Source organism: Arvicanthis niloticus, chromosome 4, assembly GCF_011762505.2.
Source record: "Arvicanthis niloticus isolate mArvNil1 chromosome 4, mArvNil1.pat.X, whole genome shotgun sequence".
Taxonomy (NCBI): domain Eukaryota; kingdom Metazoa; phylum Chordata; class Mammalia; order Rodentia; family Muridae; genus Arvicanthis; species Arvicanthis niloticus.
Window position 1 is genome coordinate 116,772,532 of NC_047661.1, and position 72,089 is coordinate 116,844,620.

Below are 72,089 nucleotides of genomic sequence, written 5' to 3' on the forward strand. Positions count from 1 at the left end.
GCTGTGTACTGTCAGGAAACACTAGGATTCCTGCCATTCTCTGGCCTGCCAGCCCAGCCTTACCAGGAGGCTCTAGCTCCAATGACAGAGTATGTCCTAAAAGTTAAGGGGGTCTCTGACATATAGAAAGCTATTTCTTCATGCTTATATGCCAAATGATCAGCCTGAGAACATGCATACAAGTAACATAAACAGGCTGACTGGGGTATACATACAATAACATATACAGGCTGACCAAGGTTTACAGTGCGAAGGGAGATAAGGGAAGATTTGAAGGGAGGAATGAGTAGGGGACATGATACGCTAATAATGTCAAAAAATAACAGAAGTAATTAAAAGATAATGTAGAGAAAGTCACCCAACTCCACATGCATATACACATATGTGCATGCACATATATTACACAAACACACACACATATGCACACACACACATGATAGGTAGTGTAAATTGCCCAGGATTTCAGTTCATTATTAATAAGATAGTCCAATGTTTTTTTTTTAATCAGAATAACAATACCAGCAAATTTGAATCATAGTCTTTCAAAATTCTGCAAGAATCTTAGTTAATAAAGAGTTAGTACATTTAGGAAGAAAGTTAGAACTCCAGTACTTTTTGAAGTACCATATTTATGCATCACTGGACACTCAGACACAGCACCAAAATCTGATCTAAGAAATTGGAGAATCGGTTAGGATCTGGCAGAGTTCATGGCCTAAGAGCTGGGTTGATACTCTACAGTGAAATGTGTCTTGAAATACTAATAGAAAAAAAGACCACTAATTATTATATAACACCTGAGCTATTGCTTTGTCTACAATATTATCAAGCAGTTTTTTCTTGACCCAATTACTTGAGGTACATTTCTCTTCTCACAGCACTATTTATTAGGGACACAGACGTTATGCTGCTTTTGTGTTTCAGAAAGAATAAGCAAAATGACACTAGGAGTCTAGCTAAAGGAGCGTCAGTATGGTCATATGCAGAGAGATACATTGATTTATAAACATTCAGGAAGAAATACTGAGATAACTTTGGTTCTAAAACCAACATAGTGTAGTTTAGTTTTCTGTTTAAAAAAATGCTTAAATCATAGGAAGTGAAAATGATTTGAGAATTACTTTGATGTAAGTTTCCAACTTGATTTAAAATATGTATGAATGAATGACAGGAAATTTCAACAGCAAAATTCTGAAAGCAATTTTAATGTCAACTTTTAGAACTACAAGTATGAAATTCCCCATTGTTAACATGTACTCTGAATTTTCTGGATTTTGACAATATTGATTTACTTATCTCTGTTACATACACAAATAACTCATTTTTAGAAGTAAAATTTGATAATAACTATTTTTATATCTAAAATATGGATCAAATGAAAATAATCTTTATTATTAAAAATAATTTTATATATTTGAATCATGACTTTTTTTCATCTAATTCATCCCCATCTCCCACCCACAGAAATCTCTACCCTATCTTTCTTCCCCACATTTTTCTCTACTATATTTATACAAACAGAAATCCCATGAGAAGACAAAATTTAACAATAAATCCAAGGAACCTATAAGGTTAAAAAAAAAGCAAAAATCCAACCTACCAACCAGCCAACCAAACAAACAAACAAAAATCCCAAATCTCAAAATATACCACTTAGTTAATTTGCTGTTGGCCATCTATTGCAGGACATAGGTCTACACATAAGTGTACTTCTTGTGCTTTTTATTTGGCTATTCTTTTGTGTTTGTTTTTCTATTTTGTCATATTATGGTTTATTTTATTTTCTAATTTTGTTTTAATCATGTACTTTTTAAAACATTAGAAAACTAAATGTCTGGAGGATTAAATAACAAGCACATACTAAATTCTCATTTAATTCACAAATAAATTACTGTTGTGAGCAGCAGGTAGCTAGACACAACTACATTGCTAAAAATTATTCAGAGAAATGTGTAGTCAACAGAATATACTTAATACATATAATGCAATCTGGGTTATGTTTTAACTAATAATGATTGTATGTGTGTGTCTATGTTGGTGTGTGTGTGTGTGTGTGTGTGTGTGTGTGTGTGTGTGTGTGTATGTGTTATGTTCAAATGTGTTAAGCATACTACTAATAAAGAAACAATGTTGAAAATCTCTGTCTTCTAGGGACTTCCTGGGATCTTATTAGTGTGTAAAAATAATACCCTGTGGAGGAATTTAGGGAAAAAATTAGAATTAAATCATTTTCTTGCATTAAATACCAAGAGAGTCAGTTCATTAGTACTTCAAAGAGAATCCTAAATTTATTACTTGATTCCTTTTGGATAGCACATAATGGGATAAGATTCCCAAAAAGTCTGTTTTTATGTCACCCAACGCATTCACAATCCAGTGGACTTTACTTAACAATCTAAACAGAGATGTTATTGAATATCTTACAGAACCAGGCATAGTGAAACATAACTGGAGAATCCTAGCACTTAGAGGTGAGGCTGGAGTTGAAGCTTTTCTGGTCTGCAGAGAGAATCAGGCCAGCAGAGAGACAGTGAAACTATCAAATAACAAATCAAGTCTTCTACAGTAAGTCTTTATGACAAAGTAGTGAGTGAATAAAAAGTGATTTATGGATCTCACAAGGTACTGGGATAATTAGAAAATAACATTGAGCGGTACCTTTATTTGAAGGCTTGGGTCAGTGATTCCATCTTTCTTTGCCTTACTTGAAGTAAATAATGACATTTACTTCAAATAATGATAGAAGTGGACATTTGACCCTCAATGTCTGTGGGTTCTGCACCCAAGCATCTCAGAATCTACCAAACTGCAGATGAAAGATAATTGAGCTTAGGGTGGCTTTAACACGTACAGTGTCATTTTCCCATAGGCACTACACCATAACATCCCTTACCTCTTGGCTTATGGTATAGTACATATTTTGATTATAAAGACGGTGTTCTATACACTTGAGTAAGACTAAGCTATATGTAGGTGCTTTTAATAAGCAACTTGAAAGTATGCATATTTTAGTATCTGCAGGGCATCTGGAAGTAATCCCTAAGACATATGTGGGAGAAAATAAAAAATAACACATTTTTGAAAGTGTAAATGTAATGGCTAACAGCTATAATGCCAGCACTCAGGAAGCTGCTGCAAATCCATTTGGTTTATTATATGTTTAATACTATATTTATAAAATAATACCATTAAAGTTGACAGAATAGTGACTAATTTAAGATATTGCAATATAAATTGCAATTAAGAAAATGTCTAATATTTATGTGCAAACCTGTTTAGTTTGTGAAACAAGAAAAAATTGTAAAGTGAGCTCCTCTATGAGTTAAATACTTAACAAAATATTCCATGAGCATCCATTTATACAAGCTACAAATTCAATAAAATGTAGAAAGAAGCTTCATACAACTTATATGGAGACTGATTCAAAATAAGACCTTTAAACTTGTCATCATGAGATGTTAAATACATTTGAGAATCTAACAAATTATATGACCCATGCCAAATTGATTAAATCATTGTAAATCATTTTTCTGTTTTTAAGATAGTAGAAATGAATAATTTTGAAGATGGTAGTTTAAATAGGTAATTCTTTGACCAACTGCAACAACTTAAAATTAGTTAGCAAACACAATATTCTGACTCAGAAAAATTGGAGGAAGACTATAGAAAATTTCATTTTGATAAGGTGAATCCTATGCTTACTGGTGTTTAGGACTGATACTTAGAGAATCATTATAGAACCAAATTTAAAGTTCTTAATCATGATTCTGACACTGAGCTCCAGCTGTGCAGTCTCAGTGAAGATCACTTGACAACTATGGAGGTCAATGCCCGAAGTTAGAAGACTTCATGTGATTCAGTTATTAGAATCAAAATTAAACACTTATAACATATATGCACTAACGTAATTAAAAGAGGAAACTACACTAATCAAAAATCAAAAACAAAACTGACCCAAGAACAAGTGTTAAAATTTTGCTATTAAAGTATGTATTTGGGATCTAATTTCAACAGTATTAATTTGAAATATAGTTGAACACATGTGACACTGAATTGTAAAACCAAAGGCATAGTTCTTTCTACTAGTCAGTTATGCATGTAGCCTGGGAGTAAAGCAACTACTGATGAAATTGTTGCAGCAAATATTCAGTAAATGCTGTTCTTTGAATTCAATTTACTAATAAACGTTTGGTCATATTTTGACTCATTACCTGGTTCATCCAAAATTAATGTAATGTTTACTACTGATGTCAAAGCTGTGTTCTGAGATTTAGAACACTTGTGATTTGTTCTTGAAATAGTTATTTTTATTTATGTAATATTTGATTCATTATTTGGGAATTTCACCTAATGCACCTCGGTCATCTTTACTTCCCAGTCCTCCCAGGTCTGTCCTTGCACTCTTGTGGCTTTCCCTCTCCTTACAAAAGATTTTTTTAAATGTCCAATTTATGTTGTACAAATAGTCATTAGAGCATGGTCAAATTCCCAGTGACCAGTCCTTTGTCATTTATGTAAGGAGAAGATGTACCTAGTCCTGCTGTGACTTGACACCCAGGGTAGGTTGGTATCCTGGGAGGGGGACCTCCTTGATCTTAGAGATTGTTGTGGTGGCTCCCAATCTTGTTTGTTTTTAATAAGCCATCATCTTCCCAACTAGATTAGGCATAAGAATATTCTGCTGCCACTAGGCTCAGGCTGCCATCTCAGGCCACCACCTTAAGTGGCCAGAGAAATTGGCCCTGCCACCCAGGAGATGCTAGTGTGGGAGATTGCTCTGCCAATCTTCCATGCTGTCTCCACAAGGCTAGGCTGAGCCTAGACCATCCTGCCATCCACGTGGTACCAGGTAGAAATGAGACTCTAATGTTTAAGAATTATCCAATAGCTTTATATATTTGGTAATGCTCAAATAACAAGATGCCCACACAATTAAAAGTGTTAACCAATTAACTAACCTAGTTATAAGTTGTTACCCAGGACAGCTCTTGATATATGCATAGTCATCCATGCCTCAGCTCCTCCTCTTCCTTCCCCTCTTCCTCTTCTTACTCCATCTTCTCTTCTTTTTATTTGTTATTCTAATTCATTAACTTTAGCTCCTCCCAACTTTCAGAAAAAGTATACCACTACAAGAGATGAAGGAGGGAAGGGAAGGATAAGGGGTCATGTGAAGGGAGTACTGGGAGGAAATGGTGTCTGTGGTCTAGATATAATTTAATTAATTGCCTTATTTATTAATTAATTATTGGGGGAAAAAACAAGAAAAGTGAGTTCTTCCCCAACTCCACCCCACTAGTAGGCATCTATTGTAGAGAACAACACTTAAGCATGGGTTCAACACTTCAGCATCCTTATCATGGGTTGTTACTTTTTAGGGGGAGGAGGAAATGTGAATATGTTTGTGTCTGTGAGTAGGGATATATGCACATGAATTCAGGAGCTTATTGAACCCAGTGAAGGACACTGGACTTCCCAGATCAGGAGTATAAGAGGTTGTAAGCTGTTCCATATGTGTGAGGAGAACCTATGTGCCAGCTTCAATATGATCGCTATGCACTCGTAATATCTGAGACACCTCTTTCTAGTCCTGTGGTGTATTGTGAAAAAAAATGTTTTATCCACAAAATTTGAATGTTGAGAAATCAGTTGATAAGAGTCATTAAGTTGCTTAGTATTTCATAAGAAAATTTTCAGTTCATAAAATACTATTATTACATGTTGAGCTTCCTTAATCTCAAATTTAAAATCCAATGTACTCTAAAACTAGAAATACTTTGAGCAATAGCATATTACAATTATTGCAATGAGTGTAAACTATCATGACATATTTTGTGAAATTTCAGGTGAAACATAGGCACATCAACTACTCTCACACACACACACATATACATATATATACATTATTAATTATATATATATAGATAGATATATAGATATATAATTTTATGTTTATACTTAGATTACAACTCCCAGATAAGTAACTATTTATGCGCTAACACTAAAATCTGGAAAACATTTTTGAACTAGAAAATGTTTTTGCTATTTATCATCTCTCTTTTATTGGTAAATGTTTTTTTTTTATTTTTGAATATATTTTAACTGGGGACACTTACTAAAATGAAGCTAAGTAAATAGGTGATTGATTGTCAGATGACGATAGTGTCACAGTAATTAAAATACAATTCAGGGTGTTTTAAATTTGTCTAGTTCTATGGTATCTTTTATTTCTCTTGGAGAATATTAATTACCATTCCATTGCTGAACTTAAATTTGAATGGGACTAAAACTAATATTTTCCCAGAAATATATATGTATATCACTTAATGTGGTCTTTATAAATTGTCTATTAATAAGAAGAATGCTTAATGCTTACTTTCAATTAAATGAATTATTTTTTCCATATATGGCTTAGATTTACTTATGATTCCAGTAGGGGTAATATGTAGTGAAAGTTCTCACTTCACACTGAGTACCATCGTTCATCTTCAGGTAAGAAACTTGAAAGAATGTTCTCTATTAAATGAAATGGCATTCTCCCTGCATGTCCTCACTATGTTTTATAGTTATGACTCCCTACCTTTTATAGATATGTCCATCTTAAATCTCTGCAGATGTAGAAGTCTGTACTATTTATAATATAAAAGTTTAATGTTTCTACTTATGATACTAGTGCATAAGATATAATTAGTCTATGACAAAATCTTTTAAAGTATAAAAGATGAGACATCAATCAGTATTTTAAAGTGTATGCATATGATTGTTTTTGCATAGCAATATTTGTGGATTCGGTGAGGACAGTAGTCAAAGTCAAGGCAAAAATGGCATAGGATTCTCTAGAACTGGAGTTACAGACTGTTGTGTGCTACCATGTGAGTGCTGGGAAACAAAGCAAGGTCCTCCACAAGAGCAGTGTTTATTTTAACTGAAGAATCATCTCTCTACACAAGTGGGCCATCAATTTAAAAGGAGAGTTTTCATTTTTTTGTTTTGTTTTGCTTTCTTGAAAATGATTCAAGTTAGGTGGTGGTAGCATATACATTTAATCCAGAGGTATTGTAATACCTCTTTAGTGCTGAGGTTTGTAAATGTCTGAGTTCAAGGTCTACAGAGTGAGTTTCAGGGCAGCCAGGGCTATTAAGAGAAAGTCTGTCTCAAAAAATCAACAGAAGGAGAAGGAGGAGGAGGAGGAGAAGGAGGAGGAGGAGGAGGAGGAGGAGGAGGAGGAGGAGGAGGAGGAGGAGGAGGAGGAGGGAGGGGGAGGGGGAGGGGGAGGGGAGGGAAAGGGGGAAGAAGGGAAGGGAAAGGGGAAGAAGAAGAGGAGGAGGAGGAGAGGCAGGAGAGTAGGAGGAAGAGGAAGAGGGAAGAGAGAAATATGAAGTATATTTCATGTATTATGTGTTGTATTAAGCTCTAAGATATGTTTGCCATTTTGAAAATTAATGAAAAATGAATCCATGTTGGTCAAATAAGGAGTTTAGTTCTTTTGTTTTTTTAATGGTAACATATAATTCATGTCATATTTTACATTGTGGCATGATGAGATCTTCCTAATTTTCTGGATTTAAGATATCTAACTTAATGCTTTCTATTGGCTTTTGAGAGTTTATTATATTGATATATGAAACTCCGTGTCTCTCATCTACTCAAACAAAACAAATACACTTTTTCCAGATGTTGTATCCTCAAGTGTACTTGGAAACCTTTGAAGTGGTATGCAATTCACTTCTTGCCTTCTAACAGTTATGTTTTATTTAAAAACCAAGAAAATACACAGCATTATTACAAAAAGTTCTTATTGTGGTCAGAAGCAGAATCTTCCACAACCAAATCTCAGCATCTATCAACAAATTGCATTGTAATATGTATGAAATAAGTAAAGGTCAAAAACAATGACTCCTCATATTAGTGCAACTTAAATTTTATTAGCAAATAGAATTTCAACTGTCTTACTAGATGTCATTGTTTGTTTTGTTTGAATATACTTAAACAATGAATTCTGGGCTGTATCTGTTATAACAGATAAGATAAGATTTTATCTGAAAAAGGAGCCTGCATCTAGCCAGTGTCTTTGACACTGGGGAAGTCTGAATACTGCTTAAAATTCTATCTGTAGTTGTATTTATGTTCCTTCACCTGTGTCCTCGACATAGTCCCAGGATTCTGCTTTGCTTTCTATTAAAGTGAAAATTTATTTTTAACACAGGAAACATTTGAGTTGCCCCTGAATCTCTAGTGAATCTAACATAGAAAATCAAAGCTCATTATTGCAGTATGAAGTGAAAAGAAGCCTCGAAAGTTCACGGAAGCAAGACATGTTTTTATTGATTTCAACAGTACGGAGAGTAAGGTGGGATATATAAAAATCAGAAGGAGGAATTAGCTTAAAATTATCACTCTAAGGGCTGAGGTCTTTGGAGAAATCAGTAGATTATTACAAATAATATTTTATAAAATTTCAGCATAGATCTGGGAATGTGTAGCATGTATTACTAGTATCCTAAAGGAAAATATAATTATGGTGTTATTTATTAAAATGTAATATATATATATATATATATATATATATATATATATGAATTCATTTGAAATGTGGTATCATTTCCTAGGGAAAGTTAGTTTTAAAAATACCATATAGCTGTAACAGAAGTGCCAACTAAGAGTAGAAACTTAAACCCTGCTTTGGAAAAGAAAATATGTAGTTTTCCTATACTTTTAATGAATGACTTTCAGCAGAACACTCTGTGATAATGCAAATATGATAGCCATTAGGCACATGTTGTCACTTGTTTTGAAAGTGGCTACTCTGACTATAAATTATTAATTAAATCAATATAAATTTAAGTATATCAGTATTCAATTGAATAATGTTCAATGAATCAGACATGATAGCTATAGAAATTCAAATGTGTTAAAGCTTTATCTTACAACTTTGAGATTATAAAGATTATGGGAATATATATCTATTTAGAAATTCATATATGAAATAATTTTTAAAAGTACCTTAGATAAAATTTCCAACTTGTGGAGTCTATCTCCAGTGAAATGACAGGCCATCAAATGGAGGGATGCGGTTGTTATCCTACAGTCAACAGCTCTGACCCAGAAATTTTCCTGTCTAAAATCTACAGTTACAAAAATGAAAAAGAGTCTGAGGGAGGGGAGGTTCAGTGACAGGCCCAAATTGGGATACTGCTCAGGGGAGGTTCTGAGTCCTGACCTTGTTGCTGATGCTGTGGTGTGTTTACAGACAGGAGCCTGTACAGATGACTGCTCTCTGAAAGGCCCAACAGGCAGCTGAAAGAATCAGATGTAGATAATTACACTCAACCAATGGACAGAAGATGGGGTCCTCTGTGGTTGAATTGGGGAAAAGAGGGAAGAAGCTGAGGAGGAGGACAACCCCATAGGGGGACCAGCAGTCTCAAATAACCTAAACCCCCAAGATCCCTCAGCCAGGCAGCATACACTAGCTGACCTGAGTCCCTGACATATACAGCAAAGGACTGTCTGTTCTGGCCTCAATGAGAGAAGATGCACCTAACCCTGGAGGCTTCAGGGAGTGCAGAGGTCTGGTGGGGTGGGTGTCGGGGGTGGGGATGTCCTCTTGGAGACAGGAGAAGGGGAATGGGATAGGAAGTGGTCAAAGGGAGGACTGGGAGGGAGGTGGCAACTGGACTATGCAATTTATTAAATTAAAATGTAAAAATAATAAATAATTCTAATTAATACTTTTATATATTTGAACTGTTAAAATATTGTTATATGCCTAAACATAGTTTTGATTTATGTTATAATAACAAATTTGAAAAGTAATAGGTGTCTTTGTAAATATACCTATTTCTTATATAAGTTTAAGTTAAATAAACAGTCCTCAAAATTGAGAGTACATAGGAATAAAATAGATGAAGAATTTGTCAAAGTGTAGAGAGCCTTATTGGCTGCACCAAAGTGAGAATCAAACACTTAACCTTACTTTTAAAAATCTCTAAGCAACAATATTGATAGTGGGTCAGTGGTCAAAAGTTACTCAGAATTTAATGATTTCTTTGCACAGTTATCTTTAGTATATAGATTTGGAATAGTGCTTCTGCAATAGAATCAGTTTGAAATTCTCAGAAATATAAATAATTAGAATTTATGCTAGGCATATTAAATCAGAAATTCAAAAGATGCATATTGTCTGCTCAGAAGTCTTGTAGATGAACCCTATGCATGCTAAAACCAAGAACTGCTCTGACTTATTGGTTCAGAATGAATTAAGATGTTCCAAAATGTGACTGGTTATTTATTGATGTCATTGGACAAATATGTTTGTGTTTTCATAACTATTTCTGCTAAAAGCAACTCAAGGTCTTATATTGATCTAATAATCTACAGTTTACATTAGTCAAAAAATAATTAAGTTCTTAAATTAAAATTTCAGGTTACTTCTTAACCGATAAAACAGAAGAACTATACAATTTAAACTATAAATATGAAATAGTTGTAGTATTTGCTGCTTTCTGGTGAGCTTTTTTAAACGTATTGGCTTAGAAGACTCTTTCTTGAAAAATATGGCATAATAAATGTGTACTTTTCCAAATACATGTATCTTTTATACATATAGTTATAATGAGATTTATATGTAGTTATATTATTATTAAAGTCACAGATATATCTATATATTTTTTTAAATTTTTATTTGTGGTATCTTTAATATCTATTAGTCAAATTTTGAAAAATTCAAAAACGTGTTTATATCTATCCTCAATGCCTTTACATGTCTGTGGCCCACTAAATAATTTTTTCTGAAAAATCAGAGTCATGGTAAATCCTTAGGTGTATATGTGATGGCTATTCCCAGTTTTCAGTTTGACTGTATCTGGAATGAATTATCATCCTAAAATGGAGGGACACCTGTCATCTAGATCTCGAGGCAGGAAGTTGCAGACTTTTGATCCAGATATTGAAGCATAGTGGTCATGAAAATCTTAGGTCCAGGCAAGGTGATGCATATTTTTAATTCCAAAAGACAGAGGCAAACAGATTTCTGACTTCAAGGCCAGCCTGAGACAATGCAAGTTCCAAGCAAAGAATAGCTTAAGTTCAGGCATGGTAGTGTACACCTTTAATCTGGACCATACCTTCAGCTGGAGGACTTAAGGGCAAGGAAAGAAAGAAGGCTCAATCTTCTTCATTTACTTGAGCTTACTTTCCAGCACATCCGTTGGCACCTACCTCTTCAAGATTACAGTTTATACAGAAGTCAGCTGAAACAATCAGCCTCGTGGGACTGAGCAATTTCAAGGTTCTTGAACTTCCTATTCACAGCTGTACATTGTTGGGTTAGTTGGACTACAGCCTATAAGTCATTCCAATAATTTCCACTAATACATTGAAATATTCCATAAGTTCTGTGACTCTAGAGAAACCTGACTTAAAAAAGTGTACTTTAGAGAATATGAAGAAATTAACTTTATAATTCTACTACCTTATACAAAATTATTATTTTACATTTTAAGTCCATTTATCCTACTTCTTTAAATAATAAAAACAGCACCATGCTTTTGGATCAGTTTCTCATATGTCTTATCTTTATCTTGAAACAATTTCAATAAATTCTTTTCCTGAGATTGTTTTCATTATAATAAAATTTATTTCTCTAATTAAAAACTCTAAATATGAGAAAATAGTTAAAACTGTTCAGGGTAAAGGTAAGTCAAGGAATTTTTTTTTTCATTATTTTACTCTTAATCTCCTTTGGTAGTGTGTTGAATTCCACTTTACCCTTCCCACTGGGAAACTTGAATCATTCAGAATATTTATAAAAAGACATTGTTGAAACACTAGTTTCTTCAACAAAGGAATAAAAAAGGCACACAGATGAAATTTTCTGTTTTGAAAGCTTTGTGTTTGACATTTTATATAAAGCACTGTACTTCAGCTGGGATTAATAGCATGGCACATTAATAAAATTAATTTTGATATATTTTAAATGAACTGTGCTAATCACTTTTATGTGTCAACTTGGCTAGGCTATAGTTCATAATTATTAAATCAAAAATTAATCTCCTTGAGGAAATGGTAATATTTTATAAATGTTATTCATGTCTACTACCATCTCTATGTAGAGATTATCCTGAGAGGGAAATAAAATTCTCTACGTTGATTGTGGTATCAATTCTCTCTACAAAGGTACCAGCTTGACCTTGTAAATGTCTGAAAGTGGCTGTAGAAATGTATAATGATAGAGAACAGAGAAATTTTCAAACAATAGCAGAAAAGGCTTTCATTATCTTAGGTTGATATTGGCAGGCTATGAACATTAAAGTGGATCCAGGTAACCATTCAAAATCACACGGAAAAAAATAGAAAATGTTTTCTATTATTTGAGAGAATATATAGGTTATTATAAACAAAATGTTGATAGAATATTAGCATGATGGATTATTTTTATAAATTCTCACGTGGAAGTGAAGGATGTGATACTAGAAACTGAAACAGTGTTGTATGAGAGCAGATGAACTGCTTTAAAAAAAAAAAAAAAAAGGCAGGTTTTACAAATACATGACCTGGATGTTTACTGGGGAGATTTCAAAGCAAAGGATTTTAGGTGTGATTAGTTTTCTTCATGATGCTCCCAACCAAATAAAATAAAAAGAAAACTATTAAAGAAAGAAATTATGGTATAGTGAAAACATAATAAAATCTTTACAAAATTCCCCAACGTTGGGGCATATCCAGAGTGATAAGAGAGAGTTTTTTTTTTTGTGCTTATAATGTGGTTAATATTGTCTCATTCATAGATATCTTCAGGATGGATAGTGGATTGCTTTAAAAAGTCTTTAATATGTTCTGGGGACTTCGACTCCTTCCTTCAAGCTCTGGAAAGAGTAGAAGAGATACAAAGTAAGTTAGTCATTCTGTTTTTTGTTTTGTTACTGTGACACATTCTCTATGTGAACTCATTAAACAAGTAAATATTTATTTTGGATCATCATTTTATTTGCACCATTGCTATGAGATAGCAGTAACTCGGTAATACAGCGAAAGTTGTGGGCAGAAGAGAAAGCTATTTACATTACTGCAGCCTAGGAGAGAAACAGACAGGGGTAGGCCAGGGACCATTCAGATCCGTATAAAACACACCAATAATGGCTTATTCTACCAATAAGATCCCATCTCTGGCAGTTTTTAATGACCTTCAAATTATTTCATTGCATCTTCTGCTTCCACGCCCTCATGCAATGCTTTCACAACCATAGACTATCTCCAAAGGAAGTCAGGACTGAAAGGCAAATCATGTGAGAGCCTAGAGACAAGAGATAAAGAAGCCGTGGAGGGAGGCTGCTTACTGGATTGCCCCATATGGCATGCTCATACAGCTTTCTTATAGAACAGGGAACCACTAGCCTGGAATGACCCCACCCACAAAGGGCTAGGCACTTCCACTTCAATAATTAATTAAAACAATGATATGTAAGGGTAACTACAATCCAGTATTATGGGGAAATTTTCTCAATTAGGGTTGCCTCCTTTCAGATGACTCTAGCCTGTGTCAAAGTAATGTAAAATTAACAATCCCATTTTCATTGACTATTTTGGAAACTCCCTAAATTATAGTTGGAGATTTATAGCATGTATTTTATTTAACAGAGATTCCCCAATGTAGGCCTGTTTATAGACATGGGTGATTATTATTTCTTCTTATGAAGCTCTTGCCAGAGACTTATGTTTAAAGTGTTGGTGTCTGATACACCATTTTGGGTGAGCATTTCAGAAGTGATTGTATCACAATGTCTTTTACCTAATAGGCTGTATAATATATTAATAGATTTGCAATATTATGAAATAATTTGAAGGTCATTAAAAACTGCCAGAGATGGGATCTTATTGGTAGAATAAGCCATTATTGGTGTGTTTTATACGGATCTGAATGGTCCCTGGCCTATCCCTGTCTGTTTCTCTCCTAGGCTGCAGTAATGTAAATAGCTTTCTCTTCTGCCCACAACTTTCGCTGTATTACCGAGTTACTGCTATCTCATAGCAATGGTGCAAGGTGACCATAGATGTGAACTAATAAAATGATGATCCAAAATAAATATTTACTTGTGCAAGGTGACCATAGATGTGAACTAATAAATATACCTTTAATCCCTCTGGCTGGAATACAGACACACTTTAGTAAACACTTGAATCCCAAACAATAAGATACAATTGAGGGGGCAGACAAAATGAGGATGAATCAGAGAAAGATTTAATACAATGAATCAGAGATAGGATATGCTCAGTTCTCACTAAAACTGACAGAAACAAAGCCTACTTAAGAGCAGAGAGAGAGAGAGAGAGAGAGAGAGAGTCAATTGAGTTCAGTTCAGTGCAGTACAGTGCAGTGCAATGCAGTTTAATTAAGTTCAGTTGTGTTTGGAACAGTTTAGTTCATTGAGATCAGAGGCAGTCATTTCAAGTAGAGCAATTCAGTCAGAAGCCAAGAGAAGCTGTTTTTAATCAGTCAGCTTGGAGAAGAGTATGAACCAGAATAGCTGAGTTGAACAATCTAGTCAGAGTTAAGAAAGAGCAAGAAAAGGTGAGCTTATTCAACAGTAAACCTTGGAGGCTGAAATGTTCTTGGTACAGACTAGAATTTGGAGGTTGAAACCTAAAGCATTCAAGGTCTGGGCTTGGGGAAGATTAGAATATATGGTGGCTGGAAGCTTCCAGGCTTACAACTAGGAATAGTTAGTTCAGAGAAGAAAATGCTCTGGGCTCAGCTCAAGCCCAGTATTTTCACCACTCTGCACAGCTTTTATCTCATCATTTCTTCTGAGGAAATAAAACCTACATTTACACTGGACGTATAGAAGATATGTTTGAACATAAAATTTGTTACAAATTTTCTTAATATGTTTAAAACCATGCTTGGATTTATGAACCCTTTGTGCGTCTTCCTTCTGCTTTTTAATTGGATTCCCAACATAGGGCATTTTTTAGAACTTTAATCTTGATCCTTTCTTACCGTGCTCTTGTTTGTTTGGTTGGTTTTTGTGTTTGTTTTTGTTTTTAGAGGTATATACTTTATAGTCAGAATCTTACCTATCTATACTTCATAATATATGACCCAGATGAAGAAATTTAAAATTTCTTAGGTGATTATATTTGAATGAAATTTTGGGCACAGTATTTATGCTTTAATGGCTTGAATATTTGTGAGACTGTTCCACTGACTATTTTTCATATATGGAACAGTTATAAATACTTGGTGATAGGATGTTAAACACTGGCCTCCTCAAATGTCTGAGCATTTTCTTGTCTTTTTAGTTGTGAACCTAGCCTTTTTGGGTGAGCACTCTCTCCAGCCCATCTGATCATATTCTATTCTCCCTTATTGTTAACATTTTATTTGGTAAGTTAAATTTTTATGTGATTAAATAGATGTTCTTGATAATAAAATAACCTTGATCATTATTAACTGGACCATAAATAAAATCTCATGGATCATTATAAGAAGTTGAAAAATTAGAATAAGAAATGTAGAGCAAAGACTCACAGAGAGAAGGTATTTATGTTGTTTTATGAAACACCAGATTTGTCCATTTGTCTCAGAGACTACAGAAAACTAATACATTAACTAAATCTAATTTACTTGTAGATAAAACTGGCATTTATCAATGCATGAAAAGAAATGTAAATTCCAAATCAAGCCCCCTTTCTGTCTTTATTATTATATAGCAATTGTAGTTTGTTAGGTGCCAATTGATAGTAAAAGTTGATGTGAAAGTATAAGAATTTTTGTGAATGCTTCTATATATTCCTTCCTAATTTGAGAGTAATAATAGGAATACTAACATTGATCTTGGATTTGGAGAGAGAGAGAGAGAGAGAGAGAGAGAGAGAGAGAGAGAGAGAGAGAGAGAGAGATTAAATAGGGAGTTCAACAGTTGTGATTCATTCAGTTGAGGGAAGTTGAGTTCATTGTATTTGCATGACTGCAATGTAGTGGAATTGAGTTTGTTTGAGTTCCTGCAGAAATAGTTGAATCCAGAGAATAAGAAGCCATCAGCTTAGGATAGATTGCTGGGAGCAATTAAGTGAGAAGCTGAAAGAAGCAAGTTTGACTCAGTCAGCTTGAAGGAAAATTAGAGCCAGAACAGCCAAGTTGAACCAGTCATGCAGGGTTCAGAAAGAGCTAGAAAATGTGGTCTTACTCAGCAGTAAATCACATCTGGTGAATAGAAGTTACATTTATAAAACATCATATTAGCAAAGATAACGATTTTGAAAATGCCGAGAGTGATCAATTCTGTTTGAGTTGCAATTTTAGAACTTTTATCACAATTATGAAGTCAATATTAATAAGTATAATCACTTACCAACAGGTCTCAGTAGATCTATTAATTAATAACGAATTGACATAGCACATATATTATTGCCTGAAGTTTAAATAGAAGATGATAAGAGATGTTTTGAAAATTTTAAGGCCAAGACTATGATTCTCAATTAGATTTAAGTTAGTGAAGGATAAGTTAAATAATGAATTATATTACTATTTCAAATGACACGTGCCTTTTGAAGGACACAAACACACATTCAATAATATTCATCATTCACAGATTTTGCAATATACACAGATGACTACTGATGCCCGCTCATCAGTTTCTCTGCATGTTAGATCATTGCATCTGTTATGGTTAGAGTGTAACATCACTGTTTCCGCAGTTTAAGTTGCTATGGTTGAGGCATATCATTAAAGAGTCTTCACAGAGTCCTTCACAAAGCCTTAGGTTTTATGCTTTGTAAGTATGGCTCTGAGGTAGGTCAATGTTGAAAAGGAATTTTATCTTCTAATGATATAAATCATGGAGGTACAGGGTGATAGACAACACCTTCAACAATTCCATTAGTATCTTATCAGCCTCACAGAGCAGTGGGCAATATGACAAACACTCATTTGGCTGAGTTTTCAGGTTTTGACATCCCCTTGAAAATGAGAAACCTTAAAAAATTGTTAAGCTCTATAACACAGAAGATGGAGTTACCTGCAAGTAAAGAACTTGGGGGGCAAGAATTGGAAAACAAACCATTTTTTTCTTTTATATTTACAATAAACAGATTTTTACCATAAAATGACAGGCTAGGGAATTTATAAAAATCATAAATGTTGATGAAATTCCTGTTTAATATATTTCAGCTATAAAGTACTGTCTAAAATAAGAAAATGTCACAATATATTTAATATTTTGTCATTTATTTAGGGAAAAAAATTCTCCCATGAGGAGATGCATTGGCTTTTTTGCTAATGTTATCATATCAGTGGTTGTCTCTGTGAGAGGTTTTGCCTACTGTTATAAAAGAGAGCCCTGACATTGCAATAATATACTGCTTTATTCACAGAGTCTGAGCCTGTCAAAATAATTGAAATGAAAACTAAACTCTCGGGCTAATGTTATAAAATGATTGACCTTATTAAAGAACAATCGGTTCCCCTGAGAATATTTTTTTTTAAGAAACTGCAAAAATTAAGCCAGAGAACATAAATCTTTTAATACATAAGGTATTCACAATGTATGGCAGAGAGAGAGGTCTTTCCAAACTATTTTCAGATGAAAAGTCAATTTTTTTAGTTCATTTAGTAAAGAAAATTAATCAAAATTTGATTTAATATTTTGAAGATGATAAATGGTAGTCTAAACATCTTAATTAGAAGGTACTGTTTTAAATTCATTAAACAAATCTATGCCAGCCATGGAGTTGCTAGAATCTTATGCTTAAAAGTAAATAGAGTTTTAAAATGCCATATTAAAAAAGAAAATATTTAAATGATTATACTTTGTTTGAACAAAAAGGAGATTTTGCAATACTATTACACAGATGACTACTGATGCCCTCTCACCAGTTTCTCTGTATGCTAGATCATTGCATCTGTTATGATTAGTGTGACATCATTATTTCAGCAGTTTAAGTTTCTGTGGTTGAGGCATAGCATTTAAAAGTCTTTACAGAGTCCTTCACAAAGTCTAAGCTTTTATGTTTTGTAAGTATGGATCTGAGATAGGTCAACATTGAAAAGGAATTTTATCTTTTGAATTCTACATAAATAAAAGTTGGGATAATTATGTGGCAGAAGTAATTTTCTTCCAAAAAATACTAAAAGTCTCTGCTAATAATAAGAGCCTTAAGGCAATATTAATGGTTTGTTATATTACCTGGCCATTTGGGTGTAGCAACATGAAATAAGCATGTTTGTGCGAATAAAGAATCATATTTCCAAATAGTGAAGAGACTATGAAATTTGATGTTAAGGAGGTTGGGAATTCATGATCTATTGGGTATTATTCTTTGTGAATAATGCTTTCTTACTTCCTACCCATCACTTCCTACCATCAATATGTCATCACATATTATGAGTAAGGTAGGCCTTCCAAGCCTCTTTTTAAAGGACACCACTCTACTGAGTTATCCATCTTCATGACGTAGTCATTTCCCAGAGTTCCTTTTCCTTTGACCAGCATACTAATGGCTAAATCGCAACATGGAAATACAGGAAGGATATAAGTATTGAGACTGTAGGAATCAAATAGCAGCACATGTTAGTTATAAGACAAAGAAAAATTACAGCAAGTGGACACAAGATAATCAAAAGTTTTTTGAAGATAATATTTGTTGTCAACAATTTAGAAACTTTTAGAACTTGTGAAATGGCTTAGTAGTTGGAGGCCTAACTGCTTTTGAGAAGACTCAGCTTTGGTTCCCAACACCCTCAGGACAACTCAACTTTTTCTAACTTTAGATTAAAATGATTAGAATCTCTCTTTTATTCCCCATAAACTCCTGCATGTATGTATTTTATATATAATCACATAGGCTCACAAATGTATATATGACACATTTTCATGATCATTAGAAACTTGATGTCTATAAAAAAGAACCAAAGGAACTCTCTACAATGGAAAATAAAAAGGGTAAATGGCAGTTAAGATGGCATAGTCTTTAACTCCATAGAACAGAAAAGACATAATGAAATGAACCATAGTTTTGTTAAAAAAAATATCCAACTTAAGTTAGAATTAAAGAACTGCAAGATGCAGAAAACCACAAGTAATTAGAAGTAAATCTCACACTGAGTGAGTGGCTAAACAATTGAGTCAGCTTTGAAAAGCATGTTTCTTTTATAGAGGAGCCAGGTTCAATTTCTAGCACCCACATGGCAACTCAAAACTGTCTGTAAATCCAGGCCCAGAGATTTATCATTTTCTTCTGAGTTGGGTAGGTACCCTGCAGACACATGATACACACACAAACATACATGCCAAATACTCACGTAAATTAGTTAATAAGTAAATAAAAAAAACCTAAAGTTCCAGAGACCCATAAAAGTAGAAAAAAATGGAAATCTCATAAATATAATGAAGGAAATTATATTGACAGTAAAAAATAATTAAGATATTTTATTTTTTGTTCATTGAAATTCCTTCTTCCTACCCATAGCTCAATTTATTATTTTTAAAATTTTTATTAAAAATAGATTCTTCCCTCATATCTGATAGATTCCCTGCTCTCTACTCCTCCCTACTTCCTCTAAGTCCAATTTTCCCCAAACACACTTTCTTCACTTCCTCTTCAGAAAACGGCAGATCTCCAAAAAATGACAGAGAAAAAGTACAAAGCAAGATACAATGATACAAAGTGAAACCCTCCTAACAGGGCTGGACAAGACAACCCAATAGGAGGAAAAGTCTCTTAAGAATAGGCAAAGAGCAAGAGAGACATCCAATCCTATTGTTAGGAGTCCCACAAAAACACCAAGCAAAATAGCCATAACATATGCAAAAGACCTGGTGAAGATCCATGCAGACCTCATAGGTCTCCATGAAATCCAGTTATAAGGCATTTTTTCAGTTAGTGACCAAGGATGGGAGGGCCCATTGTGGGTGGTGCCATTCCTGGGCTGATAGTCCTGGGTTCTATAAGAAAGCAAGCTGAGCAAGCCAGAGGATGCAAGCCAGTGACATCCCTCCATGGCCTCTGCATCAGCTCCTGCTTCCTTCTCTGCTTGAGTTCCAGTCCTAACTTCCTTTGGTGATGAACAGCAATGTGGAAGTGTAAGCTGAATAAACCTTTTCCTCCCCAACTTGCTTCTTCGTCATGATGTTTTCTGCAGAAGTAGAAACCCTGACTAAGACATCATGTGTATCCAACAAATAACAGCACAGAATATGCAATGTCATTCTGGGATGGAAGAATGGAATGATAGTGAAGAAACACTGGAATAAAGCAAGGGCAAAACCCATCAAGACAAATGTAAATTCTGCATCTCCATGCTGACATCACAATGCTCTTCAGATCTCCAACTCAAACCTGGGCTTCCTCTTTACTTTCATTTGCATAAGCTTTCTCTTACTGATGGCTTTGTTTGAACCTTAAAGTTACTTTAAATTTCTTTTCACAATTTTAGCTCAGTGCTTCTTGCCCAGAAGTACTACTTCCTTTACTCTATTTTCAATCAGGTCTTTCATTCAACTTTTTATCTTTTTGAGTACTAGACATGGCTTCACATTGCCTAGTGGTCTTTTTCACTTTAAACTGTATCGTTTGTATTTCCTTCTGTCTATTTCATTGTAAATCTGCATAGGAGTGACCATTAGTGGCCATGTAACAAAGCTATTACTAAGCTGTCTGGAAAGCCCCCTTTTTAAAGTCATTAATTCCAAACTCTTTGATTTAGCCTCTGGCAAAATTTTAGGACAAGAATAAAAACTAGACACATTATTTGTCAAAATATCAGAACTGTCTCTAAGTCAACTGAATATATTCTTGTATTCTGAAACCTCTTAAGCTAGGCTACCATAGTCCACATTGCCATTAAGACTACGATCTTCAAAATTCCTACTACTGTGTCCCATAGTTAAAGTGTTCACACCACTTTTCAAGTCCAACATCACAATATCTTCCATATTTTTTCAAGGAACAGCATGGTTAGGCCTTTCACAACAATGCCCTCTTCTGATACCAACTTCTGTCTTAGTTACTAAAACAATTCCCATAAAAGGAAACACTTACTTGCAGCCTTGTTTAAGTTTCATAAGGGTAGTCTATGACCATCACAGTAAGAAGAAAACAGGAATGGCATTGGATCAGTAGCAGCGCAACTGATATAATCCTCAGGTGACAAGCACAGCACAGAGTTTGTGGGGGGTGAACAGCCCTGGCATGGGCTTATGAAATCTCAAAGGCCACCAGAGTTACATAACTCCTCCAGAAAAGCTATGCCTCCTCTAACAAGTCCATATCTCCTATTCCTTTCTTTAACTGTGCATCAAATATATGAGTCTTTGGGAGCCATTCTCTATCAAACAACACTATTTATCAAGGAAACATCTTTCCAACTAAGAAATCCTGAGAGCAGGAGAAATATTTTTACCAAGGAAGGGGCACAGTTGATTGTCCAATACCAAATGGGAGCAGGATTATGTCGCAAAATAAAGCTTTTACATTGTGGCAAACTAGAATTAGAGAAAAAAGAACTATTGGTATTTAACTAAATTTTTTTTTCTTCTTTGTATTTCATCTGCCCACCCTCCTCTTCAACTGTCTGATGCTGCTACCAACTTGTTAGTAGTACCTGTAAGGTACTTCTCCATGAAAAAACTATACTCACAGACAACCCAGAGGTGATTCTCCCCTTCTCGCCTAGGTAATTGGAAATCTACTTCAGTTGCAATAAAAATTAATGATCACAAACTTCTTTGTAAACACAAAGCACAATTAAATAAAAATTTCTAAAATAGAAGCAAATGGTTTCAGATGTATTTCACAACAGGTAGAAGTTATGTTAAAGTGTGGTATTATACTTTTACTTACGTTTTCTTTTGCCTCAACCATATTTGGAAAAGTATGCAGGAAACCCACTAAAATGAGTTGCAATTTGTCCACAGTTGGTATACAGTAAAAATGTAGAACTATAACAAATTTGAACAGATAAACAATGCTGTAGATCTTATCCATTTTGGAAAATAGGCCAATAATGTTGAACAAAAGATAATTTCTAGTCCTAATTGTCAGCTTTTAATACAGGGAGACCACGAATCATATATCCATAACAGGATTAAACTGTTAAAAATATTCTTTTTCAACAAATACATTAAAGCTCATATAGTAAGGAAACTCAATATATAATTTAATTTCTCTGTATTCCATTATTTTTTAAATTTTTTGACCTTGGCCCAAAGCCACCATTAATTAAAATGAATATACAAACATTATTTATTAAGAAATGAATCCGAGCAGCTACATTTTCACACATCGTGGGTTGTTTTCATCCATACAAAAGCTTGTATGATGGATGTCTGAGTTAAAAAGGTTAATTAGTGTGCTCATGATTTCCCCTTGAAACTCAAATAGTGCAAAGGTGAAACAGATGAAGGAGACGGAGTAAAAACAATAAATAATAGGAAGTGATGGTGACAAGGCAAAGCAAGGGACAAATAGTCGGTATGAATTGTCATTATCTGTTTAGATAGAGAGGTTAGAAACAAATTGTTGTAACACCTTCCAAATTCCAGAAAGCCTATATGGTAGATGTATGTTTTCTGTAAAATTGTGAATGCACAAAATAGAATGTATTGGGGCTGGAATGACGTGCTTGCTGCATAAGCCTAAAGATCTGAGTTTCAACCTTTAAAAACAACACTAATTCAGACCCAACAAGGGAGTGTGCTATCATAAAGCCAGAGTTCTCATGTCAACATGGGAACAGAGACTAACTAGACTTCGAAGCACCTGCTGCATGAAGCAGAAAACAAAATACTCCTTGCTTCAAATATGGAGGGAAGGTGTTTTTTGACCTCTAAATACAGCCTTACACACTGGCATCCATATTTACATATACAAACATACACTATACATAATAAGCACAGATATAAATAAACACATAAAACCAAAATGTATCTGTAAATCACCTTCAATCCCTAGGCTTGATGGAATCTCAATCTGATTTTGAAAAATAGAATAATAGAATGGGCCACTCAGATTCAAGGCATGTGAATTTATAATCTCAGAACACATAAAACCTTCTTGAAAATTCTTCCCTTGAGTTCCTGCCCTAATGTGAGAAGACAAGTGTTACAAACTTAAACTTGTCTAAGGACTATGCTTGTTATAAGACTTCAAAGGTGGAGACCTACTTAGAACTGTGCTTTGTATGCCTGGTTGGGAAGAATCAAAAGCATTTCATACTCTCTCAGTGTGCACTTTGAGTGTATTTTATTTGTACGCTTGTTTTAAATTAATTAATTAACTAATAAATTTGTCTATGTATTTTATACTTCCTCTGTAGGTATACTAACAGAGAATGCAATGAAGTATCCTTGATACAAATGGGACTGCATACTGATTTTTGTATACATGAAATTTCTCTTAAGTATTTTTTATGTTTATAAAATAATTTGAGGTCTTTTCTCCTTCTTCATGATATGCCTGCATTTGTTTGTATAAAAATCTACTCAAATGTATTAAAATTCCCTCCTCCTGGGAAAAGGTGCCTATTTTCATTTATGACATCCTAAGAAAAATGCAACCATTTGAGAAGATTCTAATCTTTATGCTCGATTGTGACGTTCCAGAGGTGGTTTCTATGCCCAAGTCCTACAGAGAGGCCAGCATGAACTCAACAGTGCCACTATTTTCTGACATCACTACATTGCCTTTTTACCAAGTGGTGAAGAAATTTGTGACTGATCGTAAAAGTTTATTATTTGCAGAACCTGATCACAAAGTAGCTGCACTGCTCTGTGAATTTAAAAACGATATGTGCTATTATTTTCATCCTTGTCACATTCTTTAGAGCCAGCAGTGGCATATATGCTAGAATTATCTCATATAAATAAACAAGAGGCAAAATTATGCACTTTTATAAGTACTTGAACACCATACCAGAAGTAAGAGGATATAAATATGAGCGATACTGGCTTTAAAAGAAAAGTCAGGCTCTGGCAACTGTTTCAAAGGCTAGCAGCTTCACTTTTTATTTATTTCAATCCCCTTAGCTATCCTGAATTATTTAAATGATATATATTTATATTCTATAGAAAGCGTTGTGTGTTTATCCAAAGGCAGATTACAGAACAATGTATTTCATAAGGAAGTCTATTTTTTTTATTTTCTATTTGCACACTAAAAATCTTGAAGCAACATGGGTCAATGGGCTGAAATGTGTGCTGGTCTCTTTTATTACAACATAAAATTTGGACTCTTTTCTCAGAAGTAGCAATGGCAAGTAATCTATTATAGCATATGCAAAAAATTTTCTTCATTCTATGACACTTCTGACGCTGTTTCTTATAAATATTGCCATTGAAGCCCAACACTACATATATAGTTGACAATGTGTGCACATGCATGTCTTTGCTTTGGGTATGATTTATCACATTTAAGTTCAGGGCTTCTAAAATAAGTTTAAGTAGTGATTAAGAGATGTATGAATGCAATTACAGTAGGTAGAATGAATCCTTTATGTAATAATTACTACCAAGCAACTTTGAAGATGTCAGTTAGTTCCTCACCAATGACTGTTTTTTTCATTAATACCAAAAGATTGGTTCATCAATTAAAGTAGTTGATCCATTAAAATACTAAGCATTAGCTGGAACACCAAGTGACCCTTCTAAATGAACAAGAGCAATGTATGTATGAACTCACAGGCTGAGGCTACATGCACAGGGCTTGCATCAAACTGCAATAGATGGAGTTCTAGAGCTAAAGGAAGTAGACACATGCCTCCATCTCTAACCCAAAAGCTAGCTCCAACTGAAAACCACATGCAAATAAAAATTTAGTTTACTCCAAGGGAGTCTCAGTCAGGAAATAAACTATTCTTAAGGAGAAAAAAAACCCTCAAGTTTATGTATAACCACTTGACCATAATTTAAGTTTTGTTAATTAGGTTTATTAATCTGTTTAGTCAAAATGTCCTTTCAGTTCTTTGCTATAAAATTTACTCTTATTTCAAGGAATTTACCTAATCTCTTTGGACCTCAGTTTCTCATTTGTAAAATAGTTACAATAATGTTATCTACCTAGTTCTAAAGTCTTGAGAAGAAATTAAATGAGATGTATCCAGTTTTAAGAACTAGGAGGCATATAAAAATACCAAGCATTTACTAACATTCTAAATGTTTGCTTTCCAAGTAATACGAAACATCCCTTTAATATTAAATTCAAGATATAGCAGCTGCAACCTTTCTATCATTGTGTGTTTTATGGCCTTGTCTACTTTTAATGTAAATGATTTCATAAAAATAAAATTTCATATATGTGTGTGTGTGTGTGTGTGTGTTCTCATGTGTGTGTGCCCATGCAGGCCACTAGGAGGAAAACCTATTTGCAAACTAAAAGGTCCAAAATGCAACATGTCTTAATATTCTATCAAGACAAGAAAGATCAGTTTTCATATTACCTGACAAAAAAAGGGCATGGTGATTTTTTTTCCTCTGGGGCCACTTCCCAGAAAGAAATTGCATAGAAAAAAACAACACAAAAACAATCAGATACAACCACAAGATGCCTGATAAAATGTAAATCACAATGTAGGCCATTTGAACATCGTAACACTTTTCAAAGCAAACAGGTTGTGACTTGAGTGATGTGTCTCTGACAAAGGATGGGATGCGAAGTCCAGTATTTACCTGACATGACTGCACTATCAACCTTCTGATATCAACAACATTTCTCCCTCACACATGTATTCCAGAGACCCACAGCAACCCTGATACTTTTAGGACAACCTGGGAAATGAGATGAAGAAAAGAGGGAATACTACACACACACAAGCTGTAGTATATGCATGACACATTGACCCACACGTATCTCTCTTCATATAAAACTAATGAGTCTGAATCCTCACATATGGTCATGCCAAAGTTCATTGGTAAGTGTTGCTTTACTATATTTTATATTTTTGTTTGTGTGTTTTCTTGATTTCTCTACACAGTTGTATCTTTCATAACTAAGAATGCATGATAAATTAGTTACTTGTCTAGTTTCTGAAAGGAAACACGATGTGAACAACTTAAGGAAGAAAGACTCTATTTTACCTCTTGATTGGATTTCAGTCTATTACATACTAGAATTTATGACACTAGGAGCTGGTCATACTGCAGCCTTGGTCAAGAAGCAGCTGGTTTTGAATAATGCAATTCGGCTCTCTTTTAACTTTCTAGTGAACGTGTAACATCCCAGCTTGTGAAATGATTCTGCCAATATTTAAGGGGACTGTCTCACCTCAATTGACATAATCTAAAAGTGCCCTCACAGACAGATCCAGAGATCTGTTTCCATGGCAATTTTAAGTCTGATAGAGTTGACAATCAAGACCAACCATCATCCCACATGATCTTTGGAATGTTTATGAGAGTTAGTCATCGTAGCAGAATTCTCATAACTCCTTCTGCCATTGCTAGAAGTGCTGTGTACACTAATCACTATGGGTCTTAAGAGATTGTCGAGAGAAAAAGGGTAAAGGAAGTATGCAATGCTGGTGAACTCAAACCTCATTTATTTTTTGTATCTTTATGTCTCAACGTAGGCCATCATTGTTGCTTCTACAACCTGCTTATTGTTCCACATTTGAATATCACACTAACCAGAAGAAGCAATCTATACTTTAATTTCATATAAAGCATACTTTAATTTCATTTGACACCTGGCTGTTTATAAATTAAGATTCTTTTAGAAGCATGAGTCTGACTATGGCAGCACAATTTGTAATTATGTGATTTTGAATTGTATCTCTTCATTTAAGGGTTACTCTGCTGGTGTTACCTTTAGTTTTTCCAAAGCATTTTTCACAAAATGAACAGTGAAAGTGTACCATTGAAGTGAGTAAATAGAGTGGCATTTCCTTCTATTTGTTTAATATTTTTTCATATGTAAAGATACAGAAAACTAACCATTCTAATAAAAATAGTTACAGATTATATCTGTACATACTAATAAAAGGACCACGTGATTGTTCCCTGTTGTAACCCCTGTCCCTCAGCAAAGACAAATGGTTCTCATATTCTCCTCAGCCTCCATATTATTTTGCCCAAACACTTTTCTTCACTGAAATATTCTCCCTCCCCCCCACGAGAGTAAGGAAATACCATGTTCTTCTCAGAGTTGCCAGAAGTTGAAAAGAAAGCAATGCAATGAACTGTGTGTCAAAGAACAGATGCTGGACAAGTTTATTTTCTCTCCTACTTTTGTTTTATGTTAAACCTTGTAATTAACAGTCACAAGTGGATATCTTAACTATAAATTTAATTTGAGATGCAATTAAATGGATGTGTTGCCTTCCGAAAGAGTAATGGGTGCCTGATGAAGGCGATTCTTACTGGAGTGAATAGAGACAAATAGAAGATTAGAGACTTCAAAGCTGTGAGTGTAATGTCAGCATACAGGCTCTCACCAAGGCAGACTGCATGGCAAAGAGAGATTGTTAGGAAAAAATGTCACAGATTAACAGAAGATTGTAGAAATGCTTTGAAGTAAGACTAATTATAGCTTATAAATGACAGGAGAAAATCGAAAACCGGTCTCTGCTCGAAAATTTGAATAACTGAAAGGACAGAGCTACTGCAGCATTGGCAAAATTAAAATTGCAAGAAGTCTTTCTCATGTGTTTCAGAAAGCAAGGCTGTGGACTTCTGCCATTCAGACACACAATTTTATTGTGAGCAAGTTGGGTAACTGCTGTCCAGTATGAAACTTTGTTAAGTAGCTACGGAGAGAAGGAGCATCAGAAATCATGGAATATGCACCAACAGAAATGCTATATTTAAACTGTGGTTACATTATAAGATTACTGTATACTATAATATTATTAATTATAAGATTAGGGTTGATTATGGTAGTTGAGTGATAGTTTTGAGAAAATCCAGGACTTGGATGCAGTAAGAACATTAATAGATAGGCAGATCAATGATAGATAGATGATAGATAGACAGTAGATAGATGGTAGATAATAGGTAGACAAATAGATAGATGATACATACATAGATAGATAGATAGACAGTAGATAGATGGTAGATAATAGACAAATAGATATATAGATGATACATAGATAGATAGATAGATAGATAGATAGATAGATAGATAGATAGATAATATAGAATTTGAGAAATGTACAATGTATATAACTATTTCCAATGCAAGTAGAAAATCTGAAAGACATGTTCTCCTAAATATGAAGTAGCAGTTGCTTTTAACTTATTGCTGTTGAACATAATATGAAATCAACTGGCTTGTTATTTCTTTCTATTGTACCCTGCCTCCACCTCTTCTAAATCATCTTCGCTACTAAGAGACAAGTTACAATACATTGTGCTTGTTGACAAAGAGGAATATGGGACTCAGCCAGAAAATCATCCTGAAGTGAGTAAGATTTTCTTGCCTGCTATACTAGTGGAGCTAAAATGCAAGCTCACTCATACGTGCTGATTGAGTTTGCAAGTCAGAGTTTGAGATGAGATAAAACAGAAGGAAAGACAGACTCTTACTCAGAATATACACTTTGCTTATTCAGCTACAACAAGCCAGAGAGGCTGGAGGATGGCACTGTGATAGGAGGATCATTTGCAATCAAAGTTTCAATGTTGAAGACATGAGCTTTGTGAATCTAGACCAAGTTTCCTTTATTCAGTGAGCTCTTTCAGACAGTGGTCAGTCAAAAAAAATCCAAATTTGATAATTCAATAAATTAACTGAAAGTCTCGGTGGATTTTAGACACTTTTCTGGTTTTTCTTTTCAGTGGATAATCTGTGTGAGGAACTTGATTTAGACTCAATGGGCTAGGTGAGATGGTTTTACCTGTAAGATACAACTCAATATATTTTGGTTCATATATCCATCATTTCAGCCTGCCCTTTATTTAAACTGGACTTGAACAGAAGTCTCTGGAGCAACTCAGAGCTGTAACACTCAGTGAAGTCACAGTTTATTAATGGAGACAGTAATAAATAATGAAATGCCATTAATTCATTCCTGTAATATTGGTTTCTAATTTGAGACATATCTCCTCAGATATTATTCTATTAATTACTCAGATTCATAGCCTGGCCATGTGGGGGTAAATGCGCCTTCTTCTACTACCATAACTGTCAGAAAATAGAGATGTCTATTTCTTATGAGGGCAACTAGAAATCTCTGAAGCCTTCACATTTTATAGATTCATAGTTCAGTTCATAAAGAAAGCTCCAGAAAACCATCTGGGCTGCTTATTTCTTTGCAGCTATCATGCCAGAGTGCATTTGCAAAGAACTACATCTTCAAAATTGCTCTTTATTTCAGACCAACACTTAGAGATATTACTCTGCTGGATTAGGGGTTAAAGGGCTTCAAAACATGGAAGACATAATTCTAGAGCCATGACTTCTGAAAGTTTAAAGGAGGTCACTACTTGATCAGCCTTTGAGGGAGTGTGCTGCACATTCATGGCCAGGATTCCTAACCTCTGACCCTGGGCTTGCTTAGCTAATGTTGAATGTTTGTGCCCTAGAGCAATCTTACTTCCATTCACATCTATTGTCCAAGACTAGTTTCCCAAATTGCTTTTATATTCTGGGAAATTACAGTCCAGGACATGTTGAAGTTTCAGCTAGACACTCTCAAGACTGGTTTTATTACAGAGCTATAACTGTTTGGAGAAAACATGTCTGTCTGGCTTCAAAGCCCATCAGTTGGGAGTTATATGAATGTCAGATATACACAGTCAGGCCATTTGTAGCAAAGTTATAGAAGAAAGGATGGGGAATGAAGTGTGGGTACAGCATGACTCTTTCCCAGTCAATGTAGCAACATTGTCTTTTCTCTACTTGTTTTTCTCCCTGAAAAACAGGAGGGGAGAATGTCAATATTGTAAAGACCAGAGTTGTCATTGCTGCCTTTATTTCTTTCCAAGGTTGTATGCATGACATCATGGCAGCAAGCAAAAGCAACTTGATAGTTTAGCAGTTTTTGGCAGTTATGATATGATTGCTTGTTATGAGAGATTTCTACTTCAAATGGGAGATGTTTGCTTTAGAGAACAATTGCCAAAATTATTCTCAGGTTAAGAGCATGTTCTTTTTTCTCACTTATTTTTCATTAATATATTTATTCATTTATTCCACATCTTTATCCTATCCTGTGCTTCTTGCAGTACCCTACATACATAGGCCCTCTGTGCATTTCCTGATCCCTCTCCTCTGAGATAAGGAGGATCCTCCTGGTTATTACCCCACCCTGGTACATAAATTGAGTGTAGGACTAGGCACATTCTCCCCCAATGAGTCCAGACATTGCAGCTCAGCTAGGGGAATAAGATCCACAGTCAGGCAACAGATTCCAGGAAAGCCCCTGCTCCAGTTGTTAGGGACCCAGATGAAAACCAAGCTGCACCTCTGCTACACAGGTACAGAGGGCCCAGGTCCTGCTCACACTTGCTCCTTGGTTGGTGGTTCAGTCTCTGGGAGCCTCCACTGTTCCAGGTTAATTAACTCTGCTGGTCTTTCTTCCCAGTCTTTCACAAGACTGCCAATATTTATTTAATTTTGGCTGTGGGTCTCTGCATCTGTTCCCATTGGCTGCTGGGTAGAGCCTCTCAGAGAACAGTTAGTTATGTTAGGATCCTGTCTTCAAGCATAACAGAGTATCATTAATAGTGTCATGGGTTGGTTCTTGAAAATGGGATGGGTCTCAATTTGGGCCAGTCATTGGCTGGCCATTCCCTCTGTTTCTGTTCCAACTTTTTCCCTACATATATTGTGGGTAGGGCACATTTTGGGTCAAAGGTTTTGTGTGTTACTGTCATTATCCCTCTACTGGTAGTTCTCCCTGACTATAAGAGGTGCCCTCTTCAGTCTCCATATCCCTACTGCTAGGAGTCTCATTGGGAATAGTTCTTCCTCAAGACTCATATATACCACTCCTGGGCATATACCCAAAAGATGCTTCACCATACCACAAAGATATTTGCTCAACTCTGTTCTTAGCAGCTTTATTTGTAATAGCCAGAAACTGCCAACAAACCAGATGTCCATAAGCTAAAGAATGGACAAATAAAGCATCATCTTCAGTGAGGTAACCCAGACTCAAAAATGACATGCATGATGATATATTCATTTATAAGTTGATGTTAGCCATAAAGTACAGGATAGCCATGCTACAATCCATAGACCCAAAGCAGTCAAATAATGAGGGCTGAAGGAAGGATTTTTGAATTGTTCCAAGAAATGAACATAAAATAGACATTGGAGGTCGATGGAGACAGGAACTGGGGTGGGAGAGGAGATGGAGAAGCGAATAGGATGGGGTAGTGGGTGTATAAAAATCAGGGGAGAGGGAATGAAAAATGTAGGCAGTGGGCATGGTGGGCATCTCTAAGACATGTCAGACATGTAGGGTGTCTCATTTTAGAAAAAATATATAATTTATATTATCTTTAAATAAGTGATGTTATCTATTTGCCTATATTATATTAATAACCCACATGAATATAAATGTGATATATACTCAAAATTAAGGATACATTTTTAAAATTTTATGAAGTTTAATTTTAGCTATATTTCTAACCAGCATTTATGAGGCTGGGTTAGGACAATCATAACTTCACAGTTCAGCTGAGGAAGCTCTTGCATTACTATTGCTAAGGAAGAAGTCAAGGTATCATTATTATTTGCAGCTAATATGATAGTGGATATAAACTACCTCAAAAGTCTACCAGAGAACTCCTACAGCTGATAAACAACTTCAGCAAAGTGGCTGAATATAAAATTAACTCCAAGAAATTAGTAGCTCTCCTTTATACAAATGATAAATGGGCTGAAAAAGAATTAGGGAAATAACATCCTTCACAATAGTTGGAACCCGCACTGCCAAAAGCCTTGGGGGCTAAATTGTTAGAGCCCACACTGCCCCAAGCTGCTTCAATCCGAGGGTCAGGGTTCAGCAAGAGAGAGAGTGAGGATGGACTCAAAGAATGGAGACCAGACAAAGTGTGATTCAATCCCGTTTATTCTTCAGTTTCTCTTCTTCTCTCCAAGCCCCAAGCTTTGAGTTCCTAGTCCCTAATTCCTAGTCCCCAGTGCCTCCAAGTTCCAAGTTTCTTCTTCCAAGTGCTAAGTGCCTAATGTCTAATTCTCTTTGCCTAATACCCTATAATTCTTCCAGCTCCAAGTCTCAAGTGCTCTTCTTCCAAGTGCCTAATACCTAATAACCATCTGTTGTTTTCTTCTGTCTGCCTCTGCCTTTTTATATGTCTCACTTCTAAGCCATGCCTCTATGTCTCGCCATTAAGTCACACCCTTAGGTCCTATCTCTAAATCACACCTTAAGTCACACCCTTAAATCTCGGCTCTAAATCACTCCTTTAAGTCTCACACACCCAAGCGAAGATCCTGGGTATCTAAAATAAGATGTTATCAGAGTGTGATAAGCTGTTGTAATCAAATCTCTTGTCAGGGTATATGACTCAAGATGGCTGCAAGGATGATAGCTGCCTTCTGTCAGCTCCCCACAATTCCCCCTTTTTAATTTTTTTTCAAAAGGGAAGGCTGGGAAAACTTACAGAAACTGTGCCTGTTTTATATTGGAACAAAGGACACCCAGCCTCCCTTTTCTGTCTTTGGATACTCAACAGCCATTGGTTGAGCTCCTGTCTTAGGATGGTGAGGCCTCCCTTTATAGGGGCAAGGGTCCTGAAGTGTTCTCTTACCTGTCTTTGACTATCTGGCTTAGCATGTAAGTTAGGGGTTAATCTTCATTAGTCTTGATGACAGAGGTTTTACAAACCCCTACTTCCAGCCTGTAATAATGGACCTGTGTGGGTTTCATTTGAATAGCATCTATCTGTTGTCATACAAAAGCCATCAGTTTGTTGAACAGCATGGACCCAAGAGACAAGAGACTTAACAATGCCTGAATAGTTAGTATAACAGCAACACTCTTTTTTTAAGGGCAACACATAACTCCCTCTGTTTGAGGAGTCAAAAGTATAAGCCTCTTCTATTCTGTTTACAAATGTGTTATAGCAGAATCTAATCTATAGAAGTACAGAACTGATCCATAGCGTTGATCTTTACAAAACAAGTAAGGAAATCCCTGTTCCTGCTCTAGTCAATCTCAAATCCAAAAAACAACTATAGTAATTGTGGTAGTGGGTTTTCTCCTGGGTCTAAACAATGTTTCCCTCTAAATCATAAGTTGGGGAACCAAGAGTCCAATAGAGCCACCGTGGAGGTACAGAATTGGTAGAAACTGGAGCTTGTATAACCTAGGCCATTGTCAGTCTTTATCTGTTTAGGCACACCCAATACAGCAATTGCAGCAAGCATATGAGTGATTGCATGCTTACTTGTTTCTCCAGATTGTAATGTTGCCTAAATGAAACCACTGTATGTGTCTACACATACATGTATATTTTTGATTGCCAAATTCTTTATAATGAGTGACATCCATTTGTCAGATACTGTTTGGTATCAGTCCCTTTGGATTTATGCCCAAATTAGGAACTGGTAAAAGTGTAACACATAATTGACATTGTTTAACAGTTTGTCTAGCTTGTTCTCTGGTAATTTTAAACATAATTTTTAAAGTTTTAGAATTAAAATGATGTAACTCATGAGCCTTTATGGCCTGATCCAAGTTAGATAATCCCTTCTTCACTTTTCCTAATCCTTTCCCTGGGGGAAAATCCAGAGTTTATCATTTGATCCCTGATTACTTCATTAGGGCTGCACATAATCATTCCCAACTGGGATAATAGATCTCTGCCCCAGAGATTAATGGGGAGGCCTGGGATGACGTAGGTTTGTATATTCCCTGTATTACCTTCTTTATCTTTCCATGTCAGCACCTTCCACCAAGCCTTGGAATGCCTTTCCATCCAGCCATTGTATACTAAATTTTTTAATTCCTTAATAATTTGAAAATTAAACCCTGTGTGATTGCTCCAAGCAACCCCTTTATTGTCTCTGGTCTCTGATACAGGGAAAGCCTCAGCATCTCCCTTCTCTGGTTGATCTGTGGCTAATCTTAAACTAGGGGACAGGGACTGCCTTTGGACTCCTAGTTGAGGAACACAAGGAGCCGGGGGATTTTCGCAGTTTACCTCTCAAGACATCTTCCCTGTCTTTAATTTTTGTAGCTGATTAATTAAGTCCTGATATTTTTTTCTATCTCTATTTGTTGTTTAAGAACAGATATTTTTTTTTCCTGTAATTCCCATCTGGGATCTATAAGCACCATCTCCATTGAGGGAGCACTTGGAGATGGAGGCATGTAGGGAGGGGGTCTTCGGGAAGAGGGCCATTCAGGGTTGTAATGTTCTGCTGACTCTTCCTCTAGGTCAGCACAATCTGGCTCTGACAAATCGTCATCAACCTTTGGTTGTATTTTAGATTCTAATTTCAGATATATATGTTTCTTGTTATTTTGAACATGAAAGTCAGCATTCAAACAACAAAACAAAAGCAGACAATTAACACAGGTAAGCAACAAACAGCAAAACAAAAACAGAGAATTGAGTTCAGACTGACTTATTTCTTGCCCCATTTTCATTAACATGACTTACCTTTCTCAATGATGCGGCAGATTTCCACAGTGATAACCTTCTTTTCACTTCTGAAATTTCGGCAGATCCTTTTTCCAGTAATGTCCCTCACTGGGTCTCTTGTTCTTGCTGCCCCATATTGGGCACCAAAAATGTTGTAGCCCGAGCTGCCCCTCGTTGGCTGACAAAAATGTGGAGAACCGAGCTGCCCCATACTTGGGGGCCAAAGTGTCTCGGACCACTCTGTCAGTGTTGGAATCCCCACTGCCAAAAGCTTTGGGGGCTAAACTGTTAGAGCCCATACTGCCCCAAGCTGCTCAGGTCTGCAGGTTGGGGTTCAGCAAGAGAGAGAGTGAGGACAGACAAGGAATGGAGACCAGACAGAGTGTGATTCAATCCCATTTATTCTTCAGTCTCTCTTCTTCTCTCCAAGTCCCTAGTCTTGGGTTCCTAGTCCCTAGTTCCTAGTCCCTAGTGCCTCCAAGTTCCAGGTCTCGAGTCTCAAGTGCCTACTCCAAGTGCCTAATACTTAATAATTTCTTCTTCCAAGTTCTCTAGTCCAAGTGTCTTCTACCTATGCCTAATAACTGACTTCTTCTGTCTGTCTCTCCCCTTTTATATGTCTCACTTCTAAGCCATGCCTTTGAGTCATGCCCTTAGGTCTTGTCTTTAATCTGATCTCTAAGTCACACACCTTTAAGCCTCACACACCTAAGGGAAAATCCTGAGTATCTAAAACAAAATGTTATCAGAGTGTGCTCAGCTGTTGTAGGCTATTGTAATCAAGTCTGTTGTCAGTGTATACAGCTCAAGATAGTTGTAAGGATGATAGCTGCCTTCTGTCTGCTCCCCACAACAAATAATATAAAATATCTTGGTGTAACTCTAACCAAGCAACTGAAAGATCTGTATGACAAGAAGTTCAATACTTTAAAGAAAGAAATTGGAGAAGATATGAGAAAATGGAAAGACCTCCCATGCTCATGGGTAGGTAGGACTAACATAGTGAAAATGGCCACCTTACAAAAAGGAATCTACAGATTCAATGCAGGCCACATCAAAATTCCAACACTTTTTTTTTTTTTTTTTTTTTTTTTGCAGATGTTGAAAGAGAAGTTCTCAACTTCATGTGGAAAAAAAAACCCAGGATAGCCAAAACAATTCTGAATAAAAGAACTTCTGGAGGAAACCCTGACATCAAGATGTACTGGAGAGTGTTAGTGGTAAAAACCACACTGTAGTGGTACAGAGACCAGTTGATCAATGGAAAAGAATTAAGACCCAGAAATAAACCCAAATACCTACTGACACTTGATTTGACTGTTGCAAGACTTTTCCTGCCTATTGTAGTTGCAGTGGAGCTTGGTGATTGAGCAGAAGTGGTGGGTGGAGCAAAGAGTTGGAAGAAGAAACTGGAAAAGGAAGGGGAAGAAGCAACATTGAGGAAGATGTATGGATTTAGAGCAGTCTCAACTTATTAAATATATAAAAAGGTTAGATATTGGGTAACAATTCTAATTGTGTGGGCATCTTGTGTATTGAGCATTTACTAATATATATAAATCCATTGGTAAATCTTTAAGCTTTAAGAGTCTTCTTTTTACTGGGTACCACGACCGTGGTGAATATGGGGTTTAGCTGAGCATTATGAAGGTGGCAGAGTTGAACCAGGAGCCATGCTTAGAGTGTAGAGTCCACGAAGCTGGCTGACAAAGGCAGCGGCCATGAAAGCTTTTTGCAGGTCCCAGGCTGGTGCTCCTTGCTAGTCAGTGCCATGTCAGAGCAGGGACATAGACCAGTTCAGAAACTAGCCATTTTTTAAAATTCTCCCACTACATTTGACAAAAAAAAAATCCAAACCATATAGTAGAAAAAAAAAGAATGCAAATTTATCCTTGTTCATCACCCTGCACAAAGTTCAAGTAAACATATTAATTAATATTTAAAAGCACTGTTAGAAAACAAACAAACAAATGCACAAAAGCCCAATGATTATTATTGTTATTCTAAGAAGCAACAATCTCTGGAAGCTCAGCAGTTGGTTTTCCAATTAGGTCTAGATAGGGGATTCCATAAACTATTGTACTTTGACATGCAGCATGCTTGAGCTACATATTCTAGAAGGTCTCAAAATCAAGCAGAGAAATAAGAAGTTTCTCTCTCCCTTCTCTAAATTCATGCTTCTTCTCCCTTAAGGGAATAACAGATATCAGAATCATTCCTCCCAAGGAAGGTCAAGTAAATGAGACTCCTTTCTCCACAGTTAATATCAAAGTGTACAAAGGTAGTTAATTCTCCCTCTTGCTTCTTGAAGACTAACCTTCTAAAAGTTTCCTGCCCCTTGAATGGTTAAAAAGAATGCTAGACAGAAAGGCTAAGATGAATCCGAACAGTCAGGATTTATTGAGTAGTCATATGCTCCCAAAGTTTTAGATAATACACTATTGTAAATAAGAAAAAAAATGGTCATAATAAGCAATAGAAAAAATTAATTTGACAATTGTCTAAAATAAAGCCAGGACTCATGGAGCAATTGAGAGTCCATGTATAGATGACACAGATCCAATGGGCTTAACCATAGAGAGCATGCCTATGGAAGGATATACATATCTCAGGCATACATTCCTGTTCATATTCTTTCTGGTATAATTATGTTAAGTGTCAAGTATTTGTCAAAGACAATAATTTCACTTATCAGTATTTAAAACCTTAATATGTAACCATGTCTAAGCAAATTCCTGCTAGTACTTCTATGTACCTGGCACTTCTGAAATGAATCTTGTTTCAAGTAAAACTTATTGTAATCAAAAACATTCCTTCAAATATGAAAATTGCCACATATTCATCTTGTGTGGAAGAAGGCAAAATGTTAAGTATAGGACATGATAACTTTCCTATTCTTAGTTATAAGAAGATTTGAAACAAACCTGAAAATTATATTGAGTTATAAAAAACATCTATATTTTAGTCCAAATAAATGAGATTCATTTTGTCTCTTATAAAAGAAAATGTATAGCCAAAGAATTGCCTATACAAGATGATTTTTAATTGAATTTGAGTTTTAGAATCATTTGGGACTTTTGGATTGTTTTGATTATAAATAAGAATTAAAGGTAAAATTTATATTTCATGTTACCTTTGCCCAATTTTGTTCAACATTTTAATTTGTTTCTTCCTTTTCAAATACAGGAATACATGTAATAAAATACTTTATATGCTTTCTTACTAGATTTAATGATAGTTTATTGTATTGAATATTAGAAAATTCAATACAGAAAGACATGCTAGATCTGATAGCTTTTCTAATCCTTAAAGGATACAAAACATTTTTAGACACAATAACAATGTCAAAAGCCCTGTACCAGGAACAAAACATGTACTCTGAACAATGACATTTTTTATATTATTGAGGTAGTATCTCAATCCATGTCTATGTCTGAATATTGAGGTCTCCCTCCCATTGTTTGTTAAGCACAGAGGAGTGATTATACATTATTAAACCAAAGCTCCTATTTATGTAGTTTAGTTTAACTCCATTCCAAACCTCTATTCAGAGCTATTCAAGATTCTTATAGTAAGCAGCTGACTCAGACAGACACAGACACCCACAGTCAAACAGTGGATGGAGCTTGGAAAAATAGGAAGAAGGATTACAGACCCTGAACAGAATAGGAACTTCACAGGAAGACCAGCAGAGTTAACTAACCTGGACTCTTGGGGCTCTCAGAAACTGAATCACCAACCAAAGAACATACTGGACCTAGGTCTCTCAATGTGGGGAGCCAACAGAAGGCTACTATCCTCCTTGCAGCCATCTTGAGCCATATACCCTGAGAAGAGACTTCATTACAATAGCCTACAACAGCTGAGCACACTCTGATAACATCTTGTTTTAGATACCCAGAATTTTCCCTTGGGTGTGTGAGACTTAAAGGTGTGTGACTTAAGGGAGTGACTTAGAGATCAGATTTAGAGACAAGACCTAAGGGCATGATTAAAGGTGTGACTTAAAGGCATGGCTTAGAAGTGAGACATATAAAAGGCAAGAGGCAGACAGAAGGGTACAGTACAATTTGGAGTACAACTTGGAACTAGGAATTAGGTTAGAGAGTACAACTTAGAGTACAACTTGGAGTAGGTTAGGCATTGGGGAAGAAGACACTTGGACTAGAGAACTCGGAAGAAGAATTATTAGGCATTAGGCACTTAGCACTTGGAAGAAGTAACTTGGAACTTGGAGGCACTAGGGACTAGAAACTAGGGACTAGGAACTCAAGACTTGGGACTTGGAGAAGAAGAGAAACTGAAGAATAAACAGGATTGAATCACACTCTGCCTTGTCTCCATTCCTCTCTTTCTCTTTTGCTGAACCCCAACCAGCAGACTGGAGCAGCTTGTGGCAGTGCAGGCTCTAACAACTTAGCCCCCAAGGCTTTGGCAGTACAGGTTCCAACATTGACAGAATGGTCCGAGACATTTTGGCCCCCAAACATGGGGTAGAGCAATTCTCAACATTTTTGGCCCTCAAACGTGCGGCAGCTCGGGCCTCAACATCTCAACACGTATGTAGCAGATGTGCAGCTTGGTCTTCATGTGGGTCCCAAACAACTGGAGCAGGAGCTATCCCAAAAGCTGTTGCCTGACTGTGGAATATGTTCTTCTAGCTGGTATATTTTGTCTTGTCTCAGTGGGAGAAGAAGCTTTTAGCCTTGCAGAGACTTGAAATGTCAGGGTCATCAGGGAATACCTGGAGGGGGAGTGCTCACCCACTCAGAGGAGCAGGAAAGAGTGGATTCTAGGAGCCATGGGAGAAGGATTCTAGGAGGGGGGTAACACAGAGGAGGGCAGTGAGTAGGAATAAGTAAAAAATTAAATTAATCTTTAATAAAAGAACTACAGAGTGTACATTAAATTTTATTTAATATAAATTATTTTTCTTTTGAATATATCCCAGTTTAGATTTTTTAGTTGCTGTCATTTTATTTACTTAATGCAGTTTATCAATGGGTAGGAAGTACATTTACTCTAGCAGACTCATCAAAAGTGTTCATATTTTCTCCACCATTTTTTGTTCATTTAAAGAATAATTATACTGAAAACATCCTAGATAATCCTCAACCAAAGAATAAATACAGAAAAGGTAGTACATTTACATAATAGTGTATTACTCAGCTGTTAAAATGGCATGAAGAATTTGCTGACAAATGGATGCAACTGAGAAAAATAAAATTATCCTGATTGAGGTAACTCAGACCAAGAAAGACAAATATAGTTTTACTCAATTATAAGTGGATATTAGATGCTAAATAAGTTATAATCAAATTATAATCCACAGACTCAGAGTGGTTAGGTAGAGAAGGACTCCAGATGGGAAGCACTGATCTTCCTGGGAAAGGGAAATAGAATAGATTTTGTGGATGGATAGGGGGTGGGTATGGACAGGAACAGGATGTTAATGTAACTTTTATTGATAGATGCAATTGTCATCTCCAAGGCTTACTGCTTTAGTCTAGGCCTAGTATTGGAAGCTCCTGGCCTCCACACAATCTAGACCCAGAAAATTTTTAGCCTCTGGGACTTGCTGCTGAATGAGCTCACTCTTTCTTGTTCTTTATAATCTCTGACTGGTTGGTTCCACTTAGCCTTTGTGTCTCAAACACTTCTCCACATTGACTGACTCAATCTGGTTTCTCTGGGCTTAGTTTTATACTACCTTTGGCAATCTGTTCTAATCTTCTGGCTCCTTCTCATTCTTCAGCTTGTTTCGGCTTTATCTGTGTCTTGCTTGTTCTCTATTCAACCTGTTTCTATACAATTCTCTACGTAAAACTGCCTTCTCCTCCTCCTCCTCTACTTCCTCCTCTTGTTCTCCCTTTAAAAGCTTCCCTTTTTTTTCTTTTCTCAAAAAGTTGAGCATCTTCTATTCTGTCAAATGTTTCTCTGATTGTTCATTGTCTACCATTAGACATCACTTTCAAACACCAGTGCTTCTTTCTACAAACTAAATTTACCTTCATTGTTTGGGATTAAAGGTGTGTGCCAAGGTATGTCTTTATTGTAGCCAGACGAGTTAAAGGTATTGAGTTAGCCAGGGCCAGGCTAACTTCACAACAGGCTGAAAACTGGAAGTTTGGAGCCTAGGCCTAAATTTTTCCCATAATTGGAAAAGTCAAAAATAAATCAATTTTAGGAAAAAAAGAAAAAGAAAAAGAAAAGTCTCTGCATGGGCATCCAATCATGAAGTTGCCCCACCACCTAGCATGAGCCAAGTATAGTTAGTCACCAAAATCCCCCAGAGCCTTAGCCAATCACAAAGGCACCTGTTTCCCTGAGGGTAGAACCAAACAATCAAGAGAAAGAAAGGTGAAAGTCACCCACTCCTACCCTTACAGGCTTTAAATTGACCCTGAAAAATTCACATCTATATCTTCTATCCTGGTGCATGGTAGACCTCTGCATGCTGGCTCTCTGAAGAATAAACACTCTATGTTGTTGCATACTATTTGAGTCTGGGGTATCATTCTTCACAAATCATGGACCCTTATAGTATGTGCAAAGGGTGGACCACATCACAATAATGAGAAACACTGTTTTGTTTGAGTTTTCATTTTTATTTTTATTTTATTTTTGCTTCTTTTCAATACATAACACAACTGTGGGTCTCACAAGGTAAACAAATATCTTGCAACTACAGAAGGTATTACATTCAGGGGAAGAATAGAAAGAGAAAGTACAGGGAAAGATGACTGGAACTGAGAAGGGGACCGTGCATTTCAGGGAAAGTGTGAAAACCTAATTCAGTGGAAACTTCCTGGAATCTGTGAGGATGATCTTTCCTCTTTTAACTCTTTTTCCTAACAGGATACATATAAATATATATGCAATACTGAATAACACATTTTATTAGGTATAGAAAACATTATACATTTAAGCATATAAAGTCATACATTTAAATCCACAGAAGGTGATGAAGAATTCGAACAGTGTAGATTGTTATCACCTACCATTGGTTCACAAGTTAATCTATGTTTATGAAACAACCCCAAGCTGAAGAGCTTAGCCAAAAAATATTAAATAAATATTTTACATAGTGTGTGTGGATCAGAAATGTTTCAGTAGCTTAGCTTACTTCAATAGTGTCTTGAAAGATCAATCAAACTGTTATGCCAGGCTTCACTTATTCAAAGTTTGGATTCGGGTTGCAGGATCAGCTTCTCAGCTCCTTTCTATGGCTGTTAAATATCCTATAAAATGTTTGTAATTGTCACCTTATGATATGCTTTGGTGGAAAGAATGATGTGACACTAAACAAGAACAAAAAACATAAGCATCTTTACAGTATTCTACCATCACCTATACCACATGGATCATCTTAGGTGGAATAAAGCTACACAATGTTATAGCCTGAGAAAAAAATCAAGGTAATCTTGAAGGGTGGCCACTATAGCCAGAATGAAGGATAAATATTCCTCTAATTGGATTTTTACTGGCAGCTTCTGTTGCATAGGAAAAAAAAAGTATTCATGTTTATTTATTTGTTTCTATGTTCATGTTTACCTAATATATAAATCATTTCATAATCTTACCTTTAAAAATATGCAATTACTGTCAGAAGCCAGCATCCTTGCCCCTTACCCTCATCCCCTACCTCTCCCCACCTACACAATGTCCCCTGCAGCTTCTTTCTGCCTGGCAACCACAAGATCCTGCTTGGCAGCTGCAGATAGACTTCTGAGAAGAGCAGTGTACCCTGTCTTCTGAGAAAAGCAGATAGACCACAAAATGTTTCAGGGCACAGGCCAAGAAGATTCTGTACTTTCCCACCACCTGGCCCCTCTGACCCCCTCCCCTTGTAAAATGTATTATAAAAAGGCACTTTGTACTCAAATACTCTTGACAAGCAAATGCTTCCTTGAGTCCTTTCTCTCTCTTGCCCGTTCTTTTTCAGGTTGTGGTCCTCCTCGACCCCACGATTTACTAGGACCCATGGGTCAGGTCAAATTACATTTTTATATTCTTAATTGTAGTTAAGATAAGCCTTCTTTCTTAACAGACACCTGTAGATAAAAAGGAAGGATAGTGTCATAAGATAGAGTACTTTCAAGTACCAATTGGTCATGTCAAAACTTCTGAAGACAAGATTCTGGAAGAATGGAAAGACCATCTCAAGATAAAGCTGAAAGAGAAAAGCTCCAGGATTTGAATATTCAAAACAGTCACTACCAGGGACTATTCTGGAAAATATCATCCTCCTGAAAGAAAGCCTATATGAATTAAAATATCACGCCCTTTTAACAGTAGCAAGGAATATTGGTGTGCTTTTTATATTCATAAATATGCTTTTGAGAGATATTTCAAATGAATAGAATTACTTATTTTTCAGCTTCTTGTATTGGTAAAAGTAAAAGTAATTTTATTTGCCAGATAGAATTTGTAGAAGACTTTAATCCATAAATATGTCTGCTCTGGCAAAGAATCACATCCAAAGACCTTTTAGGTTTGTATGATCTGGGTGGAATAGAGGTGTGATTTAGTACTTACTTTTAATCCCAAGCAATGTAGGTAAGGTGAGTTTATAGAAGGAGGCAGCCATGTAGGGATTTGGCATCTAATTGAGGGGCAGTCAAAGTGAGAAATCAAAGATTTGATAGAATGAGTCAGAGATAGGATATACCCAACTCTTAGGACAGGAAAGAAAAACTATTTATGCTCAGTTCAGGGAGAATCAATCAGTTCTGTAAATTCAGTTGAGTTCAGTTGAGTTCAGTTGAATGAAGTTGAGTTTGGTGCAGTTCAGTTGATTGAGTATAGTGCCTTGGAATTGAGTTCATTCCTGAGTTTCTGCACAGGCAGTTGAATCCAGAGAATAAGAAAGAGCCAGAAGATTAGAACAAGTTGACAGAGTAAGTTTGAAACCAAGCAGAGTAACGTAGTGAGGAGTTTAGAGAAGCCAGGTTGAATTAGTCAACTTGGAGAGGAGTTTGAGCTAGAATTGTTGAATTGGATCAGCCATCTAGAGATCAGGAAGAACTGGAAAGGGTGAGATTATTCAACAGTAAGCCTCTGAGATGACAATTACAATTACATCTTGTGAATATTATTTAATTTTACATCAATTGTCTCAGAAGCTTACTGCTGAATAAGTTCATGCACCTTAATAGTTCTTTCTGAACTCTGGCTGGCTGGTTCAACTCAGCTGCTCAGGCCCAAACTCCTCTCCATTATGACTGATTCAAATTGGTTCTGTCAGCTTTTGACTGAATTGTTCTGAGCTTCAAACTAACCCTAGCAATCTTTTGTAATCTTCTTGCTCCTTTTCATTCTCTGGCTCATTCTGTCTTCATCTATGTCTAGCTTATTTTCTCTGCAACCTTTCTCTGTAAAACTGTCCCAGTATGGCAGTAAGAATGGCCTCTGAACTCCAAAAACTGAACTGCCACCAACTGAACTGCCAGGAAGTCAACTCCAGGGCACTGCCTCTCAACTAAATGCACTCCTAACTGTCTCTGCTTGCACTCTGCTTAAACAGCTTCCTGTGACTGTTGGAAATATCATATTTCTGACTCATTTCGTAAAATATTTCTCTGATTTATCACTCTGCCCATCACTTAAACATCATTGTTTGGAAATAAAGGCATGTACAAAAAGCCTGTCTGAATTCCAGCCACAGCATACTGTAATCCAGGGTGTGTCTGCATTCCAACCTGATCACACAGATGTAGGTCTTTGGGTATGATCTTTTGCCAGAGCATCCATCTTAATGGATTTCAATTTTCCTACAAGTAGACTTTACATTTAATTTTAGTTTTGAGCTTCATTTATATTGTGGTACACATGTATTTTATTCATTTCTGTAGCTAAACTGAAAGAATATATTACATATGCACATTCCGTGATGGCAATTTAGAGTAAGCTCATAGCTTCAATAGTCCCAATAAACTGGACTTACCCCCTACCCAATGTATCCAGTAAGAGTTAGCAGGTAGAAGCTTTCAGATGCTTAGAGAGTGATCCATGCATGTATTGGAAACCTTTACTGTGTGAACTATAAGGCAACACAAGATTTTCTTTCTTAAATGACTTTTTCTCGGAGTATTTTATCACAGAAACAGAATTGACACTAAGGTATTGTAAATTATAGATAAGTTATTGTAAAATAATATGTAGTACAATTAGATATTATTTTAGTTATACCTAAAGATTACGAAATGATCAAAACAATAATGACAGTAATCTGAAAAAAAATGAAGTTAAACTAGAGAAGGTTAATAAGAACATAATATGTCTGCTCATTTGATAAATACTTACATAGTACAGAAGATGTTACTAACATTCTTAAAAACAAGAATAAACTTGAAGGAAAAGCTAAATTGAAATTACAATATAACAGAATGTGGATTTTCATTTATTTAGTTGAAAACTAAATAAATCCAAAGAAACAATATACTGTCACCAGGGAACCACTCAAAAAGAACATGTTGAAGCAAGCCATTTAAAAAAATCACACACACACACACACACACACACACAGAGAGAGAGAGAGAGAGAGAGAGAGAGAGAGAGAGAGAGAGAGAGAGAGAGCCCAGCCACTGAGTAATTTGATATGCTAAGTAAAATGTACACATCCAGGTCGCTTTTGTGAGGCATACTGGCCTCACATTAGGGCCACAGAATATAAACAAACTTATTGTCTATTGAATTTCAATTGTATTTTGTAAAAATACTTGAAACAAAAACTATATTTCATTTTATACAATGAATAACTGCAGTTGCCAAACTGTATGTGTGTATGTGATACATTTGTCTAGCAATGTGAACTTAAAGGTAAGTGAGGCTCCTCACGAAGCCCGCTGGAGTATACTGCTCATCTCCTCTCTTACAAATTTCAGCTCTCATATATTTACTGCCATCATTTTTATATATGTGCTCATGCATTCATAATCAATGTATTCTGATTTTGTTGATGTTTTACTTTTGCCCCATTTTGACCTGTACATATGGTGATTTAATTTTAACTCTAGTGAACTATATTGACATACCATCATGCAGTTCATTTATCTCTTGTCTTCCTAATGGATATATAAAGTATTCCCAACTACAAGTAGTCCTACAATCAATGCTCATATTTCTTTTCTGTAGTGCATGCTTGAAACCTCTTTAGAATAAACGTAATAGTGGAAGTGTTCTATATAGCACAGAACACTGTACAGTTTTGTCAATTGTATTTCACTGGTAATATAGGAAAGGTTTTTCAATCCCATTCCATCACTGAGTATTGCTTCCCTCTTAATTTATTTCCATTTGATGTACATAAAGTATTATCTAATTTTAATTCATACATTTTTTTATTCTAAACTACAATAATAAAATGAGTCAGTTTTTCATATTTTCATTTCATGCAGATTTTCTTTTACTGAGCTTTGTATTGAGTTTATTAACAGGAGTATGGTATTTTATTATAATATTTTTTCCTATCTTTAACTTTTAAAATATTTATCTGGCTACTATATATAGTAGAAATAGTTTGTGATTATGTAAGAACATATGCTTTCTTTGCTTTGCAACATTTTTTCTGTGTTTTAAATGGAAAATCTTTCCCTCTTTGATGTTATAAATTATTCTGTATTTTCTCTTATAAAATTTATTATTACATCTACATTTAGATATTTTAATGTGTATAATTTTCATGTGTTCACTTTGTACCACTAATTGATTTTGAATTTGTAAATATTCTCAAATGATGTTATTATATTTCATCAACATATTATCTGTTTTTAAACATTAGAATATGTAGGTGACAGATGATATGAATTAGGTTACCTAATATTAAGTAATTTAAAATATTGGTGCATGTATTCAAGCACAGTAAAAATACAACCCATATTGTAAAATCTTAACCTCAATTGATACAGAAATGTAAATTTGAAATTCAGTGTTGATAATCAATTTTATTTAATTATACCACCTTAATGTAACAAGGTTCATTCTTTATCATAGTGATTTTTCCATGTTAATTTTAATTAATTTAAGAAAACAAATAAATTGCTTGGTATTTGTTATGAAAATATCTGAATCATTATAAAGTTTCTCAAAGATATTTAAAAAATACTGAAGGAAAAAAGTATTTATACAATGGCTGAGAAAAGATTCATAAAAGAGTCTGCCTTTTTTTGTTCTACACATCTATCACTTTCTGTTCTATGAACCTGCATTCTGAGTTATTACTTCTGTTCTGATGAAACTTCCAATTGGACATTATGTAAGCAGGTGCATGGATTATATTTGTTTTTTATGTTGTATTTTTCCTTGATTAGAATATGGTATTCTATATTGCATGAGGCCCTAAAATAAATTGCAATTTATAGTGCATCTTAATTAGTATGTCTACTGCTGTGATAAAACACCATGTCCTAAGTCAATTTAGGAATAAAAACTTCTATTTCTTATTACAGTTTCACATCATTATTCATTCTGGAAAGAAGTCTATGAAGAAACCTAGAAGCAGTACCTGAAGTACAGGTCTTTGAGGACTTTTGCTTACTGGCTGGCTTTCTCATCACCCACTCACTCTGTTTTTTCATAGCCGAGGGTACGGGGAGGTACCAGCTACATTGGCCTTCCTACATCAATCATCAATCAACAAAATGAAAATTCGGCTTGTCCACAGTCCAATCTGGTTTAAGTATTTTCCCGACTGGAAATCCCTCTTCCAAAATGGCTCTAGCCTCTACCAACTTGACAGAAACATAGCCAGCACAATAGTTCCACAGTTATCCACTCACATGTGTTGTCTTTAATTATTATGCTTCGATGTCCCTTGTGAAGATTGTCTTCTATCCCATCCTGTCAATTTCATGTGTCTTCTGGTATCAAATTGTTAAACTGGTTTATTGTTTGCAAAATACATGCACATACAAATCTAAAAGAGCTAAAAGAGTTTGGAATGGAAAGCTTCATCCTTATTGACTAGCTTTTTCTATATGGTGATGTGAGGTGCTTGCTATACATGCAACCAGAGAGTTAAATCAATCATCAGACTTATACCCAGATGTGAACATTGTGAGCTACAGTAATGTACTGGACTGATCTGGAAAGACATGTTCACATGTCCTCGCATGGCGTAAACATCATTAGTGTAAACCAATCACTTTATGATTGGATTTCAGTCACTTTCCACATGATAAAATGCATTCCTGGTATCATTACTTGGGCAAGAATATATGGCAATATAGGTACTATGCCTTAAGGTAGAATCTGCTAATATGATTCTGCTAAATTAACATCAATTTAAACTGACTTCTAATAATTTATTTTTATTCACATATATACATTTATAAACTCTCATTAGAGGAGCTCTTATTTCAGTAGATAGTTATTAACATCAAGACCCACAAATGACAAAGGTGTAGAGATTAAGAGACTGCAGAATTTTCAGCATAAAAGGGAAAATATATATTTCACTTCCTTCTACTAGCTCAGGGATTATTGTTGAAGGGGGAGCAAAAGGAGTTTAAGATCCAGAGGCAGTCTATGCTTACAGGAAAACTGTGTATTCTATATACATCAGGGTAGCTGGCTGTATATATTAACCATCAGTGTTTGTGGCACCATGTGCAAGACCTGTTCAAGACTAAACCAACAAAACAGATTGCCTTTGGTATTATATAGATATTAATATGTTGCCCAGTGGAAGAAATCACTGCTTATTGAATTACAAATTGTTATTCTTTTTTCTTAAAGTATTTAAAGTGGAGGTGATAATTACATATCCAAATCTAGTTATGTCAACCCCTAATGCTGATGAGAAACCTGGTAACACTCAAAGATCTTTCACACAGCCCTTGCTGAGGTCAAAAAAATATTCAGAGAAGGCTGGGAAGTGTGCAATTTCCATTCCTAGCTTTTTTTCAAGTCTAAAGTGCAAATTTTAGTAAAATCTTTCAGTGTGAGACCTATCTATCACATGAAGGAAGGTAAGCACAGTGACTTAGAACTAAGTAAACTAAGTAAAGTAAATCTGGAACCCATTTTTTGGTAAGGCCTTTCAGAGATCATCCAATGTACAAATGCTTAACAAGGATCTGATTAATGTTAAGAAGAATGGAGTAAGAAGAGTGAAAGAAGAAAGGAGAATATAATGAATAGTAAAATAAGAAATTATATATATATATATATATATATTTCTACTAATATATATATATATTTCTATATAAATATATATATATATATATATATATATTTCTACTATGTCCCCTCTGAAACTGTAGGTTTCTTGGTAGGATTCCAGGGGTCTGTTAGCCACAGAAAAGATTCATTCACAAGGCAGATGGATGGCAGAAATAAAGTTTAAACTCTAAGCTTTGAAATCTGGTAAAGAGATGAGGGAGTTTACACCATAGTAGCCTTTCTGGTGGTTCATGTAATCAACATATTGCCATCACATATTGCCAGTCACTAATTCCTTTGGATCCCTCCAAATCTACTCCAGATACCAATTCCCTGGCCAAGCATGTGTTCAGCTTCTGGGCTGAGTGCCATATTGCCTCCTGGAAGTTACTAATAACAAAATTTGAGGAAAATGAGAATCTTCTGTGCCTTGTAGTTTGTCCTAAGAGTGTTTGCCTTGTCTCTCTTCTCATCCATATTTATGCTTCCTTCTTAAGTATTAGACTGACCTACCACAGCTCCAGGCTTCTCATCAGATTCAGAGCGTCCGACTACTCTATGAGATCCTGTGCTTGTGAGATACCTATAATAACTCACACATTCTTTTTCACCTTTAGCACTTTTTGCTTCTCTGATCAAGCTTTGTAGAAGCTGTTAGGAAAAAGAGGATGAAACACTGAAAATTGAGAACAGATCAGTGATGTGAGGAGTCATAACTAGAATTCATGTAAGAACTATGAACAGGTCTTACCCACAGGAAGGGTCTGTTCAGCATCTCACACAACCCCCAAGTAGCTAGTTTGTTTGGCACCATATGTGTGACTTCATGCAACGAGGCTGCTGCCAACAGCAAAGCCTGCCTGAGAAAGTTGAGTAACTTTCATGTAGACTGAATTTTGGAATTGTGAATTTTAATACACAAGGTTGAGCATCTATTGCACTGAAATAAGACTGTAACCTTTAACTATCAGTAACAAACCTTAAACTAGTTAGCTGTTGACAGATAATCTAAGAGATTCTCAATGCTTCATCCAGGTACTCATGAGAACTTAGGTTCACTGAACAATTAAAACAGAAAAGTAATATAGGATATGAGATTTTGACTGCATGCTTCTAGCTGAGCTTATTTCGTCATTCATTGCTCTATACCTTCACTTACTGGGTGTTTATTTGTTTATTACTACATTCACTTCTTTGGTTTCTCCTATTTCCAGCATTTTAGCCAATCTTCTGTGTTCTGTTTTGCAATAACACCATTACCAGTTAGTAAGAGTCTCATCCAAGAAGGCAGTTTCTATACCCAGTATCTGTTTCTTTTTCCTCTCCATGAGAAAATGTGAGAAGATACAGCACCAGAGAAAAATAACTGGCTAAAAGGTTGGAAGTATATTCCACTGCAATGAGGTGGAAATAACCATGGTACCTCTTGGAAGGTGTCAGGCGGTGAGATTGCTTTGAAAAAGACACCTGTTTGCAATTTAGCTACCACAGGTCTGGAAGACAAGCTCTCAGATGCTATTACTGAGGAAAGTCAGAGACCAGAGCCCGATAGGGTATCAAGAATTATTTGTGTGTAAAGCCCAGCTCTCCAGGTGAAACAGAAAAAAACTGAAGGTATTTTTCTGTATACATGAGATGCATACATGGTTCAAAACAGAAATGAAAAGTTAATAAGGCAAATAAGAAGAGGGGCACATCTTTAATATGAAGGAAACACTAACTGTATGCAAACCATCCTTTAAATAGCAACCATTTAACATTTCTCATTTCTTCTGTAAATGGTTTATAGTGGCCAAATTTTCTTTTTCATTTCAATGAAATTATTTTGCAATAAAGATATAGAAGAGTTTAGAGAAGAGTATGAAAATGTAAAATAGCTTTGAGAGTAGCCATATACTGGGTTTCTCTTATACTGCTACTGCCCTGGGTAGCCCAACCCATCCTGTTGGGCAAGGGAATAATCCAGCACAGGCACAGAGGTTAGAATGCAAGGCCAGCTTTCAAAGTTACCAAGACAACAAGGTCTTCTGTCACAGTAAGATTCAAGGAGCTGCCAGCAGTACTATTTGGCAGATATTTGAATGTGCATAATGAAAAGATGAGGAAGTCTATCAAATCAAAGGGAAGTGCCAATGTTAAATAACAGAAACAAATGTAAGTTCAAGGGAAAATCAGCAATGCAATTATCCTATTCTAGTGGGGAGGGATACTAGAACAACACAGAAGTGGGCAGAGTGGTTCATGTAGGGATGAGTGGTTCCAATATGCCAGTTTCCAGAGGAGGTTTACTCAAGAGAAGTTGGCTGTGATGGCAGCAGTAACCATTCTCCACTCTTGTTACCTTGGCAACCTGGTTTCTTTTTTACAGTTACATTATTAGAATAAGAAAAGAAACCAAGGAAAATGATGTTAACAGTGATTAGAGGGCAGATATCAGTCCACTTTGCAAAATGCTGTGGGGAAGAAATTGAAAGCCTTCAATCCAATAAATAAAAAAAAAAAAAGTGAAATCATGAGAAAGTTCAATGAATCAAGCAAAGGAAACTAGAATTCACCACCTATAAGTCTTCTCTTTGATATATATGCTGTACACTCTTGTTTTTGAACCCAGATAAATAAAAATTATACCCAGCTTGCCATGCATGAAAGAGGAATGATTTAGTGTTTTCCAGTTGTATGTTTCCATTTGAAGCTAGGCACCTAGGACTCCTTGAGATTCTTGCATCAGAAGCTACACATTGAACATAAACTACACTACTTAGATTTGTTCCATCAATCTACACTGGGTCACTTTAAGTGTGTTTTCAGGGCCTTTATGCTCCTTTCTATAATACTAGTGGCACTGTTGTCATTCAGGATCTAACTGCTGGACATGGGGAGGTTATTCAGACCTTGAACTGATTTGAAGGTTTAAGTCTAGTGGAACTTATTCTGAGTTAAGCCAAGGGTGAAGCAATAGGAAGAAATATAAAAGCACATTTAGAAATAAATTTTGTCTTTGCCAGTAACTATAACTTAGAAATGAGAATACACTTATCTGTTTGTGTAGGTTTTTCATAGCTGGGATCAGATATGAAGCTCCATATTTGTGATGCAAATGCTTTACCACTAAGGAATACCTCCACTCATAAGTTATTTGGGAGCTTATATAGTATATAAATATTACACATACGAGCTGTGGACCTCTGAATCTGCTCAAATCTTTAGCTTGCAATTAAGAGCAGAACTGATAAATTATTTCACTTAACTTTGATTTGACGTTTTTATTACCCTGTAAATACTTCAAAGGAAATAACAAACAGTAGCCCTATTTTATCAGAGCTTGATAAATCTTTAAGTAGAAAGTTAAGATACTTCTTAGTTTTATGCATGTAAAAAAGTCACCTACACCATTGCATAAACACTATTTTCAAAACAAGAAAAAGTGATCAGCCATTAATGAATGGGGTCCAAAGACAAGAATTTTCAAGGTTATCTTTGTATGTTTTCCAATTAAGTTAAAGAACACAACTTACGTAATTTGCTCAAGAAACTGACTTTGAAACAATAATCTTGATAATCTCTGTTTTCTCCTAGACATTTCCCCATACTATAAAATCTTTAAGATATTTTGTCCCTCTAGTTTGATCACATATGTTAACAAACATAAAAATACTTCAAAGTTGTCCACTCATAAAATGTTGTCTATATGGGGAGCATTTTAGACACTTTTTATTGTGATGGGGACATTTTCAACAACAGAGATTCAAAGGGAAAAGAACAGTGTTGGCTCAGTGTAGTAGTGTTTCTAGCTTATGTTCAAGTGATTCCACTTATGGGCCTGTAGTAAGACTGTGGATCACTGTAAAAGACTGTGGTAGAAAATCACCATCCAGCATGGTGGTCAGAAAGAAGCCAAAGAGAAATTATCAGAAAGGGATGAAATGATGGCCACAGGGATGAATTAACTAACAGATTAAACTGCACTCCCTTTGTCCAGTCATGACCTAAAATCCTTCACCTCTGACCACTTTTGTATAAAAGACTGAGACATTGAAACATGACCCTTTGGTAGAGGAAAACTTATATAAACCATAATACGGTTCATGTTCTTTACTAACATGATTATGTCTATGTACTAATGCAAAATATACTTATCTATCTGCAGAAGTTCCCATTGTCTCAATAGTTGTAATATCATCAAAGATCAAATCCATTTCCTTCTAAAATTCAAGACAAACTCTCAGTAAGATATTATATAAGGTTAAAAAATAGTTACATAATTTCAAGATACATTGTCTGAGTTTTTCAACACATCTGCTATGAAAGGTAGTATAGAATAATTGTAAGGAAGGGTTGGACCCAAGTAAGATCACAGATCAGAGGGCATACATTAAATTCTGTATATCCAAGTGAATCATCAGGAGAGAAGTAGATTGGCACCTTGATATGGTCACCGACTACTCAGAAAATCCTACACTTACAGCTTTGTTGGTTTCTGCCCGTAGGGTCTCTCTCTGTTTCCATTTATTCCCTATATCTTTATTTAGCATATATTGTACCTACTCATTCTAACCTCTTGAGGTTTTCATTGAAACTTTGGCTTTATTTTCAATGCTTCAAAAACCACACTGTCAGGGGCTGCATACTTGGATCCCAGTCCAACCACAGGTTGGAAACCAAGATGGAGACCTTGATTAACCAATATAATTTGCATTGTGTATACTTACAAAATCAGTATCAAAATATGCTTCTGAGGCATGATACCAGCTGAAATTGTAGCTGACACTCATAGTACCATTACTCCAGTAGGTCCAAAAGCTTCTGAGAACTTGAATTGTTAGAAAGAAGGACAGTACCTTCCTGGATGGACCTGTGTAAGCAAGGCACCCTAGGGCTTTTGTCTCAAGGCAGTACTTTTGAATGGATGAAAACCTTACATTCTTATTGTTTGTTTTAAAACTATTTAATGAATTTTCAATGGCCTTTGTCTCTTTAGCAGTGATAACCTTATATATACTGTTCTGATCAAACTGTGAGTTTGGGGGACATTTTTCTACTGGGTTTTGGTCTCAACTCTCACTGACGACTCTGCTAAAGTACCAGCAATGCTATAACTTGAATGTCAGAATGTTAGCATGTCATTTACTGGCTTAGTCCAGTATTTTAATATTAACATCACCCAAACTCTGAAAAAATGGAGGAAGTGTAGAGAGATTAATTGATACAAAGTTGCAAAAGTCTCTTTATTTGAATAGACCCCTCAGTTCCACCTAAACCTTCAGAAACAGTACTTAGGATTCACATTCCTGACAGCACTAAATTTTTTGAACTCTTAGTGAAATCATCCATTAAGTATCACATGTACTTTTCCAAGGTGGCATTCTACATATCTTTGTTTTTTTCAAGAATGGCTTTTAATTAAATGTATATGTGTCTGTGTTTGTGTGAGTTTGTGCACATAAGTTTATATATATATATATATATATATATATATATATATATATATATGTATGTATGTATATATGTATACATATACATATATATGCTTAGTCTGATGGTTGACTGAGAGCATCTGAATCTGTATTGGTCAGGCTCTGGCAAAGCCTCTTGGGAGACTACTATACCAGGCTTCTGTCAGCAAGCTCTTTTTGGCATCAGTCATAGTGTCTGGGTTTGGTGTCTGTAGATGGGATGGATCCCTAGGTGAGGCAGTCTCTGAATGGCCTTTCCTTCAGTTTTTTCTCCACTCATACCCTGTATTTTCGTTAAACAGAAACAATTCTGGGTTCAATTTTTGAGATGGGTGTTCAGCCCCATCCTTCTACCAGGGGCTGAATATGGTCTCTACAGCTTCTAGCTCCCCTTTGTTTGGTTTTTGGCTAATGTCATCCTTGTTGGGTCCTGGGAACCTCTTGTTTCCCTGGCATAAGTTTAGGGTCCCACAGAAGCCAGAGGCATTACATTCCCTAGAGCTCAAAGAGAAGGGATTTGTGAACCTCCCCATGTGAGAACTAAGAACCAAATCCAGGTATTCTAAAAGAGTAGTATATACATTTAACCACTCAGTCCTCTCTCCAACCCTTTAGTCTTCAACATTTTATAAATTATTTTTGTTAACCAGTTTCAAAGCTCCAGGAACCAAATTTTTTAATAGCATGGTAATGACCCTACTTCTTTGTACCTCTTGCTACTGTGACAAAGAGTTTTCAGAAACATTATAATGGAGAAAATTTTATTTAGGTCATGACTAGGGGTTGGGTTCATGGTAGACTCACTGAAGGTATTTTCTAGTCCCATTGTGAGAGAGTACACCATGGAGGATGGGTTTTGGTGAACAGTATTATTCAGTCAAGAAAGATGGTAAAGTAAAAAACAGAGACCAAGTAATGGACAGTGGACATTCAAGTGCATGTATCCACAGTATTCCAAACAATGACTTTCTACATGTAGTTAACTTGACTTAATAACATTGCCATGATCTCCCAATAATATCAACCCATGAAGCAAGGGCTGGAGAAGTGTCTCAGAGGTTCAGAGTCTGTGTATTATATTTCTAAGTATTGCAGTTCAAATGCCAGCACCTATCTAAAAAGTCATGTAGCCACACAAGCATGAGTAACGACAACTCCTACAAAAGGAGAGATAGGAGGCTCCCTGGAGCTTGCTGGCTTCTAGGGTAGCCAAGAAAATGCAAGTCCCAGGGTCAGTGAAAGACTGAGTCAGTGATCCAGTTAGTCAAAAAGTAATTGAAGAAGACACTTGACACCCTCCCCGGGTATCAGCATATGCTCATAGGCACATGCACCCAAAGATTCTAGGATATACTCACAGAATCACATACATTCACAAAACCCCAACAATTTACCAAATCCTAAATCAACCATCTATTAATTCATTTATGTGGTCCAATCATAACCCAAGATTTGAACCACTAAAAATTGATTCTATTAGTGAATATGCTTTAATTCAACAAGGGGCCCTTATTGGTGGCATTTTAAATACTTCATACACTTTATATTTTATGAGCACACAATGTAAATAAAAATACACATATAAAGTTTAATGGAACTGTGATTAACACTGACTTAATTATGAGAAACACTTATGGAAATTTCTTTAAATAAACATTGTAACAGTAACACTGACTTTGAATTGATTTATAACAAGCAATGCCAAGCAATGTTTCAAAAACAAAACTTGAAAATACCTTTATTTCTCTTTAGCATTAGATTTTAGTATGTATATTAGTATTTAATCTTTGGGTTTTTTTGTTTTATTCTTGATAATTTAAAATCAAGTCCAAAAGTAAGGCAGTAATTAGTAGAACTAAAATTGAACTGTGAGTGATGTCCATTATGCAGGACTTGGGGGAATTTGGAGAATGACAGTATAAGTCTTTGCTTCCAGAATGCTACCCATTTAGATGGCATACAGTAATGAAGAAACCCCATGTGTTTGAAACTTTGTGATTTGCTTTATACCAATGCATACTTTATATGGAATGCAGTGATTTATAAATGTGTCATATCAAATAGTCATTTCAAGCTTTAACATACATTGTTATCATCTACAGGGCTTTCTAACATTAAGATTAATGATACTAACTTTATGACATTGTATATGTAGTTCAATCCCGAGTGAAGATGGTGATATGGATCCTGGAAGTAATCTTTGAGGAGCACTGTCATAAAGACATAAAACCTAGATACATCACTAGCATTCAAAACAGCTTTGTCCCAGAGATGCTGTACAAATATCTGCTTTTGTAAATTCTGTTCATTCTTAACAGATCCTATTATACAGTAGATGACAAATTTTCTGAAGTGATAATTGATTTAATTCTTTTGACTAAGATATGAAGGCAGAGCCTCAAATAAATATCTTAAGCAAACATTCTCTCATATAGCCTGGTCATGCAAATATGTGTGTGTGTGTGTGTGTGTGTGTGTGTGTGTGTGTGTGTGTATTGATGCATGGTGTCATTAAATTGCCAAGATGGTTCTGAACTCATTCTGTTACAATAGTCCTTGAGTTTGAACCCCTCCTGTTTCAGCCTTCTATGGAGCTCTTCTCCCCCACTTCGTGTGTTATTGAGTTCATAATAAAAATGCAATCAATTGTCCCAAAAAATTTGAGTAGTGCTTTGGGGACCATGACTAAAGCTATGTTCTCCTTCTTCTTTGATTATTATTATTTATTAAATTATATTCTAAAACGCAAGAAGCTTAAAACAGTTCTCAGCAGCTTTTCTCCAAGAGGAAAATGACAGGTGTAATTACTGTGAGAAGTGATAAGAAACTACAAAGGAATCAAAAACATCGGATAAAGTGTAAGTTAAGTAAAATTCTCTACCAGCAAACATATTTATATGCAACCTATAATTTAGTTTAAGTGAGGCTATTTTAATAATCAAACTGTAAGTTAGGTGCTTGAAAATAATGTGTTCTGGTCAAATACACCCCATACCCTCTAACTCCTACATAGTCACACCATGTTTTTCCTCTCAACATCATGTACACTGTGTGTGTGTGTGTGTGTGTGTGTGTGTGTGTGTGTGTGTGTGTGTGTGAATAGCAGTCTCTTTGGCGGGGGGGGGGGGGGATTGAACTCTCTTTTAAACCAGTGAGATTACCTAGGCTTTATTTTAAATTTTAATTCTAAAAAATAGCTTTGAAAGAACATAACCTATTTGAATGAGAGTAATAAAAGTACTTTGGATTTGGCAGTACCTTACAAAAAACTGTGTGTAACAAGAAAAATTACCAAAACAAGAGAGAAATCTTAGAAACTGATATCCCATAGTGATGGCCTCTGTAATTTTGGCTTGAATATTTTTCTTAACAAATATTAATCATCCACCAGGGTCTGTAAAGTGTTGCATTTTCATCACTTTGACTTTCCACTGAACCATTAAAAGGTAAATTAGTTGTAAAAATCTATCTGGAGGTAACTAAACATGCTTGCCTGCTGGATAAGGTTGTTGGATGCAAGCCAATTAGATACTGAATAATGTGTGTCAAACTCTAGTCTGAGCTTTCTAGTACATGGTCTTAAGTCATCCCATTTGACATCAATTTTCTAGCTGCTGTAAAACAATAATAAAGCCAAATCTTCAGTATGTTACAGACAAGGATATTTTGGCTTCCCCCTCCCCCAGAATAACTACTCTATTTACTTCATCTAGGTGCCCCTTTAAGCTGTCAACTTAAAGAAGAAAAAAAGTATATTTATTCTTAGAAAAATAATTTTTGAAAAGTTGAGCTTTGATGCATTTTAAATTTCAAATCTGAAATATTTTTATAGGTACTAAATTATAAAATGTAATGTACTCATCTCTCCTGTCTCTCATATTTAAATGGCAGGCCACAAATTACTTGCAAACAAAGTTTGTATGGGCATGTTAAATTATTACTTGAAGTCCACAGTTTCAAGTTCCAGTTAATATAATCCATTTGTGGTGTATTCCAACTATCCTTATCACTGTTCAGTGGATGCTTGCAATTTTTCAACTGTCAACAAGAAATAAAGGCAAAAATTTCTTCAACCTTTAGTCTAAGAATTAAACAGAAGTCCAATGTCTAAATTGTGGTTTTAATCACTGTGGGAAAATAGTCTTAGTATTCAATTTTCCAGTGTCTTGTGTTAACATTGCTCTCTAAACAGTGTTTTAGTCTGTTCCATATGGTGGCATAACTCTAGATGGCTCAATCTAAATTTGAGCAATGTTAGTGCATGTATACACATGTGTGTTGTGGACATATATGCACACATTTTTAAGTATGTGCACACTTTGGGTTGTATGTACATGGCATGTTCATTCATGGCTGTGTTCAAGCAAGTGTATGTACATGTGTATGCATGAATGTATGTGTATTCGTTATAGTATATGTGCATGTGAGTATGTGAAATTGGGTATGCTTATGAATTCTTAACCTTGTGCATGCAAATGAGAGTGTGTCCTCTGGTCCTTGCTCCAGAATACCCACAATTTAGCTTTGGGAATAGGCCTTATTGCTTTACCTAATCTTAACTGCACCTTGAACATTCTACTTAAGACATCCTTTTTTATCCACTGTAAGTTTTTCACAATGAGATTTAATTCTAAGCCATGAGCCATTGGAGAGAACACTCCTAGTATATAAACCATACAACTTTTCACTGATTCTTTGAGTGTGTGTGTGTGTGTGTGTGTGTGTGTGTGTGTGTGTGTGTGTGTGTTGTAATATGGTTTGTAATCCGGTAATTATGTGGAGAGGCCAAAAGTCAATGACAGATATTTTCTTTTTGGAATCCACCTCATTTTGGGGGAACAGTGTTTCTCACCAACCCTGGAGCTCACTGATTTGTTTGGACTAGTTGGCCACTGACTTCTATGCATTGCCTATCTCTGTCCCATAACCCTGGGGATACATATATGTGTCAAAAGCCAATCTTTCAATCAGGTCCTCATACTCCATGCCTGCCTGGCAAGCACTACTTCCACTTACCCATCTTTTTTATCCTTTTATCTAGATTTCCTTCATTCATATAATATGCGACAGAAATAAAATCCATAAACCTATAACATGTCATTTTTTCCTGTGAATAAAAAAGATTATAACCACTCAAATTCCATCTATCGTAAAAAACATTGAGAGCTATATTGTTTTAAATGGGTATCTTATTCTCATGTTAATGATATAGGACTAGTTAGGTAGTTCTTCATTATTGTGTAATCTTGTCCAAAATATCCCTTGCCATCCCCATGTAACCAGGACATTTGGCATAAGAAGCAATGGCCTTCTTACGGAATCACATTCTGAATGCCTCACATCCCAGACTGCCTGGCTGCAGGGAAGCACCTCATGAGAAGAAGCAGCCACTTTGTCTCCTAACTGAAGCTGGGTTAGCAGAGTTCTCTATAAAAAACGATGACCACGGAAGCATTTAAACATGACTTGGTTGCCCCTGGTATAATTACCCCTACAAATGTGCTTTGTGTTTTCCTGTGACCTTCTACATCTAATTAGCAAAATTTAACATGAGGATAGAAAAGTAATAAATACAGGATGCTCATTTAATATCCCAGAAACATAATTACTACTTCATTTCTTCTATCTTTCTCTTATTGGGAAAGCACTGAGTCAGAGAAATTGTCATGTACACAACCTTTATCCACCTACTCATACATATTTCAATATATTTATTTATTGTAATAAATCACTGAATGATAAATTGGACTGATATTTTAAAGTAGTCACTTTTGTATCATTTTCCTCTGGAACTTTTTAATGCTTTCTACAGGTTGGTATAGAAATATTCTAAAATATTGATGTTGGGTAAAGAAATCTAGTATTTAGCTGAATATAGTAGAAAATTAATGTACCAATAAGTGTTTTAAGTAATGTTTTAAAATTACATTTTATATTTTATGGGAATGGCGGCATTTCTATACATATTAAGATGATAAAAACTAAACTGAATTATACTTTAGGGTAATAAAAGTTCTTAGTCATGTACAAACTTACTGACATAATAGCGAGATTAGTGTTCTCAATGTTAACTTATACTTAGAGTGAAAGAGATTTAACGGAACTTAACCACTCTTTTTTTTCTTTTTTCAAGTAAATTCATACTTGTCATATTTTGTTAAACGTACTATAGAGAGATAATGAGAGGCCAAACTAACTTACTAAAGGGCCTAGTAAATGTAATTTTTAAATGTATTATTGTTTTGGATTTAAAAACTTGTTTGTATTTTTTCATATAATGCATTTTGATCATATTATTTACTCACTTGCTCCTCTCCTTTTGATTCTAAGTTGTTTTCTTCAAATTCAGCCAGAACAAGTTGAGTCACTGCCGTGATCCACACCATAGCAAGTGCATCCTTAATGTGCTATTTTAATGTTTGCATGGACTCTCTGTAACTGTTAAAGTTATCTAATAGTTGATAATTGTTTCTATGTATATTTTAAATTTGTTTATTTATGTTCATTTCTATTCTTACATATAGGACTTTTAGCAGTCACACAGACCTGACACTCAAACAAGAATGAACTGGATGCTGTTGCAGACACTCGAATTATTAAACCCAGACACAGTCACAGTGTCAATTACAAGCACCGCTAGAAATACAATTTGCTGGAAAACTGAGGTTGCATATAAATAAATGCCCACTCATTCTTTTCGTAATCCTCCACACACAAACATTAAGAGACTGGATAAAAGCCGTCATGCTGAGCTGTAGCCCCATTTTCTTTTCACTCATATTTTAAAACATCTCCATGGTTTTCTATCATAGGCTTTAAAACAGTGAACACTGGGCAATGCGATGCCTACAATGACAAATGATTAGCATGAAAAGGCGTAATGTGTTATTGTGAATGGGGCAATGTTGTATATTGTATAACTTTATGACAGTGACATTATGCATATACTATCAAAGCCACTTCTAGAAAATAGAAGTAGAGTGATTTTTCCGTGTTAGTGACATAGAAATTGCTTTGGTGTATTGGAATATGTGCATTTGAGTTTGCCTGAGTGAACTTCTACTTAGACTCGAGTTTTCTGCTGAGAACAAAAAACACATCTGTGGTAGCACAATGGCTGCTGAATGTCTTAAAGAATGATCTTATACTTTTTGCAAAATCACTTCTCAGTATGCATACTTGTTCAGGCATGGAAAAGTTGAAGCACTTTGAAGGGTGTCACTGATGTACAGTTATCTGCTGAGGTAATTGTTTTACTGAGCTTGCCATATACACAAAATGGCAAACATAATAACAGTAGAATGCTAAAATTATCGAAGCAGTTAACGTTTAGGTGAGCTCTATGAGAGATATGAAAATTATGCTTAAACATCAATTTCATCTATTCATTAAGCAAGGCAGACATTCCCATCAAATTTGAGGAAGGAAAGAAGGAAGGAAGGAAGGAAAGAAGGAAGGAAGGAAGGAAGGAAGGAAGGGAAGGGGAAGGAAAAAGGGGGAGGAAGGAATAAAGAGTAAGGAAGGGAGAGTGAGAACAAGGAAGGTAAGGAAAGAGGGAAGAGCACATAAGATGGATATATGAAAAAAACATTGAGAAAAGAGAAAAAGTGAACAGAAGAAAACAGCAGAAAGGCATGTTTTATATAGCAAGTTAATATGCTACCAGTTTTGCATGTAATGTAAATATTGGAAAGAAATAAACTTTAGGAAGTAACTATTCCATATTGTATTAGAACATTCATTTTATAGTAGTTATATCAGTTATTCATTTCCCATTTTACAAGTAAGTTATACATGTGTTTGTGTATTGCAAAATATACCATCTATCTGGAATGTTTTTAAGACTTTAAATGGCATTAAAATACATAATGAATTCAGCAGCACAGAAGGAAATTTGAAAAGTTTCATTGCAAAGACTTTTCTTTTAAGAGCCATACACATATCTGCTTCAGCAATGCATTCATATAGGTTAGGGCAATCCATTTTGCAATGTGATAATCATCTCAACATTTTAACAACCTTGTTTTAAAATTATTTGTTCCTTTGTTATTAAGGTTGACTGGGTCATTCCAAAGTTGCAGTCACTCATGGATCCTAACTGATAGCTATCCACTAAACAGCCTATCACCCATCATTATGGTAAATAGAAAAAACAAAGTGGCTGGCCATAGTAGTGGCAGACAAGGCAATCATCACTGTCGCTGGGATCCACCACTGTCTAGGTGATGAAGGTGCTTCATCACATTCACTCTCGTAGCACAGAAAGGTGCCCCTGCTCTCGTCAGTATCAATGGCCATCTCCACCTCTGAAGGAAAAGCATCAGTCGCTGATGCTTATGATACCACCTTGAAGTGACAGCTCTAAATGCTTGTGGAAAAGGGGATCTCAAGAAGTCTCTCTTGTCTCCATTATGAATACTGAACAGGAAATGCCTCTAATAAAAATGCATCCTTCAGAGTACCAGAATTGTCATTGATTGTGTTTAGGGTTTCTAATTTAACAATATAAATCTGGGAATCCCAAGGGATTAGCTTTTCACTTTTGCACTAATTTCCTTTTGCTAATAATTGTAATAAACTTCACTAGTGGGTTTAAGTATCTCATTAAAACCAGCAATTTAAAGAATAGTACCTTATAAGACACTGTATCTTGTATAATTATAAATGTTGAAAATTACATTGAAGAACTTGCAGAACACTATTGACACACAACACATCTTGTTCTACAAGTAGAAAACTCATTGACACAAATAATGGCTCTCAGAAGAGGGCATTAGCCATTGTTCCAAGTTCTACAAGACAGACATTAAAAATAAAAATGTAATTGGCTTTTTAAAATGTCAATTGAGGCAATGAATTATCAGCTCAATTTTTAAAATACTAGAAAAGCATAAAATGAATTAAGTACATTTTAGAGAACATAGAATATATAACATACAATTTTAGAGGAAATTTTTTCTGTGACTGTAGATGTTTTAAATGTCAAGGAATGCAGTTGAAATATATTAGTTTTATATTGTACTGACTTGAGTGCCCATGTTACACGGGAAATGCCTAACTTCTCTGATATCAACTACATATACACTGCAAAAGTAACCAATTATATTGGGTAATATTTGAACAAACCCCACAAACTATTGCTTCTTTTTTATATCTTTACAACTTTACAGTATCTCCATGCCAATCAAATCAATGAATGATTATTTCATAACAAAGAATAAATTAGTAATAAAGCAAGAATATAGAATATCAGTAGATTTATCTTGCTCTGTAAATGTTTTAATTTGACAAAATATAATTGATTATTTGCTAAAGAGAATACATAGGAATATGGTTTTCTCTTTTTTGAAAAATAATTTTGGTAAATACAAATACTTAACTTCTTTGATTTTTATGTTGAATCTTTACCTAAGGTTTACTGTTTTAAAAGTTTGGTATTCTTGCTGATGTTATTACTAGGGATTAATGAGAGTTCTCTTAGTCACATAAACATGACCACCAAATAGAGCCCCTGGTCCCTTTTCCTCTCTATCTTGTCCCTTGCCCCAAGAGAAAGCAGTTCATTCAGTTACACATCATAGTACATGCCCAGACAGATTCATCTCCTATTGGACAAGAACTTTGATATTCATGAGCCATATAAACTTATCATTTTCATAAATTGTTTTGTGTATTTTGTTAAAAGGATTAGGATCTGATCAATAGGATATAAAGAAATTTCATTTTTCTGTTTTCCACATAAAACAGAGTTCTAAATTGGTCAAAATTGTAGACATATTTAGCAGTTAAAAACTAGTATTTTAAAATATTTATGATAGTGTTATTTTTCTTTGAAACTAACAAAAATCATTATTTATAAATGTTGCTGTCCTAACATTTTGGAAAATAGAAATAATACAATGCAGGTATGCTTGGTCATATCTATTAAAAGCATACATAGAACTATGTCATAGTTAGCATCCATGGTTATTCTGACCCTGCTACTTCACCCACACACTTTTGTGAACTTTTCTACACTGATAATGTTATATAAATACCCTTAACATATTGATGGAAAGGCTTGTATAAAATTAGCTTACAAAAGCTACAGTTTTAGTATTCAGCTCCTTTTCTGCTGTTTTGCTTGCTGTTGAAGAATACAGGTCATGGTTAGAGTCATACAGAGGTCCAATTTAGTAAGTCACTAACAATTTCTGAAGCAGAGCCATGGTAAGAGTGACATGACCTCAAAATGTAGCAGGTTTGGAACTTTCTCTCACAACTCTTATTTTAGTTGTATGCTCTCATCCCAAAGATGTTTTGTAAATCTATTCAAAATTCAGCAGTTTAAGGTCTACTTTTAGGAACAAAATGTTAGCTAAAATAATCTATGTTTTCATTAATATACACTGTTATTTTTCTACTTTATTTTTTATACAATCTATTTTCAGTTGTTGAACATAAATTTAATTGAGATGAAGGTAAATGGTACTTATTCATGATATATAACACATTCAGTATTATAGTAGTCTGTTGTCAAGGTTTATCGTTAGAGAATATTGTCTATAAGTAAATGTTCTTTGGTTTCACTAAGTTTAAGAGCATCCTTTAATTGAAAATATGCCTTAATTTTGGGTGTTAACAAAATAATCCTGAGACTATACCATGCCAATAGATTAAAAATAACAATGATGTTCTTTCAGGAAAAAAATAGACATTATTACAAAGAAGTAACATATTGAGAATATTGATTGGTATATTTTTCAGGTCATTATATAATTAGGAGAATTTTACAAGAAAAAACATTTACTTCCTATATGATCTAAAACTAACTGTCCTAACAAAAAATCAAGTCAAATTCAATGACAATGGTTTTCTAGCATTGATTTGAGTTTCCTTGCATATGTAAGATAAGATGGTTATCATAGACATAGCTATCATTTACATAATTGCAGATTATTGCCTTAAAATCAATTAAATATTTCAAAATTCTACCTTCTTGTTCTTAGATATATTGTACAGTTATGAATCATAAATATCATCTCATGTTATCATTTCACTGATATGTTGTATTGTGTCAGAGTGCAAAGATGAAGCATGCAAAAAGTCCAATGTCTCATGAACAAAACGTAATTCAAAGTCACTTTAACTGTCTTCAGAATAGTCAAACTATTCTCATGACTCACAGTCCTAGTGATGTCAAAAGTCAGAGAATTCTATACCAGTATTATTGGCAATGCAGAACATTTCTTATAGGCAGTTTTATCTTAAATATAAGTGTTTATTGACATATGACTAATTTAAGTGTATTCATTTCAATGCATTTTTTATTTGAAAAAAATCAATGTTTATAGATTCCATCAACTTATCTAAGAACTATACATCTGTATATTTGTATTCTGTTCATTATAAAACAAGATATTATATTATCAATTTTTTTAATGTATCACAATAGCAGGTTCAATAAGTCAGTGGTAGAAGGTAGATTTGACTGAGGCAAAATCATGGTGACTGCAAGGTTGATTTTCCCTCGATGTTCTAGAGGCTGGAGTCCACCATGAGCATTCTTTAATTTCATCCCCCCACCCTGGTACCCTGTCATCTTCAAGCCCAGAAACACTGCTTCCCTAGGAAATATCTATTGTCAGACCACTGTGGAAACATCTGTATAAGAATCTGGTCTTTAGGACTTGGGGGGATTATAATAGGTCCATCTAGAGAAGCCAAACCCTCCAACTTTAAGGTTCCTAAATATAATGTTTTAACTTTTTAGTGTAGAATATTATTCAGAGATTCAAGAATCTAAGAGATAAATATATTTAGATGGATGATATTCTAAGAGAATTCAATAATAATAATGATAATAATATAACAAATGCAAACAATGATCAGTTTCTTAAATAGTAGAGATATTTTAACTCAGTATCTAGGCTTTTCTGGCAAGAGATCACACAAAAGACCTTCTAAATCTGTGTGGTCTGGCTGAAATGACACAACTTTCATTTCAATGTAGACAAGGTTAGTTTTTAGATAGAAGCAAGCAGCCATGTTTGAAAGGACATCTAATTGGGTCCAGTGGAGTGAGTGAAGTTCAGGTGAGTTCAGTGCAGTGAGTTCTGTTCAGTCAGTTGAGTTCAGTTTAGTGGAGTTGAGTCAGTCAGTTGGGAGTCAGTGCAGTGAATGCAGTGCACTGGAGGTACATCTATTCTTGAGTTCATGCAGTTCAGTGCAGGTCAGCAGAGGCAGGGAAGCCAGAGTCTAAAAGGAGCCAGAAGCTTAGGAAAAAATGAACAATGTTAGTTTGAAGCCAAGCAGAACAATTTAGTGAGAAGCTGGAAAAAGACAGATTAAATCAGTCAGCTTGGAAAGGAGTTTATGGCAGAACAGCTAAACAATAGCTGAGTTCAGGCAGCCAGAATTCGGAAAGAACTGGAAAGGGTAAACTTATTTAACAGCAAGCCTCCAAGATGAGAATTATATCAAGCAAATAAAAATTGCATTTACATTAAGCTATATTGTATATGGTATATCTGCCAGATATACTTCTGGAATAGAATAATTGATGGTGTTCATTTTTTTTTTATGTTATAGATAAATAAGCTAAGTAAACAATAAATACTTCTTATTTGTTATTTAGTGATCAAAAGTGATTCACTTACTACTAATAATACATTTTTAAATTCATGCAAGAGATAAATATTAATCAATAGCTGTGTGAATATAACTACAAATTCTTAAATATAAGATGACTGAAAATACTGAAAGTTGTGAAACAAATAAGAAAATAAAATGTGACTTAGTATATATGATAAATAAATGACCATGGAGAAAAATTGTTTAACAAATAACAAGAGATGAAGAACTGGTTAAAAATGAGTGTGTTGATGAAAATTCAAGATAAAGAAGCAGGCTGAAGAAAAGCACTGACTGTCACAGAAGCTCTACATTTTGTGGAATTTACTAGAACTGGTGATTGAACATGGCAGGAAGGAACATGTCTGTCTGGAAAGTCTTTAGAGAATAGTTGCTTTGGAGAATGGGAAAAATCAGAGGCACAGCAGTTGTCATCAGTGAAAGGGACAGGTGTGCGTATACGTATAGATGTGTATACGTATATGTGTGTAAGGCACATACAGATACAGTTTTTTAGAATTGATTTACTTGTACTTTGAATAATGAATACATACTTATCAGACACTTATGGAGAAAATGACATTGCAGTAGAGAGATTGAATAGTAAGCATTGAGGCAAGAAGGCAGGAAATAGCAATTGTGTACCATGGTAAAAATTTTATGACCATGCTTTCTGGGCTGTAATTCACCCTTCCAATAAAAACAAATGGAATGTCAGAAGGAAGGGTGCAGAGGCTGCGTTACTATAGTAGAGAAGCCTATCAAAGCTGACAGTAATGCACTTACTGGTCCTCTTTGGGTAAACTACCCTCATTGAATACGCTCAGCTATGCTGGAAGTTTCAGAAAATATCAGGCTCAAGATTGAGTTTTTTCATTGCTAATACACTTAATCAATGAACGTAGCTTCTTTGTACTCAGTCTATACTTGCACATAGTGTTAAAGTGTGATAATTATACAGTATCTCTTTCTATCTTTGGATTGTGATATGTGGTTCAATCAGACATAGAACAAAAACATAGAAAAATAGTACTAAATATGTACATTTTTCTATATTCCCTTAATAATTTATTTACATACACATTAAATATAAAATAAATAATAAATTGGAATGTATCTTTAATTACTTGAATTAATCTTTTATTACAATTTATGTTTTCCATTAATTAATTTATTTACTTTACATCCAAATCATCCACCCCCAATCTCAGTCTTCCCCTCACATGGCCCTTTTCCTCTTCCCCCTTCCCCTTCATCTCTGAGAACCAGGAAGACTGCCTTGGGTACCAACCCACCCTGGCACCTCATCCTTTCCCAATGAGGCCACAAGACCTTCTAGTTAGGGGAATATGATCCACAGGCAGTCAACAAAGTCAGTGCAAGTTCCTGTTTCAGGTGTTGAGGGACCATTGTGAAGACCAAGCTATCAGTTTTGTATGTGAAGGGGGGTCTAAGTCCATCCCTTGTATGTTCTTTGGTTGGTGTTCAGTCTCTAGGAGCTCCCAAGGGTCCAGGTTAACTGACATTATTGGTCTTCTTGTGGAGTCCCTATTCTCTCTGGGTTCCTCAATCTATCCCCCAACTCTTCAACAGCTCCCTCTAGTGTTTGGCTGTGGATCTCTGCATCTGCTTTGGTCAGTTGCTTCCAGGAGCATAATAATAAAAGGCATAGCACTCAGGAATATTTGGCAATGTGAATGCTGCCAATTTGAACCCAACCTGGGCTGTACAGTATGTTTGAAACAAGCCAGTTACAAGTGATACCCAGATATACCATAAAGGAAAACAAACTCAAACAAAACTAAATGTGATGAAAATTTTAGAAAAGGCTTTATAAGTCTAAGAGACGGTTTTAAGTCATCTACTTGCTTGGATCACTGGGGGTGTTCCTCAATGGCAGCTACCATGACCATAGCTAGCTTGTATGTTTACAGTAATTGAATAACTATAATCTCTTTCTGATATGCTCCTGACATTTCATTCTTCTGGATTTCTTCAGTACCTCTGCTTAGGATGTAACTGTTGACTTATTAATGTTTATACTGGTGATTATATGTCTGACTGCTTCCTTCTCTATGTCATGATCCACTATTATTGTTGATCTTTGTAATCTCACAACTTACATACATGGTTACAACTGTTATTGAATGGGGCAAGATTTCATTTTATCTTCTATGTATACATAGAGTTTTAGACAACAGTGCTAGGAGTTTTCTTACTTGGTGATAAACGAAATAAAATTTATTTGATTGTATGGGTTAATTATTTTGAGTTGTGATGACTTTTGAATGAAGCAAATAATCTTGATCTAATGGGCAGACATACTTTTCCTTTTAAAAATAAGATTAACCATTTTACTAATAAAATATACAACCTTGGTGCTATGCTTCAGTGGAAAATATAGCTTCTGTTCATAAATTATCTTTTATACAAATATTGAGTTTTGTACATGAATGCACATCTGTCCATAGACATGTACATGAGAGTCTATCTGAACATATTTTCATTGATATTTTGAGATCTGGATGTACTATGAAATCTTGGACTTTAGGCTCATGAATGCATAAGAAGTGTGGAGCTATCGTTATCTTTTTTTCTATAAAATCTGTGTCTAAAGCTATTTTTTTCTTGTAGAAAACTGTAAGGTTTTACATGTCTTGAATTTTTCCTTATCCTAGTGAAAAATATCAATAGATTTCTACAGTAGCAAAAGATAATGTTCCTAAAATTAAACCCAAATTGTATGTCCTAAACCATACAGATATCACAACAATATACTTATATATGTATATATAATGTGTGTGTATATATGCATTTTCAAATATATATATAAATATATATTCAAATATATACATTTGAAAATGCATATATCTGTCCAAAGTGGCATTTCATCATAGCTCAAATGTAAAATTTTGTCACAGAGCCTGGAAGGAGTTTGAAAAGGACAGAACAGTGATACCTCTCACTTGTTTTTTCCAATTGGAAGGAAACCAAAATCCCTTGGGATTCTTGATGAAGTGTGTGTTCTATCACAAAACATGTTTCTTTAATAATTGTTCTTACTTGACAGTTATTCATAGCAATACTTCTTAATTCTTCTCCAAAAATAATAATACAGTCTTCAATCTCAGGATCTCTACTGCATTCTTATACTTAACCACTGCATTAATTTCAATTTTCTGTCTTGTTATAAGCAGTGTTCATAACAAGCCATTTATTTTAACTACAAATTCGTGATTCATGCCAGCTTTTTAAGAACTTCTTTATGGGAATAATTTTTACCTACAGATATTGTGAAAAAGACATACAGCTAACCTGCCTAACAAAAGCTGACAAGACCAAGAATTGATTCATGAATAGAGAAAGTATTCAGTTCTCAAGCTGGTTTTTGATTTTTAAAATGCTGTCCTCTTCAAAATGATGTGTATGGATTAATTGCCTCACAGAAATCTAAACTCTTGACTTTTTTTGATTTAGTAATAAGGAACAACTCTGAATGTCATTCCACAAAGGACATGCAAAAGGCTTTTCAGCCTTTTGGCTAAAATGAAGTTCAGAACATTAGGTATCCGTAAGTGCCAGGGGAAATCAAGAGATTTGGCTTTTGGCACCAGAGGATTTGGCTTGAGGTATAGAGTGTAAAGACATGCCCTCTGTATTAGTTATTTTTCTATCGCTATGATAAAACACCATGATCAATGACATGTTATGAAACAAAGTGTTTACGGGGGGCTTAGAGTTCCAGAGGTTAGAATCATGATGCAGTAAAGGCTTGGCAGAAGAAATATTTGAGAGCTCATATAAAACCATGAGCAGAATGTATGTACTGAGAATTAGCTTGAGATGGTGTAAGTTTTTGAAAGTTCAAAGCCCACCCCTAAGTGGCACATGCATTTTCGAACAAAGCCACACTTAGTGAATCTTCCAAAATAGCTCTGCCAACCAGTGACCTAGTGGAACATCTCACCTTCTGGGGCCCATTCTCTTTCAAACCTCATGTCCGTTTACCTACAGGTTACCTATGTGCTGGTGTGTGTGTGTGTGTGTGTGTGTGTGTGTGTGTGTGTGTGTGTATTGTGTGTCTTCAACAGCTCCATCATTTTTGTCTCACTTGTTGAAAATTTGAATGGAATATTTTAGAATGCCAACAAAAGCTTCATGCTGAAGAAGTCATTTAAAATGGATCTCCCCATCTTTTTTGCCCCTAAGATTATCTTCATCTCTATTGAGGTTTAGAGTCTTTGTATGATTAGAAACGGTAGGATTTTAATATTTGCAAGTTTAAAATATATCTACTGGGTTGTGCTGATACACGCCATTAATCCCAGAATCTAGGAGGTAGAGGTAGACAGATCTCTGTGTATGAGGGCAGCCTAACCTATGGAGCAAGTTCCATGACAGCTAGAGGTCCAGAGAAAAACCCTGTCTCAAAAAGCAAACAAACAAACAAATAATACGAGGATAATAGATTCTTCTGTTGACCTTCATATCTCTGTAATCAAAAAAATATATTTTTAAATACCATGTTTATAATAAATTAAGTAATTAAAAGCACATTTCAGAGACAACCACACTTTTGGAACTGTATAAACACTGCCCAGTTCTACACAAAGAGTCACTCCAAGTAGAAAGCTAATGTGTTCCTTATTACTGTTTTGCCCGTTTGTGAAACCTTTTAGTAACCTGAATAATTGCAAAGTCTGCAACTTAAAATTATATGTCAAATTTTATGTAGAAAAAAAGTACATTAAAATTTAAATACCAAAAACTGATGGCTAGACTTTTAAGGCGTGAGAGTTATGCAAAAATAGCAGATGATGAAAACTGAGGTGACACTATTTAAAACTGCAGGAGAGGAGCACAGGTGTCAGATTTCCACCCAGTCTTCCTGGAGAGGGCTGCCTTCAGCACAATGCATACCAGGCATGAGACTCTTCTGGTAATTGTTTTACACACAATTGCTTTAGATAACTCTTTTGTAAACTATTTATGGCTCTTTCCTTATTATCAATTATTAAAATAGGAATTTAAATAGCTTAATAATCTTGCCCTGAAATTTTAACATAATACCACAGTTGAAAATCGATTCCATACGTCTAAAGTACAAGTTTAATGAATCTAATAGGGTCTGTTTTTTCCTGTCAACTTACTTAAATATCAGCCATTCTCTTGATTTTTCTAAGGTCTCTTCTCATACATCGGCTTCTACATTACAATGTGCATGTGTATTGTATTTCACCTAATGTGTTTGTTGATATCATTGCTGAAACCTAGGGATCTTTGTTTTGGTTTGACACATTTTAGTATTTAGAAG